This window comes from Canis lupus, chromosome 18, assembly GCF_003254725.2.
Source record: "Canis lupus dingo isolate Sandy chromosome 18, ASM325472v2, whole genome shotgun sequence".
Taxonomy (NCBI): domain Eukaryota; kingdom Metazoa; phylum Chordata; class Mammalia; order Carnivora; family Canidae; genus Canis; species Canis lupus.
The window spans coordinates 10086730-10158818 of NC_064260.1; the positions used below are offsets into that span (position 1 = coordinate 10086730).

Sequence of the window (72089 nt, forward strand, 5' to 3'; positions counted from 1 at the left end):
CACACACACACACACACACAGCGACCACAATCTGCAAATTGGGTGCTTTTCAGCTTGACACGTCGGGCGTGGCACTGGAGATCTCGCACAACCCCGAAGACACCTGGATAAGCTCGCACAAGCCTGGACATTCAGGTTTCCCAGCAGAGGCCAGTTAACTCCCTAATTCTCCCTAAACCTTGAAACAACACTGCCACCTCTCTGTGCTGTCATCCCTGCCCACTTACACACAGACACCCAGGCTAAAAGCAAACCACAAATCACATCTTCCACTCCTTCAGGAACAAATCTCCAAGAGGAATTACCCCCTCACTCAAACAAAACAAAACAAAACCCCCAAAAAACACCTATATTCTCTCCCTCGCTTTACAGGCTAGGTGATGCTAATAGGGGCAGACAGACCTGTGCAGTTCAAGGCGGAGCACCTAAGGACTTCAGTCTGAAAAAGCCATTGCTTTAACTGGCACAAAACCCTGGCGGAGATGCCTCAGAAGCAACTGCTCTAGTACAGGCGCGGAGTGGAGGAAAGGGAAGGAGGGGAGAGGGGCGGAGTGAAGCGCGGGGACTGCGGCGGGGGCCGGCGGGTCCCCCCGGGTCGCGGGCACCGCCCAGGCGGGGACCTCGGCGCGGCGGCCAGAGATGCAGGGTGACCTTCCGACGAGGCCGGCTCGCGGAGAGGCCGGGCTGGGAGGACCACGCCGCGGCTCGCGGCCCCCGGCTCCCGGCTCGCGGCCCTGGGCTCCCGGCTCCCGGCCCCCGGCTCGCGGCCCCCGGCCCCCGGCCCCGGCCCCGGCGGTGCGCTCGCCCGGCCCCCGCTCCCAGCCCGGGCTCGTCCCGCAGCTCGCTCCCGGGCGGAACGCGGGACGTGCAATCTCGGCGTCCCGGCCCTGAGCCTGGGCCTCGGGCCGCCGCCGCCCGGACACACCCCCGCCGCCGCCGCCCCGCGGCCCCGACCCCTCCCGCGGCGGCCCGGGCGGGCATCGCTCACCTGCACCGCAAGCCGGTCCGCCGCCCCGCGGGCTTCGGGCGGACAGAGCTCGGCCCCTGTCGTCTGGGAGGCTCCCCGCCGCGGGCGGCAGGAGGACGAGTCCGACGGGCGGCGGCGGAGCCTGGGCGGCAGGAGCGGGAGCAGCAGCAGCAGCAGGAGGAGGAGGACTCGGGGCGCTCCGCTCTCCGGAGATCCACCCTCCTCCTGGCCGCTCTGCAGCAGCCGCCGCAGATCACTTCCGGGGCGCCGGGGAGCGGGGCGGGGCCGGCTGGGGAACTACTTCCGGTCCGTGGGCCGAGAGGAGGGGGCCGGGGGCCGGGGCTGGAGAACAATGGCCGGCGGGGCGCGGACTGGCCGGCGTCGCCCCGCTGCGCTGCCCCGCGGGCGGCCCTACCCAGGCCCCCCGCGCCCGGCGAGGTGGGGGTCGCCGCAGGCCTCGCGGAGGTGCCCGCATCTCGGCGTCCTCGTCTCTCTTGTGGGGCCCGGGCGGGGTTCGCGGGGAAGGAGGGGAGGCGGAGGCCGCCATCTTGCTCTCGGCGGCGGGGGTTGGAGGTGGTTTGGCGGGTGGCCGCCCGGCTGGCGGGCTTCGGAAGTGCGGGGCCTCGGTCTGCGGAGGGCGGAGCGGACGACCCGCGGGTGCCTCGGGTCTTTCAAGGTCAGGGCCCCCCGCCCCTCCCCCCCAGCACCAGCACCGGGGACGGGGCGGGCGCATCCACGTCCCCACAAAGAGGACATGCGGCACGCGGCGAATCGCGCGTCGGAGCGTGGGCAGTGATTCGAGGACTTAAAAAGGTCAAGCCTGGGTTGCTGGGGACAAAGGTGATGGAGACGCAGGGACCAAATGTCTTCACTCCTCGGTGAGGCAAGGAGGAGAGGAGTGACCCTGGACAGCTTTAGGGGAGGAGTGGGGCCACAGGGCCTGTGCACGAGGGGCCGGCGCAGAAGTCTAGGGAAAGGATGGGGCCATTGTGTGGGTAGCGGTGAGCGTCCAATTGCAGTTGGTTGCTGGGGGCAGATTCTCGGTAAGCGAATGGAAGTAGCAATAATGATGCCTGGAAGAAGCAATAATGATGCGTGGAAGTAGCAATAATGATGCCTGGAAGAAGCAATAATGATGCCTGGAAGAAGCAATAATGATGCCTGGAAGAAGCAATAATGATGTCTGGAAGAAGCAATAATGATGCCTGGAAGTACCAATAATGATGCCTGGAAGTACCAATAATGATGCCTGGAAGTACCAATAATGATGCCTGGAAGTACCAATAATGATGCCTTATTTTGCTTTTAGAGGAGGGTGAGGGTAAGATCTACCAAAATGAGATAGGGAATGGCGGGGATGGGGTCAGGGAGTGCCATTTTGAACCTGGCCCATTGAGTGCGGTCTGGCAGTTGCCGCCTGTGTCTAGAGCTCTGGGGAAATTCTGGGCTGAGGTCAGGGACACCACAGGCTCGCATCCCCACCTCCAAGCCCACTGCAGTCTCCTCTCATTGAACAGTCTCAAAACCACTCCTTTTCCCTACCTTCTTGTGGGAAGATTGCTGAAATAATCACCTTTTTAAATCCCCCGTCTGGTAGTACATGTCCATCCACACATGCTAACACCCAAATGTCTCCCTGGTCAAGACTAGAAAGGTCAGGCTTACAGAAAACCCAAATATGGCCATGTTAGCTAGTGTAGCAGCACAAACTCCTAAGATGGAATGCCATTGTTAACGTAAAAAAAGTTTTTAAGTTTAATCATTGGCGATAAACAGCTTATTTAAAGCAGCCACAAAGGATTGTGACGGGAGGTTGCACAAATACCTGTCGAATGGAGAGCCAGGAGGTCGACTTCCAGAAAAGTGAGCAATGGGAACACAATGACGGTCAACCTCGAGTTGATTAGTCAGCCTGTCTCAACTGCTTCTTGGCTGTTGAAAGCCAAGCTAACCTACCTGAAAGCAGAAATAGAATGGGTCGTTTTCAGCAAAGACTTCGGAAAGCTGCAAATAACAAAACCCCTATAAATAAGAGCTGCAACAGCAAACCAAAGACTATGGGTTTTTATTTGGCACTTTTGAATGTAAACCACGAGGGACTCTCGCCTTTAGTTCTTAGATTATTCAAATATATTATTCTCAGTTTTCTTAGAGTGGAAATACATGTAGGTGTATTAACAACCAGCTAATGGATACCATACTGAACTGGAAATGAGAACAATGATCTCGAGGCCCCTTTATGTTCTTTGTTCACCATATGACCCTAGCACGGTCACTTAACCTCTCCATGCCCTAGTTTCTTTGTAAAATAGAGATAATAATAACCCTCTACTGGCCTGCCTCTCGGAGATATTATAAGAAATAACAAATTAATGCTTTAAGAGCTCTTTGAGGTACTTGGATGAAAGGGTATAATTGTAACTATATATTATTAATAATTAACACTAATATCCAGTAGAACTCATGAGCATTCCTAAATTTGCTGCCTGGGCAACTTCAAGAACATGAAGGATTCTGTTTTTGAAATAGGCTTAAGTTTACAACAACAACAAAAAAGATAGGCTTAGATTTATTCCTGTGTTTAATTTTCATTATTTATGATCAAACCTTGTCTATTAAACATAGAATAAGTAAAGAGTAAAAGATTTTAGTAACTAATTCTTATGTTCACTGCTATTATAGCTAATCTGTGTTTTGGACATATACAGGTAGGTATGCTTTTGTCAGAATCTTGTTTTAGAATTAGTCATTAGTTTACTGCAGTCATTTAACTGGAATTTTCTATGAAAGCATTACTCATGTCCCTATAGAATAAAAAGTTTTACCTGCAGTTACATGTTTGTCTGAAACATGAAGCATTCCTGTGAATTATCTGTCATTCTCATCATTGATTAACCAGAAATACAAAATAAAAAATGTATAGGCCTATGAGGTTTTGTCCAATGTCTACCCTGCAGTAGATGAAGCTTTGCCCATTAGATTAGTAGATTTATGGGGATCTGGGTGGCTCAGTTGGTTAAGTGTCTGCCTTGGGCTCAGGTCATGATCCCGGGGTCCCAGGACAGAGCCCCACATCGGGCTCCCTGCTCAGTGGAGAGTCGGCTTCTCCCCCCCAACCCCGCCCCCCCCCCGGTTGTGCTCTCTTGCTTGCTCACTCTCTCAAATAATCTTTAAAAAAAGATTAATAGCTTCATTATTTCTTTTTTGAAAGGTATATGCATATGTAAACACATTTAAACATTCATGGCTATGTAATATGCATATTTTTATACACATATGCCAATTTATAAAAATATGAAGGTACATTAACTACACATATAGTAACAACTGTCAACAACAAAACCCTCTGGGTGTATTGGCCAGATAAGAAAGCAGTTGGTTATTAGCAATTTGTCACTATTGATGGAGAAGCAACTCAAAATACATGTTATTGTCTATAATATCCACGATACCTTTAACATATTACTTCATTTTGTATTCACAACAACTTTGTGAGGCACACGTTGTTAAAAAAAAAAAAAGGCTCAGCAGACTTAAAGACTGGTTACAAATTGTCAAGTAGCAGAGTCAAAGTCAGACTTTTGAGCCTCAAATGCACTGTTCCCTGTAGTACTTGATACGTGGTTACCAGCTTGATATGACAGTTGTGCCAGGATGTATTTATAATATGGACATTTCTGGCTTATGATTGATTGCAGAATCTAAAATTCAGCCAGGCTTAATTTTTTTTAAACTTAAGCTACTATTCTTATGTTTATGCCTGTGTCTTCACCAAAAACTTTGGTTTGTTCATCTTCGTATCCTTCGTGACGTCAGGTGTAAATATTCAAAGTATTTTAGGGATGAAAATAAAAAGTATATTGTGATGATCAGTTGAAGAAGAAAAAATACCCATATATATAATCCCCTCCAAAACTTAACGTGTGTTTTCTGCACATTCAGGTAAAGATCATTTGTTTTAGATTTTTTTCTAATTTAAATTAGTGAGGCCGTTGCCTCAGTTTCCTTCTTCATTTTTATTGACATTGGGCCTTGGAAGGGTAGGCCTATACAGGTACTGTAGATGACAGTCACTTGTGTGATACCACTTCTAATATTTCTGTTTGGACTTAAATATTCTAGATAACTCTTGTTGTGGTCACTCTGTTGAGAATGTGTAAGGAATGGCGGTCTGACAACTTAGGCTTTTATTATAGTTCACCACTTCATGTCCACCCTTGAGGGCCACATATTTCCATACTTTTTCCATCAGGGAATTAGATGATAAGACTGTGAAATGAATGGTCCCCAAGTGCTGTTGCTCATCAGAATCACCTATACCACTTTAAAGGAAAGTCCCAATCTAAACAAAGTCAATTAGAAAGTCTTGGGTGAAGCCTTACATACATAGTTACATAAATGCAAAAATATAACATATAAACTATAACACCCTCTTTTGAATTCTGATCTTTTGATTCTGATCATCAGTCAGGTTTGGGAAGCTCTGGTTTCAGTAACTTATCCAAGGTTACCCCAGAACCGTAAATAGAGCCAGAATCAATCTCAGATCTTGTAAGTCCAAGTTAAATATCTTTTCACTGGACTTTTACTGATTACATATGATAGAGTAGGAGAGAAAAATAGCAACTTTAAATAATTTTTTTTTACCATATCCTGTTACATGGTTTTATTTTTACTTATTTTTTTAAAGATTTTATTTTTAAGTGATCTCTATACCCCACATAAGGCTCGAACTCGTGACCCTGGGATCAAGAGTTGCAGATTGAGCCAGCCAGGTGGTTGCCCCTCTGTTACATGGTTTTAAAATTAAATGAGTTTCTACCTGTAGGGTGCTTAGAACAGTACCTGGCATGTGGCAAGAAGTGTATGTGCTAAGATTGATAAGACTGTTAGATATAGGCATTTTCTGTGTAGAGAAAAAGTATGTAAAGAAATGGAATCCTCAGTCTTTTTTTTTTTTTTTTTTTTTTTTTTGGTCATAGAAGCTCTGAATTTGTAGAGCTGAAAGTATTTCTATGTTGTTTCTTTTCGTCTTTCCTGATACATTAAAAAAATGTTGATAACATACCTTAATAGGTATGTTTTGGACTTGTAGTTTTATGGTATTTTCTTCATTTTCTTTAAGATACAGTTATAGTTAAGGTGCATGAGAGGATTCACTATATTTGATATTGTCCTCCTATCATTAAACTAGTTCCAAAATCAATTCTTATTGTTGTGTAATTAAGTATTCATCGTTTGGAAGCCATCAGTTGCTGGGATTCATCTTTCAAATGATATATTCTTTGGAACGAAGTAATAGAAGCTTGGTTCTATTTATTTTCTCTTCTTCTCTATAGGTTTCTCTATAGTCTTTCAACCTTAAACAAATTTTTATACTTGTTAACTATGAATAAAACTGTGCATTTTCATCCCTAGTAAATGAAGAACCCAATTTTATATTTTTAAGGGCTTTTTGATATAGTTTGACAAACTCCGTGAAAATATGCCTTTGGTCAGCCTCTGTGACTGTGAAAACTCCTGCCCATCTTAGTTTTTGTTCAATTTTATAAGTTGGATTATTTTCCAGAGGAATTATCAGATACCCAGCAGCAATTTATAGTGTATTCTTTTGTGTGGCAGCGGAGGGGGCCAGGGTATACACAGAATGCCTTCACATCTTCATGCAGACTATGAATTTAGTCTTTAATATACTTCATTAAAATGAATTATACTATCATAAGTTGATTTGTCCTGGAAAAGGGTAGAGGTGTGGATAGGCCAGAACAGAAGGTATTTACAAAGTCAGGAGGGACCTGGTAGGTAGAACAAATCCTATTATTCCCTGCCTTTTAAAATGCTTATATTGGGGGTGCCTGGTAGGCTCAGTCAGTTGAACATCTGACTTTTGATTTCAGCTCAGGTCATGATCTCAAGGTTGTGAGATCAAGCCTTGTGTTGGGCTCCATACTCAGCGAGGATTCTGCTTGTCCCTCTCCCTCTGCTTCCCCCCCTTCATGCTCTCTCTCTCTCTCCCTCCCTCTCTCTCCCTCTCTCTCTTTATCTCTCTCAACTGGATGAGTGGATAAAATCTTTAAAAAAAAACTGTATAAGGGCAGCCCGGGTGGCTCAGCGGTTTAGTGCCCAGGGCCTGATCTTAGAGATCTGGGATCAAGCTCCCAGCATGGAGCCTGCTTCTCCCTCTGCCTGTGTCTCTGCCTCTCTCTCTCTCTCACTCTCACTCTCTCTGTCTCTCATGAATAAATAAATAAATATTTTTAAAAATACTGTATAGTTTATTAAAAGAATTAAAAATTACATGAGATAGTGCGTATTAGTTATTATAATCAAACCCACATCTTTTGAACCATATCCATTCCTTCTTCATTCTTCCCACAGTAGAAGATCATCACTCTTTCTGCATCCTGAATCTCAACTCCTCCTGTCTACTGGAGCACCTAGCTCCATCAATGGTTTTCTTTTTGTTGTATTCACCCTCTCACTCTACTGGTTCCTTGCCATTAGTATTTTCATTTGCCGAAAGTATCTCCCTCATATCCTCCCTCCCTCTAGCTTCTACTCAGATTCTCCTTCCTTTCACTAAAGAAAATTTTCTAGAGAATTTTCTGTGCTTGCTATCTCCCCTTCCTCTCCTCCAAGTCACTCAACTATTTGTAATCAGGCTTTCATTCCCAACACTACTTTGAAACTACTCTGATAAAGTCTCCAATATAACCCCTATTACATGATGTCCTTTTATTCTTTTCTTTTTCTTTCTTTTTTTTTTTTTTTTTTTTTTTTTGAGGGTAATGGTGAGAGGAAGAGAGAGAATCTTAACCAGGATCCATGCCCACTGTGGAACCCAACACAAGGCTTGATCTCATGACCCTGAAACCATGACCTGAGCCAAAATTAAGAGTTGGATGCTTAGCCAACTGAGCCACCCAGGCACCCCATGATACCTCCAACTTTTTGATGTTTCAATAGCATTTGAATTTGTTGAGCATTCCTTTCTTTTTGAAACAATCTGTTCCCTTAACTCCTATAATACCATACTTCATTGTTTCCTTTCTGGCCACTCCTTGTTGTCCTTGGTCCTTCTGTCTTTGTTCAAATTTTGTCATTCTAAGGAAGTCTAAGGCTCTTATCACTCTAGTCTAGTCCACACATTCTTCTTGGATGATCTCATTCGTGTCCATGGTTTTACTATCCGTATATAGATGACTTCTTGCCATTAGCTCACTCCTGAGCTCGAAACTCATTTTTTTTTTTAAAGACTCACTGTTGAAAAATTTATTTGGTATTTTAGTTGGTATGACAGTTGGTTGCATTGTCTTTTTACATTATATGGCAATGTATACTATATAGTACACAAAATAAGATCCTTTAGAAGAGTTATGCACAATACATGCAATATTGAATTTATACATTGGATCCCGGAAGAAAAAAAGATGGACTAGGCATGTCGGGTGTTGGGGTGAAGGAATCAGAAGTTACAGAACAGAGTAAATACACATCTGTTTTGAGGAGTAACTGCAGCATATATGACATTGGCAGTGGTGCCTCTGAGATGGTGGAACTATATTACGTTAACCAATTTAGGACTACACAAGACAGGTATCATCCAGCATCAGGATACAGCTGCAGAATTTTGTGAACCATTTGCATTTGTAACTTTCCTTTTCTGATTCTGCCTTGTTCAACTCCCTTGAGAATTCCTCCACTATTGCTTATGCCTTCCGTGTTGGTGCTCCCAGTGTTCCATCTTTGGTTCCGTTCTTGGAAACACCCTATCTCTTGGATGTTTCATAGGAATCCAGCTCAAACGCAGAATGTCCACACTGAGCTGATGTCATCACCCACCCAAATGCCCAAAACCAGAAATCTAAATGTTTACTTTCCATTTTCCATCTTCTTGCTCAACATCCACTCTATCACCACAAGCTTTTAAACTCTCCTCCTTAGTATATCTCAAAGCCATCCATTCCACTCCATTTCTCCTTCCACCTTCCTAATCCGAACCACTATTACCTGCTTACTATTACTGCAGTACAGATGAGTGGCTTCAGTGTATTTCCCCCCTATATCCACTCTTCACGCTGAAAGCCTCATGATCTTCTGGAGACAAACAGGTTCATATAACTCCTCTGCCTTAACCCTTTCAATACTTCAGTAATCTCAGGATGGGCTAAATTCCTTTGTGTGTCTTATGCAGCCTTATACAATCTATAGTCTCATCTCCGGTCACTTACCCACTTACCATTTCCCTCATCACACACACACACACACACACACACACACACACACACACACAGATCTAGCTCCTAGAATACAAGTAGTTGTCTGCTTCTGTACATACTATAGTCCCCCAAAATGTGTGAAAGTTAAATAAGCAAGAGGTAAGACATATTATACCAGATTATAATAGAAATACTAGAATATTCCTAATTATTGTACAAGGGCTTTATTTTTTAACTCCTGCCATAGGCATACATAATATATTTTAAACCTAGGTTAAGGGCAGCCCTGGTGGCTCAGCGGTTTAGCGCCACCTTCAGCCCAGTGTGTGATCCTGGAGACCTGAGATCGAGTCCCACATCGGGCTCCCTGCATGGGGCCTGCTTCTGTCTCTGCCTCTCTCTCTCTCTCTCTCTCTCTCTGTGACCCTCATGAATAACTAAATAAAATCTTAAAAAAAAAAAAAAAAACCTAGGTTAAACATTAAAGGTGATAAATTTCTTTTCTAAATTTCTTTTTAAATTTAGATTCAATTAACATATAGTGTATTATTAGTTTCAGAAGTAGAGTTCAGTGATTCATCAGTTTTATATAATTCCCAGTGCTCATTATATCACATGCCTTCCTTAAGTCCATCTCCCAGCTACGCCATCCCCCCACTCCCCTCCCCTTCAGGAACTTTCACTTTGTTTCCTATGTTTAAGAATCTCTTATGGTTTGTCTGATTTCATCTTATTTTATTCCTCCCTCTCTTCCCCTATGATCCTCTGTTTTGTTTCTTAAATTCCACATATGAGTGAGATCATAGGGTAATTGTCTTTCTCTGATTGACTTATTTTACTTAGCATAATACCCTCTACTTCCATCCATGTCATTACAAATGGCAAGATTTCATTTTTTTGATGGCTGAGTAGTAGTCCGTTGTGTGTGTGTGTGTGTGTGTGTGTGTGTGTGTATATATATATATATATATATATATATATATATATATATATATATCTCACATCTTCTTTACCCATTCATCTGTTGACAGACATCTGGGCTATTTGCTTGGCTATTACAGACATTGCTGCTATAAACATTGGAGTGCAGGTGCTTCTTCAGATCACTCTTTGTAACTTTGGGATAAACACCCAATAGTGCAATTGCTGGGTCATAGGATAGCTCTATTTTCAATTTCTTGAGGAACTTCCAAACAGTTTTCCAGAGTGGCTGCACCAGCTTGCATTCCTACCAGCAGTGTACGAGGGTTCCCTTTTCTCTGCATCCTCACCAATATCTGTTGTTTCCTAACTTGTTAATTTTAGCCATTCTAACTGGTGTGAAGTGTATCTCACTGTGGGTTTGATTTGTATTTCCATGATGCCAAGTGATGGTGAGCAGTTTTCATGTGTCTGTTGGCCATTTGTAGGTCTTCCTTGGGGAAATGTCTATTCGTGTCTTCTGCCCATTTCTTGATTGGATAATTTGTTCTTTGGATATTGAGTTTGGTAGGTCCTTATAGATTTTGGATACTAGCCCTTTATCTGATAAGACATTTGCAAATAGTAAATATGAGAAATTTCTTACCACACATTCCAGTTCTCCCATTTAAGGTGGCATTTAATAGACAAAATTCATTTTCATGTTGGAAAGAAGTTGATGTATATTTTGTAGAGTATTGATCATTTCTGTTAATGTCTTACAAACTTTGGAAAAGTACTGAGAGAAACTTGAATTCAGCTTTTTCTTGGTAGCAGGTTTATCAGTGAGGTGCACCCCTATTCTGTTTGCACCATGTTCTTTTATTTTGAGTCATGGGAATCCTTAAGGATGGCAATTATCAATCCATAATTTTAACCATCTCTCCATTTCCTGTGTCACTGTATCTTATGTTTGAAACACAACTGTCAACGGTAAATTTCCAGTATTTTCTAGATGTGCTTAAATATAGTTCTTTCCTTTCATTGAACTCACAGGAAATCAACTTCCACAAGCCCATCTTTGGGCTTAAAGATTCACAACATGAGGAAAACCTAATGACTTTTTTGGCCTTTGTCTCAGTTATACTGTTAATAACAACATTTAATGTTGTTATTATTTTAATGCTTTTCATTAATTTTTACAAAATATAAAGTTCTAGTGCAGTAAAATATTCAAATAACTGCACAAACCCGGGTGCACAAAGATGGCATTATCTGAAAATCAGCTGTTTGTTGGTGATGAACACCGCTGTGTAATAACTGCTTCACATTCTTTTCAGTGAGTATGTTGTGATCTCAGTTCAGCCTAGATGAAGTAGAGGGTGGAGTGGGATTGCATTAAGTGAAGTCTAGTACCACCCCGCGTGGTGTTCTTGTCCCTGGAGAAAAATCTCTCTCCTCCCCCTCCAACCTCCTACTTCCCCTTAGCTCCTCTTTCATATCACTTCACAACGACTCATCACTACTTTCTATTCTCCTTTCACATCTCATCTTAGATGTCACTGCATCTAAAAGAACTTTCCACACCTTCCCTGACTACCGCAGGTGACCTAGGCATATGCTCCCTTTGTGTCTCTGGGTTTTGCTTAGCACCTATCACTGTGTATTGGAATCAGTTGTTTGTATTTCTTACTCGCTAAAGAGGGTAGGAATTATATCTACTTTGTGTACAGTTACATCTTATCTTAGATTGATATCAACCCTTTAAAAAAAGATTTAATTTACTTATTTGAGAAACAGAGAGAGAGAGAGAGAACAAGTGCATGAGTGAGGGGAGAGGCAGTGGGAGAGGGAGAAGCAGACTTCCTGCTGAGCAGAGACCCAGGACTCCATCCCAGGACCCCCACATGGGGCTCAATACCCAGGACCCTGACACAGGGCTCCATCCCAGGACCCAGAGATCATGATCTGAGCCAAAGTCAGATGCTTGCTTTGGACTGCGCCACCCAGGCACCCCAGATATCAACTTTTTACATGAATGAATCACGGGGAGAATTACTGAGGTAAATGCCTTCTGTACTAATCAAGATTAGCTAGGCTATACTGCAGTTACAGAACATTTTGCTATCTCAGCGGCTTAACATCACAAAAGTTTATTGCTTGCCTGTGCTCCACGTCTGGTGCCAGATTGCTGGCATTCTCTGCTCTTCGCTGTCCTTAGGAACTCAGCAGTTGGAGGCACCAAGTGACATGTGTTTCTACAATCACCGCAGGCTCAGAGACCCCGGCGCATCCTGCACTGGCTCTTAACATGACGTATTTCTGCTCTTGATTCATTGGCAAAACACATAGTCGCGCCAACTACATTTGATTAACTGTAGATTGCAAATCACTAAACGGTTTTATATGGCTTCTCAGAGCCACCATATAATGCTCTCTCAGATTTTGAATTTTTTAGATATCTGGGTCTTCTAATTTGCCTCTCAATCTAGAGAGAAAATACAGGGCATACCCCTGTGTCTGCACAAATATAGCGACTGGGATGTTGTCTGTATCCCACCATTCACCTGGTTCTACCTCCATGCTCGGAAGAAATCACCCAGGTAGAGTAAATTTATGCAGCACAGAATCACTTTTTCTTTTTGTTCTTGCTGTGAGCACAAAGTAATTGCTGTCAAAGAGAGTGAGAGTAACAGCCTTTGTTCCTTTTGTATGTGATTTCCTAATGTTAAAATAAAAACTGCAAGTGAATATTGAATAACATTCTTTTCATTGCTGGAAATTCATTTAATGAAATATGAAGTCTAAATCCCAAATATCTCTATATTTTTGAATTGGTCATTTTAAAATACAATCTATTGTTCTCTCTTTTCTACTTCTGACTCATTTTGCTCAAATTTCCTTTTTCTCTGAGCACAAAAAAAGTAAACCTGGAAGTCTCAAAGAGAAAAAAATTATGGAACCAATAAATTAACATAATAATGGGATTTTGATGTTCTAGGAAACTTTTGAAGTGGTCTAGATCCGAGAATTTCTCAAAAATTGTTTTACCATGACCTCTGGAGAAAGGGCAAAAGATTCGGGAGCCTGTTTCCATTTTCTTTCCTTACCACTTTAAAAAAAAAAATTATTTTTAAGTAATCTCCACACCCCGTTTGGGGCTTGAACCCAGAAACCTGAGATCAAGAGTTGCATGCTCCACTGACTGAGCCAGCCTCCCTGTTTCCATTTTCTTTCTTTTTTTTTTTTTTTCCTGTTTCCATTTTCTAATGAGAACTCAACAACGATGAATGGATCAATAAAAATCAAAGTTGAACCAGAATTCTAGTTTTCCCCAGACCAGCAATAAGTAGAAAGGATAATCTGCAGAACATGAATCATTCATCTGTAAGAACTGAAGAAAAGACACTCACTTTGTGAAAAATTGTCCATCCATGTATGTCAGGGTTCTCTAGAGAGAACCAATAACAGATATCTATCTATCTATCTATCTATCTATCTATCTATCTATCATCTATCTACCTATCCATCTATCTGTCTATCTATCTTATCTAGAAATTGGCTCACACAACATGGAGGCTGAGAAGCTTCAAGATCTGTGGTCAGCAAACTGGGGACATAGAAGAGCCAATGATATAAATTGCAGGCCAAAAGCCAACAGGCCGGAAATTCAAGAAGAGCCAGTGTTTGTTTGTTTGTTTGTTTTTAAATTTTATTTATTTATTTGAGAGAGAGAGTGCATGAGAGGCAGGGGAGGGTCAGAGGGAGAGGAGAAGTTGGGCTCCCTCCACTGAGCAGGGACCCAGGACCCTTGAGATCATGACCTGGGCCGAAGGCAGACACTTAACCGACTGAGCCATCTAGGTGCCCTGAAGAGCCAGTGTTTCAATTTGACTCTGAAGGAAGAAAAAGGCTGATGTCCTAGTTCAAAGCAATCAGGTAGGAGGAATTCCCTGTTCCGTGCAGGAGGGTCATCCATTTTGTTCTACTCAGGCCTTCAACTGATTGGATACAGCACACCCACATTAGCGCAGGTAATCTGCTTTACTTAGTCTCCTGATTGAAATATTAATCTCCTCTATAGACACTCTCACAGACACATTCAGAATAATGTTCAACCAAATATCTGGACATACTGTTGTCCAACGAAGTTGGCACATAAAATTAACCATCACAGCCCATGAAATAGGGTGCCAGCTTACAGTAGGTTACAAAGTCACTCTGACCTGATCTGGTTTCCCACCAAAGCAAGAATTTCTCAATAGCACTGCTGTGAGCTGTCCATGTTCATTTGACCTGAAGGGTGTCTCACTGTAATTTCAGCCAGTTGTCCTACTTCTAACCTGTGGAACTACTCAGAATATATCTGTACTGTATTCCACATACTAACTTTTTGAATAAATTAAGACTCCTATTCTCCAAGTGTTCCCGTCCCCCCAGGTTAAATAGCCCGAATTTATTCTTCTAATTCTCACAGTACAGGATTTCTTTGATACACTCTACTTTTGTCAGTTTTCATAAAATGTGATGCCTTGAACTGAACACATTTTTCTAAATGGGTTCTAAGTCCTTTATGCTGAAAAAAAACAAAAACCTTTGAGTCTCTGTTTATATTCTTCCCATAAAGCAAAAGGAACTTGTGAGAACCACTAAAACCATTATTTATGACTAATAATCAAACTAGCCTTAATATAGAATATACTATACTTAGTATATATATATGTGTGTGTGTGTGTATACACACAAACTACAAACCATATACATGTGTGAGCATAGCTCTTACATATCCTACAATGTATCATTTTCCCTGAGACTCAAATACTGGTGGAGGTTACAGTGTATGTCCAAAATCTTGATTTTTTTTTTTAGGTATCCACCCATACCCGCCTTGTGACTCAGGTGCAGATGACTCATTCCCAATCCAGGAATAAATCTTGATTGGTCTAAGCCAATTACGGTGTTTCTGGGTGGAAGCAATCTCCCTGGTCAGGAGATTGGTTTAACGGCAGGTGTGTGATACAGTTCTGGCAAATTAGATGTGTACGGAAGTCTGCTGGGGTTGCTTCTTGGAAAGATTTCCTCATTCATAAAAAGGAGATTCCGAGAAATGGACTCTTTCCTGCCTCTGGATATTATATCGGGATGTATTGCCAGGAACTGCATTTTGCTGTCAGCTGGAAATGTCAGAGTGAAGGTATTGAAAGCACCTAAGTCCTTAATGTCAACCAACCCCTCCTCCATATTTTCTGCCCTTCCGACTTACAAGTATATGAGATAATTAACTATCTTATAATTTTTTTTAATTATTTTTTTTTATTTTTATTTATTTATGATAGTCACACAGAGAGAGAGAGAGAGAGAGAGGCAGAGACACAGGCAGAGGGAGAAGCAGGCTCCATACACCGGGAGCCCGACGTGGGATTCGATCCCGGGTCTCCAGGATCAGGCCCTGGGCCAAAGGCAGGCGCCAAACCGCTGCGCCACCCAGGGATCCCATAACTATCTTATAATTTAAGTCAGACTGAGCCAGGGTTTTCTGTCACTTGCATCTAAAGTCCTCTTAATTGATAAACTCTGCCCTTGACCTATTTCAAAAACTGAGTTAACCCTCATCTCACAGTTGGTGGGACATCCAGAATCCTCCCAATGTTTCTTTGGAGCTCCTTGGGCTAACATTCTTCATGTCCAACTTCTTGATTCTATTGAATTCTTGATCACTCATCTCATCTCCTGTGGCAAAGCGTTTCCTTACGCTAAGTGTTCATCCAGCCATGGAACATGACTTCTTTTCCTCACTGTGAGTTTTAAATAATATGTTCCTCCTTCTAGCATTCTTGTAATGCTAATACAATCAGTGTGTGAGAATATTTGCAAAGTGAATCTTCTCAGAAACTTTGAATCTTTTTGTGCGCTAAAGACCTGGACAGGGGATCCCTGGGTGGCGCAGCGGTTTGGCGCCTGCCTTTGGCCCAGGGTGCGATCCTGGAGACTCAGGATCGAATCCCACATCGGGCTTCCGGTGCATGGAGTCTGCTTCTCCCTCTGCCTGTGTCTCTGCCTCTCTCTCTCTCTCTGTAACTATCATAAATAAATAAAAAAATTAAAAAAAAAATTTAAAAAAAAAAAAAAAAAAAAGACCTGGAAAAAAAAAAAAAGACCTGGACAGCATGGAAATTCCTCCTATTCATGCTAAAACTTTGAGTAATATAAAACACGACTTTTAAAAACTCTTAGAATCATATTGTCTGCATACCTCTCTGCAAGTGTCTTAGGTATCAAGGAAGCCAAACTGTGTCACTGTTTTTGCTTCGATGATGTATTGGCTGGATTGGGCTAGAGTATGATGTCTTTCTGGCAGCAGCAGATTAGTGAATTTTCAGGGAGAGACCATATAGGCTTTGTGAGTGCTAAACTTAACCATGTCTCTCTAACCAGATATTCTCTTAGGTCTCCTTTCTGACTGGCTCTTTTTTTGAGTCACTCTAGTCTGTTTCCAAAAAGGATGGAGGTAGCAAACATGAGAATTCAAAAGAAATAGTGCCATAAGCAGATTTGCTTACTAGTGATACTTGGCTCTGTAAACATTTTATAATGTTTTCATAAAAGCAGTAGAGGTGATTACAGAACTTGGACTCCAGTAAAATGAAACAATGAGATTTATTCTGTTGCTGACCTCAGTTTGCTTCCTGTAGCTACCCGCTTGGCCAGCTGTCATGTCAGATACTGAGCATGGCTCTTGGCATAGAGCTTAGCAATATGATGCCATTTCCAAAAAACTTAGATAACTTTTTAGAATTGTGCCTACCCAAAAAGTGATTTCATTTTGCTCTTGATTATGTTTGGTCTGAAAAACATTTGCTTATGCAAAATAATACTAACTAAAGCTTCTCTTTCAGAAGAGATTCAAACCACCAAGAACTATACTTATAAATAAACATACACAGTTATTTTAAAGATGATGATGCAACTAACTTATTGAATTCATTTCCTTAGGCTGCTGTAACAAAGTGCCACAAACTGGGTGCCGGAAACAGGAAGACTACACAGTTCTGACACTAGACATTTAAGTTCAAGGCGGACAGGGGTTGGTTCCTTCTGCCAGGATGGGATTGTGAGGGAGAATCTGTTCTGTGCCTCCCCTCAGGTTTCCTTTGGTCCATTGACGATCGTGGGTGATCCATGGCTTGCAGACGCATCACCCCATACCTGTCTGCATCTTCACAGGATGTTGTCCCTGGTGTATGTGTCTGCCCCCAAGTCTACCCTTTCAATAAAGCTATCAATAATACTGGATTAGGGACCTACACTTCTCTGGTATGACCTCATCCTAATTATATCTGCAATTTTTCCAAATAAGATCACATTCTGAAGTACTGGGGATTAGGACTTCAACATAAGAATTTGGGGGTGGGGAGGAGCACCCGGACAGCTGGATGGGTTAAGCCTCTGACTCTTGGTTTCAGCTCAGGTCATGATCTCAGGGTCCTGGGATGGAGCCCCGTGTCAGGCTCTGTGCTCAGTGGGGAGTCTGCTTGAGATTCTCTCTCTCTCCCTCTCCCTCTGCCCCCCTCCTCATTTGCTCTCAAATAAACTAACAAATAAACAAAATCTTAAGAAAAATAATTTTGAGGGGACACAATTCAACCCATATCATGTGTAATTAAAATTATGTTTTGTAATAATTTTTCCTCCATCCCTCAACAAATATTTCCCATTTGTGCGGCAAGCACTATGGTAAATACTGGCAATACCATAATAAGGAAGACATACACCTTGCCTTCAAAAACCTTTAGTTCATGGATTTGTGCCCCTTTTCACTTCTGAGAAAATGAAACAAAACACAAAGGGACTATAAATGATCATAAACCATATGGCAGGATAGCTAAAAAAAAAATAATGGCCAACATTTGTTGAACATTGTGCAGTGTCATCCTGTAAATTATCTCATTTAACCCTTAAAACAACACTACAAAGCAGGAATTATTATCACTTCTACTTATAGATAAGGAAACTGAAGCTCTGGGAAAGCTAACAGATGGCCGTGTAAGAATTTAACCCTAGCTGGTCTGGCACTCCAGCTGGATTCCCCTGCTACATAATCCATACACTGACACACATCTTGTAATGGCTGGAAGAATCGAAAACATGTCTTTCCATCATCTTCCAATGGTGTGTAAAATAATATCTATGGTTAATCCAGGATAGAGTCATAATTCCTTCTCTTTCTCTTTGTTGCTTTCTTTCTGACTTGTCAACCTTCACAAGACCATTTGTTTCTTTTGTCAGCATTTCTTCCTGTGTATCTTACTTTGCCTTCCTCCCCCTTTTCTGTAGAGGACTTCTCTTTCTACCCCGAAAGTGAATTTGTGCCACAGAGTCTGTGAAATCCAGGTTCTCTACTGAGAAGTTTATTTTTCTTTAAAAGATTTTATTTGTTTCTTCATCACAGACCAGAGAGAGAGGCAGAGACACAAGCACAAGGAGAAGCAGGCTCCCTGAGGGGAGTCTGATGTGGGACTTGATCCTGGGACCCCGGGATCAGGCCCTGAGCTGAAAGCAGACGCCTAACAGCTGAGCCACCCTGGTGTCCCCCTACTGAGAAGTTTAGTGGGAAGGTAGTTGGCATACTATTCTAGGTCCGGGAACAGAGAGCATCCTATCTTTTAGAGATAAACCTTTTGGAAATTGTAGGGGTGGGATTAAGTTCTTTCCAGAATAGAAAATAATCCTGTTTTCAGGCTGTATCTATTGACTCCACCCCTTCCTCCATCAAAAGCCCAGTATCTTGGTGCTACTGCTAATACTGGTTTCTTATTGACCTGGTGACAGTAGATAAGGGGTTGCTGTCTCATCAACGGTGTATTTTTTTCTCCAGGATGTAAGGCAAAATCTTAACTCAGCAATGACACCTTTGTGAAAAAAACCAAAATGTAGTAAACTGAGGCCAGCTAGTTCTTAGAGCTGATAAGTCTCCAAAATTAAACTCATAATAAATTAACCAAGTGTCCAGTCATACATTCCACTGTCTCTTTTCTAATAAGTGACACAATTCTGAGGGTGAAACCATTTTGTTTAATTATGTAGTGCATTTTGGGTAATACAAGAAGGGTATCTGGACTAAATAAATATATATATATATATATATATATATATATATATATATATATATATCTTTTTACATTTCCTAAAGACTTTAATAGGATTCTTTCTACTGTGAAGAAGGCACAGTTCAAAAATAACTCCATTTTAGGGACAAGTCTTGGATTTCCAATCTGTTAAATGATGGCAAACCCCACAGTTACTGTGACTTATTCCAGAAATGTCTTTTAAAGTTTACTTACTAAGTATCATTGGAAGCACAAGTGGAAAGGTCAACTCCAGTTGATGTAGAATCGTATTTGTTTCTAAAATCTTTCTCTTAAAATGTTTATAGATATGTCCTGTTTATTTATTGTAATGGTAATTAATTTCCCTACATTAGTTGCAGCATGGGCACAGTCATTCATTTATTTAACAAACGTGTATTGAGGATCTACTTTATTTCAGATACTGACCTAAAAGCCAAGGAATCAAAGTGAAGTGAGAGATAAGAGCATATCCTTAAGGAGCAGAGTGCCTAATATGGAAGACACGAGGTAAATAGGGCATTTTGATGCAATGTAGGAAGTCATAGGATGAAAGCATGCACAGAGAACATGCAAGCCATAGCCTAAGCCAGGCTTGTGAGGTGAGCGGAGTCAGGAAAGTAGCCCAGGAGATGGAAACATTTAAGCTACCTCGTGAGTAATATCTATTATTAGAGGTTACTTGCAGATCGCCGGATCCGGTAAAGTTAGATTTTGTCAGTCCCCAAATGTTCCAAATAATAAGTGCCTTCCTTTTGCAAACTCTAAAAAAAAGTATTGTTTTGATGATGGAGAATTCAGCCATGTGTGACTTCCTGGGACTTCTCTGGCTCAATTAATTAAGACCAGAGATATTAAGAAAAAAATGTGTTCAATTGGAGAAGGACAATCATTATATGGTCTCACTCATACGACGAATATAAGAAATAAGGAAAGGGATTGTAGGGGAAAGGAGAGAAAATGAGTGGGAAAAATCAGTGAGGGTGACAGACCATGAGAGACTCCTAACTGGGAAATGAGAGTCTCCTAACTAGAGACTCCCTAAAGGGGAGGTGGGAGGGAGTATGGGGTGACTGGGTGATGGGCACTGAGGGAAGCACTTGATGGGATGAGCACTGGGTGTTATGCTATATGTTGGCAAATCCAACTCCAATTAAAAAAATACAAAAAAAAAAGAAAAAAGAAAAAGACGCATTCAAAAGAGAAAATGAACAACCAGGCAGGAACTTAGCTGCTTAGTTAGAGAAAGAAATATCCTATATACTGTCTTAAATAGAAAAAAGCAGGTATGATTCCTTCCTATCTCAGGAGGGCTTGATGTGAGACAGCTTTCAAATATACTCCTTAGATACAGAATCTCTGTTTTTTCCATCTTTAAGCCCAATCACTCCAGACTTCAAAGTCAATCATGTATCTGTTTACTGCCACCGCACATATCTTTGAATGAGCGTGATGATAGCAACAATAATTGTACTGGAGAGTCAGAGCTGAGGGGCCCATTTCCCCTTCCATTTTTAAAAAGGTTTTTATTTATTTACTCATGAGAGACATAGAGAGAGAGGCGGAGACATAGGCAGAGGGAGAAGCAGGCTCCATGCAGGGAGCCTGATACGGGACTCGATCCCAGGACCCCAGAATCATGCCCTGAGCCAACCACTGAGCCACCCAGGCTTCCCTGGGTGGGAGGAGCCAACCCTCCCTCTCCATTTGTAATACAGCAGTTACTGAAAAAGTTGTTTAGGAACATTTTACTCAGGTATTATTCATCCTTAAAAATTATAGTATGATATGTAAATTATATCTTAATAAAGCTGTTTTTTTAAATGTTTTTTTAAAAAAATTATTTACTTATTTGAGAGAGAGAGAGGGTGAGCAGGGGGAGGGCAGAGGGAGAGAAGCAGACTTCCCCAGTGAGGGCAGAGCCTGTGGGGCTTGATCTCACAACCCTGATGCTGGACTGAGCTGAAATCAAGAGTTCGACGCTTACCTGACTGAGCCAGCCAGGTACCCCAATAAAGCTGCTTTAAAAAGACATTTATAGTGTGCTCCAATCTCATCTCCCACAGCCTCAGTGAGACCAAGATGAGGGGAGAGGATGTCCTCTTTCCAAATGTCTTATTTCTAAAAGGTGAAAAAAAATCAAAGAGTAGTTTGGTAGGGAGCAACGGGGTTGGTATAATTAAATACAATACAGAGGTCTCAATATGGAGCAGATTTTTCTTGGTTAAAGAAAAAAATGAGGTTCCACCTCCATTAATGGTTGAGTAGCTTGTATCAGATCAACCGTTCCATAGGTAACACGTTTAAGCTTTGTGAAAAATAAAACAACTGCATGAAAGCACTGAAAAGTGGCCAAAATAGGCAGACAGTAGAGAGAATTGACACTTGGAAGAAGGAAAGGACATCCGGTGAGTTTTCCATTTTTTGTGACTCTAGCTGAGGGCAGACTCCTGCCAGGACCATGCAGTGTAGCTGAGGCTCAGAAACTGCTGATCTTACAGGTTAAATGTTCAGAATCAGTGCTTGGAGCAAGTGCAGCAGGAACATGAAGGAATAAAATCCAGAAAGAGGAGAGCCATTGAGGGGTCTCCAGTTTATAAATATAAACTGCACGAGCATCTGGTTAACCCCTGCCCCATGTGGGTGCAGGGAAGAACCCAAGCAGCCTCTGTAAGCCTCAAAGAATTGAGCCGAGATTTCAGTGGCCAGGTGACATAGAGGAGTCAGAGTTGGGAGCCCACATTCCGCCCAGCTGTCTTCTGTAAGAAAAATTGATATTCTTGAGAACATAATGGAGTTCAGTCTCTACCGTGTATCATTCCACATGTCCAGCACACCATCCAAAATTACCAAGGAGGAAACCGGAAAGTGTGACCAGTACTCAAAGAAAAAGATAATCAATAGGCAGCAACCCTAGGATGTCTCTGATTATAATGAGCAGAGAAGGATTTTAAAGGCAGTTGCTATAATATACTTAAGTATATAAAAGAAAATATAATTGTAAAGAACAAACATATGGGACATCCCAGCAGAAAAACAGGAATTAAATAGCCAAACAGGGGCACCTGAGTGGGTCGGTTGGTTAAGCACCTGACTCTTTTATTTTTTAAATATTTTATTTATTTATTTATTTATTTATTTATTTATTTATTTGAGAGAGAGAGTGTGCACATGTGCATGCATGCGCAGTGGGCAGTGGGAGCAGAGGGGGAGGGAGAGGGAGAGAGAAAGAATTTCAGGCAGACTCTGCACTGAGCATGGAGCCCGATGTGGGGCTAGATCTCACAATCTTGATATCATGACCTGAGTGGAAACCAGGAGTTGGACGGTCAACCACCCAGGTGCCCCAAGTGTCTGACTCTTGATCTCAGCTCAAGTCTTGATCTCAAGGTAGTTGAGTTCAAGCCCACTGGCCATGGAGCATACTGAGAGAAAGAAAGAAAGAAAGAAAGAAAGAAAGAAAGAAAGAAAGAAAGAAAGAAAGAAAGAAAGAAAGAAAGAAAGAAAGAAAGAAAGGAAGGAAGGAAGGAAGGGAGGAAAGATAGAAGTAGCCAAATGGAAATTCTAGAACTATATATTAAAACACCTAATATAACAAATTCACTGGATAACTTTAATTTCAGATTAGAGATAACAGAGGAAAAGAATTAGTACCCTTAAAGATAGGTCAATGAAGTTCTCCAATCTGAAAAAAACAGAAGCAACCCTGGAGAAAAATGAGCAGAGCCCCAGTGACTTGTTGAACAATATCAAGAAGTCTCACATTGTTTGTAAATAGAGTCCTATAATGAGAGAGAGAGAGAGATGTCTCCAAATTTGGTGAAATATCCAAGATTCTTGGCAAACTCCCAAGCACATTAAGTACAAATAGAACCACACCTAAGCACATCCTCTTCAAAGCACTGAAATCCCCAATCAAAGAGAAAATCTTTAAAGCAGCCAGAGAAAAACAGCACATTGTAAACAGAATGATACATAATAATAGCTGACTTCTTACCCAAAGCCAGTAGGTAATTAATTGGCATATGTAAAGTGTTGAAAGAAAAAAAAAAACCTTGGAATTTCATAACTATTTTATATCTAGTAAAAGTATCTACACTTTTACATCTGGCAAAGATACCTTCAAGAATAAAAATGAAATAAAGGCATTTTAATGTAAATGAAAACTAAGAGAGTCCTTTGCCGGTACAGCAGCATTTTACAAAAAACTAAAGAAACATGGAATACTGTGTGCCAAACAGGATCCTTCATGTTTTATGTAGTTGTTTGTGTTCCCGAGAAGCCACGCCTGGAACAAAGTTTCATTTGGAGTAGTTGATTTAGTAGAGGTTATGGGCTGAATCATATCCTTCCCAAGTTTGGATGTTGAAGTCCTAACCCTGTACCTCAAAATGTGAGGTGCCGTATTTAGAGATATGGTACCTTGAATTTTGAACATTTTCAGAGAAAAAGAGGTGATTAAGCTAACTGGAGGACTTCTGGGTGGGTCTTGATCCAATATGACTGATGTTTTTATTTTATTTTATTTTTTAAAAAGATTTTTTTTATTTATTTATTTGACACACACACAGAGAGAGAGAGAGAGAGAGAGAGAGCGTGAGCAAGAGAAGCAGGAGAGGGAGAGGGAGAAGCAGCCTCTCCACTGAGCAGGGAGCCAGAAGTGGGACTTGATCCCAGGACCTTGAGATCATGACCTGAGCCCAAGGCAGATGCTTAACCGACTGAGCCACCCAGACTTGGCACAACTGATGTTTTCCTAAGAAGAGGAGATACAGGGCAGCCCGGGTGGCTCAGAGGTTTAGCACCGCCTTCGGCCCAGGGTTTGAACCTGGAGGCCCGGGATCGAGTCCCACGTTGGGCTCCCTGCGTGGAGCCTGCTTCTCCCTTTGCCTGTGTCTCTGCCTTTCTCTGTCTCTGTCTCTCATAAAAAAATAAATAAAATCTTAAAAAAAAAAATGAAGAGGAGATACAGACACGGAGAGATACCAGGAATGTGGATACATGAAGAGATGACCCTGTGGAGGACGAAGGGGGAAGGTAGCCATCTGCGAGCCAGGGAGAGAGGCCTCAGAAGGAACCACACCAGCTCACACCTTGATTCCAGATTTCTCGTCTCCAGCACTGTGAGGACCTACATTTCTGCTGCTGTGTTAGCCACCCGGACTATGGTATTTTATTATGGCAGCCCCAGCAAACTAATGCAGTAGGTGGTCCCAGGAAACACAGCAGAAGAGTGGGGAAGACAGAAGGGCCCCCAGGGCAAGGTGTATTATGAAGCTCTGTGGGCAGCTGCCAATGTGGGCACTCCAGTGGACAGGCCTGAGGGGAGTAGCTAAAGATCACAGTATTTAGGGGGACAGGGTTTGCTGCCAGGAAGGCAGGGGTTCAATCCTCCTGGCTCTTAGTTTATCTGTAAAATGGGGATAACAGCACTTAAATGAGAGTAAAATAACAGTTTCCGTGTAGACCCCTTAGATGGTGTTTGACATAATCGAAGTGTTCAATAAGTGTCATGATTTTTATCATTTAACATATAAATAATTAATAATAAATAATCATTTCATGACGATTCTGTGAGATTAGTGTAAGTGATGATAATTATGTCGAAAGTATCTCCACTAATCGAAATAATTAAAATTTAAGTTATGATGGGAATCTTAACTTTATACGTGTTTAGCATATTATCTTAGAAAATAATATACTAAGTACTTAAATATGTAGTGTATGTTCGGTAGTAATCCACTTACATACACATGTGATTTTCATGTTGCTGGGGGCTGTGCTGTACTGAAATTACACTCCCTTGTGTTCTGAATTTCCTGCTTCTACAATCACAAACTGTAAAGTATAACACTTACATATTTTATTCGTGACATATGTCAGGTGTTTACTTCCTCTAAGTCCCAAGGTTTGGAAAGGGACTTTTGGTGAGTCATCCTCTCAGTAACTCATGATGTATGACCTTATTGTCTGCCTGCTGCCTCCGAGCATGGCTTCCTGAAATAAGGCTTCATTTCCCTAAATGCTGACTGGTTGCAGCGGCTTTGTTACTGTCTACATGCTGGGGCCGGATTCCTGGAATCGCCCTTGAGGGGCCTCATGGTGCCTCCTGGCAAACTCAAGTGAATTTTGTAACAGAGGTATCAGGTACTTCAGTAAATCACCTTCAGGTATGGAAAACACGAAGGCTCATAACAGCTTTAGTGATCAAAACGGATTATCCTTTCACAAGCAGTAGTCTTAGAATCAAAATCTATCTAAATACAGAATTACTATGGTCACGTTTTATTCTTTTTTTTTTTAAAGATGTTATTTATTTATTCATGAAAGACACAGAGAGAGAGGCAGAGACACAGGCAGAGGGAGAAGCAAGCTTCCTGCAAGACCCCAGGGTCACGCCCTGAGCTGAAGGCAGATGCTCAATCACTGAGCCACCCAGGTGCCTCTATTGTCACATTTTAAAAAACAATTTTCAGATTATACGACTGAAACTGAATGGGCCAATTCACTTAAAAAAAATCTTCATTAAGAGAATGTTGAAAACACATTTTTGATAATTTTGTTTCTATGAAAATCACAATAAGCATTTTATTGATTTCAATGACAGGAAAAAATCATTTTGTGTGGGCATTATAACCAATACTAGGACTTGGGGGATTTAAAAAAGGGTTTGACTTAAAGTATTCACTCATCCATTTAAGATCTTTATTAAGCACCACATATTGCCAAGCACTAGTCTAGGTGCCCATAGTCACAACTGTGAATAAGATACAGTTGTTTCTTGAACAACCTAAATTTGAACCATGTAGGTCCACTTACGCATTTTTTTTTACAGTAAAGTACTGTAAGTATATTTTCCCTTTTATGATTTTCTTAATAACATGTTCTTTTCTCTAGCTTACTTTATTGTAAGAATACAGTATACAATACCCACAACATATAATATATGTGTTGATTGTGTATGTAGTCCGTAGTCTTCCAGCCAAAAGCAGGCTATTAGTAGTTAAAGTGTTTGGGGAGTCAAAGTTATACATTTTGATTTTTGACTGTGCGGGAGGTTGGCATCCCTAATACCTGCATTGTTCAAGGGTCAACTGTACACTTAAACAAATAACTTTTGGGGTGCCTGGCTAGCTCAGTCCACAGAGCATGTGACTCTTGATCTTGGATCATGAGTTCAAAGCCCCACATTGGGTGTAGAGATAGCTTGAAAATAAAATCTTAAAAAAATTACTACTTTCACATTTGAAAGAATTATTTCAATCAGCAAAATATCTGGAATAAATTATGAAAGAAGAATGAACAAAAACAATTCCTGACATTCAGCAAATGTCAGAGAAATAGCCAAATCCCAGATGATGAGTCAGGGATAGGCCAATTACTTCCAATTTGGAAAATGACTAAAAACAAAAGAAAAAACCAAAATAGAAACAATCACACATTACACATAATCAAAAAAAAAAAAAACTACCATAAAAATGGTTAGGCAATAATTGCACAAAACAGTCTAGGAATGTTCTTGGCCATTTAAAACTTAGGCCCAGGCGCCTGGGTGGCTCAGTTGGTCAAGCATCTGACTTCAGCTCAGGTTGTGATCCCCAGGTCCTGGGAATGAGTTGTGCATGGGGCTCCTGGCTCGCTGGGGAGCCTGCTTCTCCTGCCCCCTCTGCCTACCACTTGCCTACTCATCCTCATTCTCTCTCTCTCCAAAATAAACAAAATCTTTTAAAAAACTGCCACAAAGCCATGTACCCATAAGCAATCCCAAATGAATCTATATATAGGTATCAGATCCAATATGATAAAAGTCTAGGGATGGAATAAAATAAACGAGGAAGAGCCAACAGTCATCTGACCATTCCCACAAGGTCCATGTCTTGATGGGTTCCCTTGGATGCATGAATGTGTGTTCAGCACATTCTATTTTCTCTGTTCAGAGCAATCAAGTTCTGTCAAATGGCGCCGTATAAACAAAACTCAAGAGACCTAAACAAACCAGACCAGTCACGTCACTTTATTTATTAGTATCTTTCCAGGGGACAAAATCCTCACAGACATTCAAGATAACCTTCCGCAGAAAATAAAGGGACTTGGAATGAATTTAAGGAAGTCTCATCTAGGCTGTGTGAGAGAGAACCATCCCATGGAATGTTATCTGTCCAAAACATACATATTGAGCACTTACTAGATGTCTAGCACTGTACTAAATGCTGAGGATCCAGATTTTAATAAAATCTGTTCAATCCCTGTAAGAGCTCACAGACTAATGGGGCAACCCTGAGGACTAATTATAACACGTGATGTGGCAGTGTAGGAGGTCCTAGGGAGGCCAGGAGGAGAAAGTCATTACTTGGGCCCTCACAGAGTGAGTAATGGCTTCCTAGAGAACTTTAGTTTAGTGTAAAGGAGGAGACAGTGGAAAAAATTTATTCCAGGCACAGCAATAAATGCTCAGAAGAACACGGAGTCCTTAGGGAACAGCATGTGTTACTATCACTGGTGGGTGGGTGAGGCTTTGTCCTACCAACAGGAGATGACGTTGAAGAGGAGAACTGGGGTCAGGGTGCCGGGCGGGCGCAGTCAGAGGAGGAGCGTGCGACTCTTGATCTTGGGGTTGGAGTGTGAGTCCTATGTCGGGTGTAGAGATTGCTTAAATAAATAAATAAATAAACTTAAAAAAATTTGATTCTCCTTTTCCTCAAATCCACCCAAACAATCAGCAAACAAGTAAATCGGTATGTTTATCTCCTGTTAGGCATTAGCCCTCTATCTCCCCCCTGGACTTCAGGAGATCATCTAGATCACTGACAAGATTTTAAGAGAGGATAACTAGTATGTATTGAAGCCTAACAGTTAGGTGCCTTACCAGATAGGTAGGAAACCGGTCTTTTGTTTTACCAGGATTCCTCAGGTGTTTGGGAGTCAAAAGACAATACTGCCTTTGGGGGGTGGGGTGGGTCAGATTTAGACTATTTGGGTTAAATACCAGCTTGAAGAAAATCAGGTTTCTTGCATAGCTAAGAACCAAGTTTGAGCTATTTTATACTCTATCCAAAAGACTATGGGGACCTTTTCTAAAACCCAAGAGGATTTGGGATCCCCAGTTACATAAGAAAAGATAATTTATCTATAATTTATCTATCTATATCTAAGAAAAGATATAATCTAAATATGTCTATAAAATGAAATTATATAAGAAAAGATAATTTATCTGTATTTTTATACACATCAATGAGACTGAACACTATTATTTTCTAATTAAGCAATTCAGATGCTGCAAAATTGACATCCCCCCAGGATGCATTTCAGTTTTGGAACACCGCACTTCTTTGTTATGAGTTTAAGGACGTTCAAAACATAGCTTCAATTTCAGATTTCAGATCCTTAAATACACAGGCTCTTGAGGCCACTGAACTAGCTATATAGAAAGTTACATAGTAGGAATTTTTATCTACTGCTACCATTTTTCAAAACTCATCAGTTTCCAAGGTAAATTAATTTCTATTGCTTCTAAAATGACCACAAGCGACTTACTTTATAGCTTTTTTATTTTACAATAAAGTAAAGCAGATTTTGTAAAGTGTATTAGTTTTTAAAGTAAATCCTAAAAGTAAATCCACTAAAAGTGGAGTGTGATTTCTTTAGAAATCAGAAGCAAGCAAGAAAATAAACAGGAATCTTGGTTGATTAGTAAGAACAAGTAAGTGGAAGTAATCTGTGAACAGCTTCTAACCAAATAGCCACATACTTGGTATGAGTGGGGAAGCCTTCTCCTTCAAGAGGAAACTTATTGCCAGAAAAGAAACGCTGGAAACTCCTGTCCCTGATGGGTAGTATGTGGGGTAGCTGTGATTTTTTTTCCCTCTTCCAAGCTTTGGCGAGTTTACAAGGTCCCTGCAGGTACAAAGGACTAAGTGTCACTACTTTTCAAAACCAGAAAGTCCACAGAGACATGTTAATTAAATCTAGGCTGGAGCAAAAAAAGACTGGAGAAAATTTAACATCTCCTAGAGACAAATATAGTTTCAGAGCTTTTAAAAGCCCTGGGGGAAAAAAAGAGAGGAAAAAAAAAAAAAAAAAGCCCTGGAAACCAGTAGAGACTAAGAATAAATTGGAGCCAATTAGCCAAGAAAAGGAAATAAAGAAACTAAACAGAATTAAAAAAAAATTAAAAGTAGTGAAGAGGGAGATACATATAAAAGTTTTTGTTTTCCATTATTTTATCATAAGTTGCTACCTCTAAAGCAATGGTTTTTAGATGAAACACTTTTCTGTAAGCAATATGTTTTCCATAAGTAGTAATGTATTCTTGACTCCCTCAAAGTGAAATTTATAGTAACTTACCTATAGACATAATTTTAAAAAATGTGATGGGGGCACCCGGGCGGCTCAGTTGGTTGGACCTCTGACTCTAAATTTCTGCTCAGGTCATGATCTCGGGATTGTGGGATGGAGCCCTGGGTTGGGCTCTGAGCTCAGCACAGAGTCTGCTTGGGATTCTCTCTCTCTCTCCCTTTGCTCCTCCCCCTGCTTTCTCTCTCTCTGTCTCTCTCTCTCTCTCTCTCTCAAATAAATTAAATAAACTCTAGGATTCCTGGGTGGCTCAGCAGTTTAGTGCCTGCCTTCAGACCAGAGCATGATCCTGGAGACCCAGGATGGAGTCCCACATTGGGCTCCCTGCATGGAGCCTGCTTCTCCCTCTGCCTGTATCTCTGCCTCTCTCTCTCTCTCTCTCTCTCTGTGTGTCTCTCATGAAAAAATAAAATCTTAAAAAATTAAACTCTTTTTAAAAAGGGCTGTAATTATAATATAAAGGAGAAGTAAAAGGAAAATAATTAAACAAAAGCATCAGTATTTTTTTAGATTTTATTTATTTATTTGAGAGATAGAGGGTGAGACAGAGAAAGCACAGGATGGGGAGAGTCAGAGGGAGAAGCAGACTCCCCCCTGAGCAGGGAGCCTGATGTGGGGCTTGATCCCAGGACTCTGGGATCATGACTTGAGCCAAAGGCAGCCGTTTAACCACCTGATCCACCAGGGTGCCCCAAGAAAGGGTATTTTAAGATGTAAATGTGGGGCAAGGCATGGCAGGGTCTGCAGCCCAGAGGGGTGGTGTGACAGATAAGTTAGTAGCATCAATGACTTGATACCAGGAGCAGTTTGTTGTCACTTGGCAAAATTTCAAACACAACCCATTACAACATTCTTTTCAGGTAGTAATTGCATCTCCAGAAAAATTCTCTGTGTACAACCAGTACAAAAAAAAAAAGAAAAAAAAGATATTGTTGTTTTTAAAGAAACCATGGCACAAGGATGGCCAAGGAAGGGGTGGTAGAACAAAAGATTGAACAGAAGGTCGGGACACCTGATCCCGAGTCCTGAATGTCCCCCTGGTGATGGACACTGGCTGTTTTGAGTGCCAGGCACCTGAATCTCCTTCCTTGATTGGGGGATCCTCCCACCATATGAGGTTCACTGGCAGACGCAGCTCTTCCCCTGCAATGTGAGGCACCGCATATTCCTCTTGCCTGCCCCTGACAGGAACACTGGCCTAGAACTTAGAATCTGAAGGGAGTGGAGAACAATCTTGGAGTAGTGATGGATTATTTGTGGGGCAGTCGTGTTGCAGAGTTAAATGGCAGGCATGAGAGCCCATGTTGCTGGGGGGCCCATGGCTGGGTGAGCTGTGGAGCGCTCCTTTAACTTTCTGGGCTTAGTCCTTGCTTGGTTTCCCAAGATCCTGTAAGAAATAATTTTGGGGGGCTTCTGTTGACCAGCCACAAGCTCTGACAGGTCCCACTTCCCCTTGGTCTCAGTTAGCTCCCATGTGTGGTGAATAAAAGTTCCTTCCAGACTTGATGGTGTCCAGTCAGTGAATCCATGAAGGCCACCATTGGGGAGACACCCTTTACACATAGTCTGAGCTTTGGAGTTTCCAAAGGGCTCTCAAGTCTATTATTGCATCTGGCTTCGAGGTACGGGGAGTAAGACACTGTAAGCAAAGTGTCTATTCTGGTGCCTGGAACACATGAAGCCCTCAATAAATAAATGACAGTTACCACTGCAGACATAGGCTGACACCTAGAATAGATTATAAAGTGAACAGATAAAGCTGCCTTTTTTTTTTTTAAATTTATTTATGATAGTCACACACACAGAGGGAGAGGCAGAGACACAGGCAGAGGGAGAAGCAGGCTCCATGCACCGGGAGCCCGATGTGGGATTCAATCCCGGGTCTCCAGGATCGCGCCCTGGGCCAAAGGCAGGTGCCAAACCGCTGCGCCACCCAGGGATCTCAAAGCTGCTTTTTGTACAGTTGGTATGATTTCATTTTAGTAGGCATCTTGTTTTGCACACCAGAGTATCCTCTCTGAAAATACTGCATATTCGATATGTATCTGTTGGAACAATGAATTTCTGTAAAATAAAATTATGCCATTTGCTAGTATGTACCTGGGAAGATTCTAGAGGAATCTACAAGGGTGGTTTATCAGTTTCTTCAGGCTTCCATGACAAAATATCACAGACTGGATGGCTTAAAGAAAAGGAGATTTATTTCCTCACGGTTCTGGATCAAGATGAGGATGTCAGCAGGTATGGCTCCTTCTGGGGCCTCTCTCCTTGGCTTGCAGACGACTGTCTTCCCCAGTGTCCTCACATGGTCTTTCTTCTGGATCGCTGTATATGTTCACATTTCCTCTTCTTGTAAGGGAAGATTGGATTAGGGCCCCTCTACCAGCCTCATTTTAAGTTAATCACCTCTCCAAAGGTCCCATCACCAAATATAGTCACATTTTGAGGTATAAGGGGCTAAGGTTCCAACACAAATTTCGAGGGGACACAATTCTGTCCATAACAGGTAGCAGTATGGAAGATTTACTTTTCCTAAACAATAGTTTCTACGTTGTTTCTGTAGTGTTTAAATACTTTACAAGAAACCTAGTGATTTTGTAATTTGAAAAAGCAATAATGTTAGGACAAAGAAAAACCCATTTGTGTTCCTATGTAATAAGTAGTTAGATTCTAGGCTTATATAATTACAAACAGATTTTTTCACTTATGTAAATGTCTCCTGGGGCAGTTGAAAGTCGAGAGGGATGCAGGACCGTTCTATGTTGTGAAGGGTTGACCTGGGCAGTGCAGGATGTACAGTATCCTCTCTCTGCAACTCTTGCCACTAGCACCTCTCCTCCATCACTGTGACAACCAAAACAATGCCCCCAAAGTTTCCAAAAACTCTCCCATTGGTCATCACTTTAAAGTATAATTTTATACTAATATTCATAAATCTTTAAAGCATTTTCTTCTTTCCTCTATGTAACCATCTTACCTCTGAATCCCTGCTAAAGAAAAAAAGAGGAAGAAATCATACTAGTTACCTTTATTTTTTTAAAAAGACTTTTATTATTTATTCCTGAGAGACACAGAGAGAGGCAGAGACACAGGCAGAGGAGAAGCAGGCTCCATGCAGGGAGCCCAATGTGGGACTTGATCTCAGGACCCAGGATCACACCCTGAGCTGAAGACAGACGCTCGACCGCTGAGCCACCCAGCTGTCCCCACGCTAGTTACCCTTTAGCCAGGCCAGTGGGAAGCTCAGCTGTGTCTGAATCATAGCAGAATTTCATGATAACTAGAGTTGTCTAAAGACAGCTAAACCTCTTGCTGTAGTTTATCCAAATTGCAGGCATGATGTTCAGGAGAAAATAAAATAAATAAATAGCTGATGTGTAGCGAGAACTGCAGATGTACCAGGCATTGTCCAAAGAGCTCCATGTATACAAACTTATTCATTCTTTTCAACAACCCTATGAGGGAGGCACTATTATTTGAGAGATGAAGAAACAGGCACAGGAAAGTGATGGGACTTGCACATGATGGAGCTTCTGAGCAGACGATCTGGTTTTGGGGCCGCCATCCTCAGCTGCCAGAGAGACTGGCTTTCCCTACTGACAGTTTTCTGGGTATCCGACATTGAGGAAGCAGTTTACCTACATACTCTATGGCATGTGATCCTCAGAGAAGCAATGAAATTGCTACCATTACTTCTGTTTTAGATTTGGGAATTGAGAGGATCAAATCTGTTTGCAGAAGTGGATGGCATGTATGCATAGTTTGTTAACATGTACAAATAATGGCAAATTTGACCAATTATTGCCACAATCTAATCAACATGGAGAACCAAAGAAATGATATGACTATATATCTATATATTCTCTTCCAAATCTATTAAACTTAGCAGTCAGTCACCTCTTATTGAATTCTTTGAGGTTCTGAGGATATTATTGGGGAGGATGTATTGCATAGAAATGATTCATATGTATGATATTGGTTTTTCCCAGGAGTCAACGAAGAATAACTCAATCGGGTTAATAGGAATTCCAATTTTGTGAGCTGATCTTTCTCTTTAAAAATGGAAGCAATATTGTGACAAATCCAATAAAAGACTTTATTTTATTTTTTGCTTTGTTTTATTTTGTTAAGACAGCCCCAGAGATTTTTAAGGCCAATCTACTCCTGCTACTGAGAATCTACCCAGATTCCTGGGGCACCACCCAGTTGGTATAGTTGTTAATATCAGCTGAAGTAAAATCTTACAAGGGCTGTTAGATGGCTTCTAGCATACCCCCTTTCTCTTCCATAGGGGTTTAAAGTTGATTATGTATACTTCAAAGAATAAATTTCAGGTTTTGATATAATTGAAAAAAATTATAAACTTTATGAATTTTTTAAAAAAAAATTTGTTGTATACCCCCTCACCAGATAGTAGTCTGGGGATCTTTTTCTGATCCACTGTTTTTAAGTGCATTTGCTTTTTTTCCAGCTTCTGATTTTCAGGATAAAGCACATGTGGTTCCTTTTCCTAAAAAGGAATAGTTTTCCAAATATTTTTCTTATTGTAAAACAGCACAACATAAAAGAAAATTCTGAAAAAGAAAAAAACTCCCCTAATCCTACCACATTAATACATTACCACATCTGAGAATAATCTTCCAGTGTTTATCTGTAAAATACACGTTTTTAAACATATTTGTCCACATAGATATGTAGCATTTCACAGTGGCTTTCACTTAAAAATACTCTATTACTCTATAAGTATCTCCTGTTTCTCATAATGGTAACCTGTAATGGGTGTGTAACACTGCTGTGAATGAGATTATAGTTTACTTAGGTATTCTCTTTTTTTTTGTTTTTTTTAAGATTTATTTATTTGTTTGAGAGAGAGTGAGCAGGGGGAGGGGCAGAGGGAAAGAATCTTGAAGCAGACTCCCTGCTGAGAGTGGAGCCCAAGGCAGGGCTTAATCCCATGACCCCAACGTCTAGCCTTGAGTCAGGACTCAAGAGTTGGATGCTTAACTAACTGAGCCACACAGGTGCTCCTTATCTCTCCTTTTAGTGCTGGTCATTTAGGTTGTTTCTAATTCTTCCCTACTTCAGATAGAATGTGGCAGTGAGTATCTTTATGTTGAGTTTTTATTACCTATTCAATCATTTCCTTAGATCAAATCTTAGAAGTAGGGTACTTTGATTTGATACATGCACCACCATATCAACCCAAAAGCTGTATGATCTTTAGCACGCTTCTTTGTCAGCCTCTCTACTCATTCCTTCCATCAACTGAACAATATCTGTCAATGGCCACTTATTTCGCCTGACCTTTCTCCAGTTGTCCCTTGGTTACTTCCCTTGAGACAGTGGTAACCTGGGATGAGGTCAGAAGTCTCATGTTCACACTAAAGGGGTAGAGCCTGTGAGCAGCTGAGTGAACGAGGATCACATCTCTGACCTTGGGTGCTGCTGCTACTTTCATGAAGGCAGTCTTTTGTTCTAGCATATGGACAGAAATAAAAATGGTCTCTGAGCTGACAAATGGGGTCATAACGAACACTGCCAGATTGCAGACATTGTGGGAACCTCATACAGTCCTATGAGAAGATTAAAACACAGGCCAATCATATATTATTTGGCATCTTGAGTAGCAAAACAAAGTGATTTCAAATGACAATAGTTTAATTGGCTCCCGCTTGGGATTTAAATGTTTAAGTGCATTAAATGAGTTTTCCTACTTTATTCAACTCCATGACAATAATTTCTGATACAGATGAAATATTTGTGGTTAGTTTTTAACAAGTAAACAGCGTTATCACTGAAGGTTCCTAAAGTATGACTTGATGTTTTATGGTATAGTTTATAATCACAAATGAGAGTCCGCGATTATTTTAGGGTCTGATTTTGAAAGAAATATTTTGTAGTGTTTCCAAAGAAGAAAAAGAAAGATCTTGTATTTTCAGGTTATTTGCATTATATTTACATCATTTTGGTCCAGTTTTGCTCTATTGGCAAGGACTGTCAAATCATTTTTATTATTACAAAGGATCTGACATGTCATTATATCTTATGTTAAAAAACTTCTTATAGAACTTATATACTTATTTTTAAAAAATATTTATTTATTTATTCATGAGAAACACAGAGAGGAGAGAGAGAGGCAGAGGGAGAAGCAGGCTCCATGCAGGGAGCCTGACATGGGACTCGATCCCGGGTGCCCAGGATCACGCCCTGGGCCAAAGGCAGGCGCTAAACCACTGAGCCACCCGGGCTGCCCTATACTTATTTTATAAATAATATTATGTAATGGTGACCATGCAACTCCCCAGGAAAAAAGCTTAATAGTAGTTGGGAAGAGTTGTATTTGATGTGAGGAAAATCTCTGGCTGTAGACTTGATGAAAAAAAGTGTTGTGACATATTGGATAGGTTGACTAAGTTGTCTCTCCTTACTTTTAAATCCTGAGTAGTTTGTGTGTGTGAGAGAGAGAAGTAGAGACACACAGACAGAGATGAGATAGAGGGAGAGAGGAAGGAGGAAAGATGGGAGGGAAGGAGGAAGGAGGGAGGGAGAGAGGAAGGAGGAAAAGATGGAGGGGAGGAGGGAGGAGGAGGGAAGGAGAGAGGGAGAGGTTACAATAATTTGAAACATTTTAGGCACAGTCCTGCCTGACAAAATAGAGATGCTTCAGGCCAGTGAAATTATAATTTTGTATCACTTCTGATTAAAGACCATATACTTTGGGTTCTAGGTGTTTATTTTTAGGCCTCAGGTATTGGGAGAATAAATTTTTTATTTTTATTTTTTTGGTGAACAGGTTTTCTTATGATTGGTTATTCTGATTTAGAAAAATTCTCAGCACAGAATTTAAAAGGTGGGAAGGCATCCTTGTTTCCGGAGTTTCCTGACTCCCCGCGATCCCAGCGCTCTGGATGACCCCGACCGGATGACCCGGTCAGGATGGTCCCTTCTGGATGGCCCTGTCGGTATGGGCCCGTCCAGATGCCCCCGTCTGGATGGCCCGGTCCGGATGGCCCCTGTCAGGATGATCCTGTCGGGATGATCCTGTCGGGATGATCCCGTCTGGATGACCCCATCTGGATGGCTCCTTCTGGATGGCCCCGTCCTGACGGCCCGGGTCTGCGGGGCGCAGCTTGAGCGTTCCCTTAGCCTCCTGCCTCGACCAGGGCGACCGAGCCGCGGGCTCAGCACACGGCGGGGTGCAGCAGCGCCACCCCGCGGCCAGCCGGCCGCACCGCTCCTCGGAATTCCCGGGATCCAGACCCTCCACCGCCGCTCCTGCAGCCGCGAATCCCAGAACCGCTCAGCGCGCCGGGAAGAACGGAGGATTCACCTTCCCAACTTCCGCAGCACTGAGCCCATCACAGGTAGGTCTTGTGGAAACGTCTTTTTGGAAAGATCCGGCAAGGAAATGGCGTTTGGTGCGGGGTTAGGACTCTCGGCTCTTTGTGACACATCTGTAGCAATGCATGTGTTTGTAAGCGGTGAGCCCACACCCTGCTTCTGAAAGTTGAGTAGAAATTTATGAAAGCTAAAGGAGCATGAGCACAAAAAGAGGTGGCACAAATTATCCTCTCCATGAGGAGTGTAGAATGCCTAGGGAGTCCCAGGAGAATTTAATTTCTGAATATGCAAAAGGAGCTTGGCTGTACCACTCTCTGCATGATACAGATTCTCTCCCTCCCAGGAGGGAATGGTATTTTTCTTTTTCTAGATATACAGCAAACAAACTTCTGGTACATTTTTTTGTTCTTTGTAGCTGCTGATCATTATGGACATTTTATTAAAAAGTTATACTTGCAAACTGGAGATTTGAAAAATGCAGAAAAGTAGAAATGAACAGTGAGGGGGAAATACAGTTCATCATCCCTCTACTAAACACAGCCCCTGCGACTGGGCTACTACTCGGCACACATCTACCCTGAGAACAAACTCTGGAGCTAGTTTTGCCTTGCTTTAAATCTCACCTGGGCCATGTAGTAATGGGGAATTGAAGAGTTACTTTCTCTCAAGGCCTCAGTTTCTCATCGCCAGGATGGGGATAATTAATAGCTCTGCTTCATGGGATATGGTGAGAAATAAGCAAATTATTATATGCAAAGTTTTCAGAATAGTGCACACCGTATTTGTTAGCTATTTCTCAGTCTTCCATTTCCTCCAGCTCCTTAACTGCTAGCAGAGATTATGTATCGGGCATCCTGCTAGAAACAAGTATTTTTTTCATTGCAGTTTTTTTTTCTTGTGGTTTCTTTCTGTCCTTTCTTTCTTCATAGCTGAAACTACTCCAAAAATAATTTTTTTAAAAAAATTTAACTGTAATTTTATTCACTAGTGCATTTTTATTATTTTTTAAAGTTTTATTTATTCATGAGAGAGAGAGAGAGAGAGGCAGGGACACAGGTAGAGAGAGAAGCAGGCTCCATGCAGTGAGCCTAAAGTGAGACTTGATCCTGGGACTCCAGGATCATGCCCTGGGCTGAAGGCAGGTGCTTAACTGCAGAGCCACCCAGGCGTCCCTATTAGTGAAGTTTTAAATGATTGGTAAGAAATATTGCCTTTTTCCCCCCAAAGATTTATTTTGGGGGGAGAGGGAGAGGGAGAGAGAGAGAATCCCAAGTGGACTCCCCACTCAGTGCAGAGCCCACAAGAGGCCTGATCTCAGAATCATTATTTCAGGTTTTTTTTTTTTTTTTTTTTTTTTTTTTAAGAGTTATTTATTTGAGAGAGAAAGAGCATAGGGGAGGGGGATAAGCAGAGTCTCTGCTGAAGAGGGAACTCAACACCAGGCTCGATCCCAGGACCTTGGCTGGGATCATGACCTGAGCAGAAGGCAGATGCTTAACTGAGCCACTCAGGTGTCCTTCAAGGCGTGTTTTAAAGTAAGATGGATAAACTCCCCATTGGAAGTAGGGTATGAAAGCAAACGAAAAGCAGAGAAAGACTTAAATGTTTCTAGCTTTTATACATTTCTGGTTATAAAATAAATGTCATGGGGATATAATATGTAGCATGGTGACTACAGTTAATAATACTGCATTGTATATTTGAAAGTTACTAAGGGAGTAGATCTCAAAAGTTTTCGTTACAAGAAAAAAAAGATAACCGTTTGTGGTGATGGATGTTAATAGGCTCATTGTGGTGACCGCTTTGCAACATATACAAATATCGAATCATTATTAACTGGCCACCTAAAACTAATATAGTGTTATATATGAATTACGTCTCAATTAAAAAAAAGATTCCTGGCTCTTAGTGAACAGAGATGACATGAAAAGATTGCAAATGCAAAAGGCAATGCAGTTTGGGTGTGTGTGGGGGGAGAAAATGGAAATGAGGTCAGTTTTAGGCATGCTTTATAGCTAGGCAAGAGACAGGCGTGAGAAATTGCAGTTGGAACTGCAGGTCTAGAGCTTGGGAGAGGAATGGGGTTTGGAGCATCAGCTTTAGGACAGTCAATATAATTGAAACCGTGGGAGCAAGTGAGACAATCTGGCTAGAGTATAAAAACCAAAAGACGTCCAAGAATGAAGGTGTGGAATCTTCAGGCGGGCAGAGAAGGGGAGACTTAGCAGGATGGGAAGTAGTGAGAGAACAGTGTAAGCAGGACAAGAAAACGTGCTGCTGTAGAGGACAAGTGGAGGGACTGGCAAGGTAGGGGATGGTCACCATGTCCAGTGACAGAGGAGACAAGTCAGAGAGGGCCAGTTGTGGGACTTTGGCCATCAGTGACCTTAGCAAAAAGCAGTTTGAAGCTGAGGAGTGAATGAGGAGAAAGCAGTCTGAGAGCGACAGCAGACTCCTCTGCTAAGTTTGGGAAGAGGCAGTGACAGCAGAAGCAAGAAAGGCTGACTATGGGTCAAGTAGCATCAAGATGGAGATCAGAGGATTTCTGTAGAGCCAGAAGTCTGGTTGGTTCTTTGTTAACATAGCCTATGACATTTACTTCATCCACTGGTGTGAAATTAGTTAAGATTTTTATTTATTTGAAATTAGTAGGATCTTAAAAATAGGTTAAGGACTTTTCCTGTATATATGTGTGTATGTATCTACCTACCTACCTCTCTTAGACTGGAACACAAAGCTTTAATTTGAAGATGGGTGAGAATCCCAACTTGGACTTGGTTCAAGGCTTTTATTTTGGTTTACCACAAAAGCACTTAATAAGCAGTGCTAAGGATATAAACGAGATAAGAATACAGGTAGGTATATTTAGCTGCCCACTTCCTATTGTCTATCACAAAAATGTTGGTGGCCTCAGCAGCTCTAGCATCTGTAATGTCCAAAAAGCAAAGTATTGTGGACTCTTCCTCCCCTTAAAATGAACAAAAAGGCTCCAGGGATTTCAGCATCTAGAAATTATTTAAGGTGAAATTTGTTTGTAAGGAGGCCACATCGCTCAGACCTCACGGATGTGTTCTGGGCCTTAGAACTCTGGCTGTGCCTACCCTGGGGCAGTCTTGCTTTACCTTTATGATCATCTAGGGTCTTTTCATGGCAACAACTGGCAGGCCCATAGCATATAAGTCAGGACAAAAGACACACAGCAAGCAAGCTTTCTTTCCCTCGCTCTTGCTACTTCTAGTACAGAGGCTCATGTTGATTAGACAGGCATAACGGGCATACCATTAACATTCCTCTGCAGTCCAGAAACTTCTTTAGAAGGCAAAACAAGTTTAAGAGATGTTTTCGACCAGTCTCATCAACTCAGCTAATTCTCTTGATTTCCTTTTCTATGAACACAACAACACCATATTATCAGTGGTGGCAAGGCGTATTATCTTCAGAGAATCTTAGTAGGGTGAGCCCAGATAAAAATCTCGATATATTGCACTTGTCAAATTTTCACTCAGGGTGATTTTCTTGAGATGCATCATTAGCTAATAGTATTTCAAGACTTTAGAAACTGCTTATGACATCCCATGTGGATTTGAGATTTTGGCTGGTTCATAAATATTGGAAATATATATAGACATAACAAGACAAATTAGTAAATATCTGAAATGGTATTTACATCTAGGGAGATATAAGCACTTAAAAAAAAGAGATTTGTTATTTTTTAAAATTTTGAGAGACAGAGGGAGAAGCAGACTCCCGTCAGAGAGCCTGATGCAAGGCATAATCCTAGAACCCCTGAGATCATGACCTGGGCTGAAGACAGATGCTTAACAAACTGAACCACCCAAGTGCCCCAAAAGATGTATTAATTTTAGAGAGAGAGAGAGAGGGCGTGTGTGCAGGGGGAGAGGGTGGGGCACAGGGAGAGGGAATCCTGAAGCAGACTCCTTGCTAAGCATGAAGGCCAAAACAGGGCTTGATCCCAGGACCCTGAGCATGACCTGAGCCAAAACCAAGAGTTGGACACTCAACAGGCTGAGCCATCCAGACGCCCCTAAGCATTTTAAGTAGCTGTCAAATGTTAATACCTTCAACATGTTTTAGAAATTCTCAAACAGTATATGGTCTTCTTTATTTTTAAAAAAGATTTTAAGTAATCTCTACATCTAACATGGAACTTGAACTCATGACCCCAAGATCAAGAACCACATGCTTCTCCAGTTAAGCCAGCCAGCCACTCCAGTATATGGTCTTCTGACTTCAAATTTGTTGCTTTTATTTCTTAATGTTCTGTGAACCTTTTTTTTTTTTTTAAATATTTTAAGCAATCTCTATACCCAAAGTGGGGCTCAAACTCACAACCCCAAGATCAAGAGTTGCATGCTCCAACTGAACCAGCCAGGCACCCCTCTTGATGTTCTGTGAACTTAAAAGGAGGTTGTGAGATCACAGAATATTTTATTAATCTCTTGATTTTATCAGATTTTCTGTCTTAGTATATCTATGTTTCAGAGAAAAGGTCTGGTCTGAAGGCACCTCATACAACTTTGTATTTTAGCCAAGAGAGTGCTGAAAATTTTTTTTCTGATCTCATATGCTTAGGTACTGGAGCAAAAGCTTGAATCTAATTTTGTCTAGGCTAGACTAAGAATATCACTACAAAGTAATATAGAAGTCAGTGGTTTTGGTGTTTATTCCTATGTGACTATGTGAGAAAACTGCAGTTTAGAAATAATGCAGCACATTGTTGGACACCACTACCAACTCCTTAAAACTTGGAAAAACCAGGTACTCGAGGATGAAACGTATTTTGTATTTTCCATGGAACTGTGTGTCCTTGCCTTTAACATAAAACTAAAATGAATTTTATGGGAAGCCTGGCTGGCTCAATTGGAGAAGCATGTGACTCTTGATCTCGGGGTTGTGAGCTCCAGCCCAATGTTGGGTGTAGAGAATACTTGAGAATAAAACAAAAACAAAAACAGAAATGAATTTTAATATTTTGTTTTTAATCATGAGTATAAACATTTCTTCAGTTTCTTACACTTATAGCCTCTTGATTTCAATATATATATTTCTATATATCTATATATGTCTATTTACAATGTTACCCACTAGATTATTTATGGTAACTTTGGTCTGATTAATTGGTGGTAAGATACCTGATGGTGACAAGAGCAGAAAGCAGGGTTAAGTCCTTACAAAATGTGATTCTTGTTCACTGCTGCTAAATGCTTGATTTTGATCAGAAACTTGAAAATGACCATGGCAACTAGAGTTTCTAAGCATATCTTAAATGACATAAAAATTACCAGTGACAAAGAAACAAGCCCTTATTACATTTAATAGTGTTAATTTTGAAGACATTGCAAACTTGCATGAAGGATAACCTACCTACGAGTGATGTATGTATTCAACGTAGAAACCGGTACAAATTTTGGCTAGTTTGTTAAGAAATAAAATGTTCTAAGAAATGTTCTGAACGCTACTTTCATTAGAAAAGTGAAGAAAATTTTTATAGTTGTTTGAGGTGCTGTAATACGTCAAGTGATATTCCCAGCTGTTTTACTAAACTGGCTGTCTGTTCTAAAATCCAAGCGAGGCTTGGGTTTTCAGAATGTGCATGCTTCTGTAGTCTACAACATTCTAAAGATGAACAATTTGCCTCACTAAGACTCTTGCTACAGTTTTTGTGAAGCTCAGCATTATTTTCACAGAGTCTTTCATCTTTAGCTTCATCCATCTTTTTCTCAGCTGGAGCTACATGACAAAGGTCCATATCCTGAATAGAGTCCAATAAATCTACAACATGGGGCTGAGAAGTGATTGATTTTAGATGTTTGAGCACATACTCTTCACACTGGCCAACTGCATCCAGAAGATTATTTATTTTACTGATCAGAGCCGAACCATTATCATGAAGGTGACACCAGGAGAGCAAAGCACTGAATGAAAATATAAGCAAGAGTTAAATACGAAAAAAATTAATCATAGGCTTTTCCAATTTTTGATGCTAAACCCTACATGTTTCCAGATAATACCATGCAAAAATGAATTAACAATAATGCAAGCCAAAATCAGGAAAATAATGATGCTATAATGGATTTTAAAGTATATAAAGACATTATCTTTTGATAGAAATTAAACAGCTAGAAGTAATCACAAAAATTGCTTATAATTCCTAATGCCTCCTTCACAACTCCATATCCACTTTTCTTGATTTTAGATTTTCTCTATGACTGTGTAGCTTCTGCTGAAGAGGGATGCTAGTCAGGGAAAGAGGTCACAGAAATCAGTACCTCCTTCAGGGATATCACACAGTTTCTGGACCAGTGATTCTCAGACGTGGATGTACATCAGAATTACCTGGGCGGCTATATCATATCAAGGCCTATATTATATCCCAGACCAATGAAATCAGAATCTCTGGGGATATTAGTTTTTAAAGCTTCCCAGCTGATAGCAGGGTGCAGCCAAGGTTGAAAACAATTATTCAAACCATATGGTTACTTGCCATCAAAACTAAAGGGTAGAAAAAAAAGTTTTGAGGCAACTTTTCTTTCCCTGACTTTGTTATAATCACTGTTTGTTGAGCTAACTAATACATTTCTTGAAGAAGGTAAAAATGCTTCTAATCCTAATATTTTTTTTCTAGTACAGAAAAGACTTCTGTTTTCTGCCATTTCAGATTGTTCAGATAATCACGACATAAAATGATTGTTGTGAAAAGTAATAGCGTTTGTTTTTTTTTTTTTAAAGACAGGGAGAGAGAGGTGGAGGGAAGGGCAGAGAACAAGGGAGAGAGAGAACCTTAAGCAGGCTGTGTGCCCAGTGCTGACCCTGAGATCATGACCTGAGCAGAAATCAAGAGCTGGATGCTTAACTGAGCGAGCCACCCAGGTGCCCTGAAAAGTAATCATGTTTTAAAAATGTAATCAGTTGACATAAAAGATTTAGCAATAAACTTTCTGTACTTATAAAAGATTTATGTAAAATGAATACTTGATCATTTTCCTACTGTAGACTATAAATTCTGATTTCTGACAGTTGAATGTTCTAAAACCTCAATGAACTTTGTTTTGATAACTTTAAAAATTTTTTAAAAACTAATTTAAAAATTAGTGATTCTTCGAACCATTTTATGTTTTTATTTTTTTTCCTAATTTAAAAGGTACAAAGTCTCCAAGATGACAAGCATGTCATTATCCTAGCTCCTTCTGCCATTTGACCACTTGGCTCTGATATGTGCCATTATTAGTATGGAATCTTGACAGGTATTCAGTGTTCAGCACTAAAGTAAATGGAATCATTTTTCTATGACCAGATATAATTTTCCTCATGCACTTCTAATCTAGAAGTCTGTTTTATTATGCTCTACCACATGTCCAAGATTAAAAGCTCTATTTAAAACCTGAAGATCTTTTGAATTACTTTTGAGATACAAATCGGTGGTAGTTCAGGCAGCACAAAATATACACGTTCCTATCATTTCTTTGCAGTAAGAGACAACACCTGACATATATTAAAGTAGATGAACTGACGGTTCAAGTAGATGACTTTCTGAAGGCAGTATTATTTTATGGTCACAGTACTCTTTTGTGGATTTAACACTAGGAAAAGCACTTCAGTTTAAATACTTTATTTTTACATACTACTTTTATAAAAGGCCTCCAGGAGTACTGAGGTTAAAATGACTCAGCATATAAGTTTAAAAAATTACCTCAGTGTTCCTCTGAGTTGTCCGTAGTTTATAATGATTTCTGCACCTTCCTTATAACCTTGATTGAAGCCTTGTTGAAGAGTAACAGCTTTGCCAGCATCTATTCCATCTCTATAGCCTTCCTAAAAATAAGTAATGAAGAAAACTGCAGCTGTAATTAACACCAAGTAAACCACTGTAGGTTTTTCTGGAAAGTCATAAAACCGATTTAGAATGTTGATGAAATAGGCCTTTACTGCTGTTTACTATTTAACATAATGGTTCTACAACCTATGGCACAGCCACACAACCCGAGCAGATTATGCTTCCCAGCAAGGTTTATTATTCGCATATCCCGCTTTAGGAGTCGACTTATTTGGCACATTTAAAAATACAGATTTTTAAAAAAATATATTCTATTTATTCACGAGAGACAGAGGAGAGAGACAGAGAGAGAGGCACAGACACAGGCAGAGGGAGAAGCAGGCTCCATGCAGGGAGCCCGATGTGGGACTTGATCCCAGGACTCAAGTATCAGGCCCTGGGTCAAAGGCAGATGCTAAACCACTGGGCCACCCAGGCTGCCCCAAAATATAGATTCTTATACAGATTTTAAAAACCCTGTGTTAACAATGGCTTCACAGGAAGGAAAACAGAGAGTTAATGTCTGGCCCCTTGGCAACACTGACTGATGAGCGTTGGGTGAGAAGGTAGGGCAGAAAAGAGGTTATCAGAGGTCTTCAATAATCAGCTCAAGGAGGGAAAGAGGAAACTGGGTGAGTAAAAAAAGATGCAAAGTACGGTTTTAGAAATCTTGCCTGGTATCTAAATTTAAATAAACGGCAAATTCCCTGTGGGCGGAGATACTGTCCTGCGTCTCCATCTCCTCTGGTGCCACTGCACTCCAAGGCCGGTTGCGACTCACTGGTCTGGCCCCCACCTTACATCAAGCGTTTCTGAAACTGGTAACGTGGTGGTTGGGCTAAGCAAACATTTCACTGAAACAAACAAGGGCCAATCGGGCAGTATTTTGCTTGGGAAAGACCTTGGGTGGAAGTGGACCTGGCCGTGTGAACTCAGCTCCCACTGCTCCACCTGGAGACTGAGGGCGTGGCATTAAGCTTAGTTTCAATGAACAAAGCAGAGAAAGATAATGCACACCCAGCAAATAAAAAAGCAGCCAACTTTGGTATTCCTTCACCTAGCCCCACGGTACTCCACAGCAGCTTTCCTTTATTCCTATTTGACATTTCTTTTTATCATTATTACTATTTAAGATCTTAATTTTTTTTTTAAGATTTTATTTATTTATTCATGATAGAGAGAGAGGGGCAGAGACACAGGCAGAGGGAGAAGCAGGCTCCATGCAGGGGGACTCGATCCGGGGACCCCGGGGTCACGCCCTGGGCTGAGGGCGGATGCTCCACCGCTAAGCCCCCCGGGCATCCCTGCTTCTGGACATTCGTAGGTTCACCTTTCCCGTGTGTCTCCAGTAATAACCACTCCCGGGCAGCCCGGGGGGCTCAGCGGTTTAGCGCCACCTTCAGTCCAGGGCGTGACCCCGGGGTCCCGGGATCGAGTCCCGCATCGGGCTCCCTGCGTGGAGCCTGCTTCTCCCTCTGCTTGTATCTCTGCTTCTCTCTCTCTGTGTCTCTATAAAAAAAAAAAAAAAAAAAAAAAAAGTAACCACTTCCGACGTTGGGCTCGTGACCCGTTCGAGCAGCCCGTCCACGCCCTCCGCGAACCTCCCGGCACGGCGACCCCCGCCAGGTCTACACCTAGCTCGCGTCTGCTCCCAGCGTCCAGCGCGCCCCGAGGTCTCGCGCGCTTTCGGGTAACCCCTCGGTAACCCCCTGGAAAGCCCTCGCGGGCCCCGCGGCCTCCACCCTCGCGCCCGCGCTCCGCTCTCTCCACAAGCCGCCGTGTGTCCCCCGCGCCCGCCACGCAGCCTTACTTTGACTCGTCTCTGCATGTGGCTCCGCCATTCCCGCTGCACCAGGAGAGACTCGTCCGCCTCCTCGTCAAACACGTCCCCTTCCTCTCCGGGACCCCGGACCAGCGGGGCCCTCTGAACCCACGACATCACCGAGGCAACCGCAGGGCGGCCGGGCGCCGGAAGCGCCCGCAACGTCTTCCGGTCCGAGGGGCGGGGCGAAGGCTGCGCGTCGGGGCGGGGGGCTGCCGCGCATGCGTGCGTGACGTCGGGTCGGGCCGCGGGGCGGGAGTCGCTGCTGCGGGACCCGGACCTCCTCGGAGGGCAGCCGGGACGTGCGGGGACACGCTTTGCCTTCCGGCCGGGGTGGAGCCGTTGGAGGTGGTTCAGTGGATGCGCGACGACGGGCCGAGGTCTCGGTGTCTGGGAAGCTCCCCGCAGCGCATCTTAGGGGTTTGACGTCCACGGGCCTTAGCCGTCAGCGGCACAGGACTGTAGGGCCCGAAAGGTAGCTCCTGCGGCCAGTCCGAGCTCCATCCATGCGGGGCGCCCCTGGAGTGCGCTTCTCCCGGGGTCTCGGGGCCCGCCGCTGGCCCGCCTGGCTGCGGAGGCCGGCCCTGGTGCACCTGCAGGGGCTCGGCGCCGCCTGGTCCCCACCCGGGGCGGGGGCGCTGGGACGCGTGCGGGTGACGGAACCCACACCGGGGCTCGGGCCGTTCAGCTTTTTTTTTTTTTTTTTAATATTTTGTTTATTTATTCATTAGACACACACAGAGAGTGAGAGGCAGAGACACAGGTAGAGGGAGAAGCAGGCTCCATGCAGGGAGCCCGACACGGGACTCGATCTCGAGACCGGGGTCACGACCTGGGGCCAAGGCAGGTGCTCCACCGCTGAGCCTCCCGGGCTGCCTGCCCGCCGTTTAGCTTTTTGCGTGGTGATGGGGTGGTGATGATTTATTTATTTGATGCACTTTGTGGCGCCAGGCACCGTTGCAGCTTTCGGGGTACGTCAGGGAAGGACAGACCCGACTTAGCAGCTCTCCTCCGCTTTACGTTCCGGTGGAAGGGGCAGGAGGAACCAGAAGCACGGTATAGGTGAATTACGTAGTTTGTTACCAGATCATAAGGGATACATGCTGTGAGACAGAGAAATAAGTGAGCTGGGCAGCCCGGGGAGCTCAGCGGTGGAGCACCTGCCTTCCGCCCAGGGCGTGACCCTGGGGTCCTGGGATCGAGCCCGCATCGGGCTCCCTGCAAGGAGCCTGCTTCTCCCTCCTCCTGTCTCTGCCTCTCTCTCTCTGTCTCTCATGAATAAATAAATAAAATCTTAAAAAAAAAAAAGTGAGCAAAGTAAGGGGAACCATGAGCCTGTGTGTCAGGGGGAGTGGGTGGTTTAGGTGATCATTTTAAATGCTCAGAATTTTGCATTTACATGCAAAATTTTAATTTTATGTATGTTGCATATATATGCATACTATATATAGTAGTTACTATATATTATATATGGAATATATATTGTGTATAATATTGAATACATTATACAGAATACAATATATATTATGTATATAATGCATATATATTTTTTGCTTGGTAGGTCCATGGAATTATGTATAAGAATACTCCATAGTTGGCCACATAAAATACCTTAACTTAAAAACCCGGACGTTTTATAAGTCATATTCTCTGATCATGATCCAACAATAAATAAATTCCAATAATTTATAATAGCCAGGTGTGAGAATCACCTTTTTTTTTTTTTTTTTTTTTTCAAGATTTTATTTATTTGAGACACGGAGAGAGCACCAGCAGGGTGAGGGGCAGAGGAGGAGCAGACTCCCAGTTGGCAGGGAGCCTGAGCCTGGACTCCGGGATCATGACCTGAGCCAAAGGCAGAGGCCCAACCAACTGAGCCACCCAGGCACCCTAAAACCACCTGTGGAAATAACAATTGGATCAAAAAGGAAATAAAAATTAAAATGACATACAATAAGCAATTAAAATCTGAACACTTCCCACCAGAAAACATGGGAGCAGATGAAAGTTGTACAGAGACAATTCTATAGGATTAAATGTATAAAAAAAAAAAAAAAGACATGTTGTATATCTTAATTAGCAACAAAAATGCTACTAAGAGAAGCAATAAAAATATCAATTGAAATTAATACAGTAGAAAATCTCCAAACTTACATAAATAAATCCTAAAGCTGGTTCTTTGAAGAAACCAAGAAGATAGATAATCCTTTTTTGTTTGTTTTTAGTAAGCTTTATGCCCAATGTGGGGCTTGAACTGACTACTATGAGATCGAGTTGTGTGCTCCATCAGCTGAGCCAGCCAGGTGCCCCAAATGTGTGTGTGTGTATTATTTTTTACTTCGTGTTTTTTTAAATAAGCTCTACACCAAAATGGGGTTCAAACTCCTAACTCTGAGATTAGGAGTCACATACTCTACCAACTGAGCGAGCCCGGTGCCCTAGATTATCCTCTTTTGACCTTCATTAAAAAAAAAAAAAAAGTTATATAAGGTAGAAATGGGAAAGAGTAATGTTACAGAAATAAATTCAAGTACTATACTAATTAAGATTTGAGAGCCACACATTTGAAAACCTGGGAGCCTTGAATGGCTTTCTAATAAAACTGACCCAATAAACAGAAAACATGAAGAGACTGATTATCTTAGATAAATTAGAGGTTAAATATCCACTTTAAAAAATAGCAAAGACTTGACATACAGGTAAATCCATTAAATCTATTTTAATCTTTAAAGAACAATGGATGGAGCACCTGGATGGCTCAGTTGGTTAAGCCTCTGACTCGGGTCATGGTCTCAGGGTCTTAAAATCGAGCCCCAAGACGGGCTCCACACTCAGTGGGGAGTCTGCTTTAGATTTTCTCTTCTCCCTTTACCCTTCCTTACCTCTCCTGAAGGAAATAAATCTTTTAAAAAAACCAACAATGCATAACTAAATATTTTTTACTCTTAGGCAAAGAAAAAGAATCTCCCTAAATCATTTTGTGAAGCCAGCCTTAGAGTAATATGATGTAGTATAAAAAAAATCTCAAGTTCAAGTTAGCTTATGAATATGTCAATATGTCTTTAAAAGAGAATCCAGTACCTTATCAAAAGAGTAATTCAGGATGTTTTTACAAGGGAAGCAAACTGGAAAATCTATAAGCATGTTTCATTGGAATCAACAATCTAAAGGAGAAGAGCCTTATACTGTCTTTGCTGCAAAGTCATTTGAAGAAATTTAACAAAATAAAATGAAATGGAAGGAAACTACAAATTGATAAACACTTTATGAAAAATCCAAGTACAAATAGTAGTCTAAACACTCAGATATTTCCTTTAAGGTAGAGAAAAGAAAGTCCATCTGGTGATGTCCATTATTCAACGTTCTTTTGAAGACTAGTGAATGCAGAAAGAGAGGTAATCTATAAAATGTTGGATAATAAAAGATGAAGTTTTTTCTTTGTGCTGTTTATATGATTATATGCATATGAAACTCAAAGGAATTCTGTTAAAAACAACAGGATAAGGGAACTTGATAAGGCCACTGGCTATAAGAAAAATAAACTGACCAACAGCCTCTTTATTTTCTAGCAATAATCATCTAAATGTAAATGAGATAAATATTCCACTTGCAATACCAACAGATACTATTAGGTATAGTATTTATATATTTGTTTAGTATTTAGTGTTTATTTAGTATTTATACATGCCAGGAATACATTTTGAAAAATCATTTTTATTGAGGTATAATTTACAGGTAGTAATATGCATACATTTTGTGTGTAGGGTTTGATGAGTTTTGATAAATATATACCCCTGTGTAACCACCACTGAATCAAGGTATAGAAATTTCCATCACCCTAGGAAATTTCCTCATACTTCTTTGCAGTCAGTTCCTCACTCCTTGAGGCAAACTCTGATTTAATTTCTATCACCCAAGATTAGTTTTGCCAGTCTTAGAATCTCATAGAAATGGAATCATACATCATGTCCTCTTAAGTATTGGCTTCTTTGACTCAGTCTTTCTGAGATTCATCCATGTGATTGCATGTACCAGTACGTTGTTCTTTTTAAGGGCTAAGTACTCTTTCCATGGTATAGATATACTAGAATTTGTTCATTCACTTATTGTTTGTATCATTTCCAGTTTTTGGCTATTGTAAATAAAGCTGCTACAAACATTTTTGAATAAGTTGTTTTGTGTACACGTTTTCATTTCTCTCAAGTAAATGTCTAGAAGTGTAATTGTTGAATCATATGGTAAATACAAGTTTAACTTTCTAAGAAACTGCCAAACTGATTTCCAAAGTGATTGTACCATTTTACACTCCCACCAGCAATGTATGCAAATGTCAGTCGCTGCACATCCAATTCCTCACTTGGAATTGTCAGTCTTTATAATGTTAGCTATTCTGATAGGTGTGTAGTGGTATCTGTGCTTTTACTTTTCGTTTTTCAAATGTCTTTTGATATTGAACATCTTTTCCTGTGCTTGTTTGCCATTTGCATATCTTTTTAAATGAAGTCTTTGTTCATCTAAAAAAAATTGGGTTGTCTTATTTTATTTCAAAGATTCTTTGTGTATTCTGTCCTTTGTCAGATACGTGAATTGTGAATATGTCCTTTGCTTTAGTTATTATGTCCATTAGGAAACAGCTGCGGAGGTAGAGTTAGGAGTTCATGAAATTTCCTGGGACATAGGGAACATAGCCTGTGAAAGGTAAAAGCTGAGGAGGCATGATTAGGCGGAGAAAACCTACGCAAAGGGACGCTCATCTGATCCCTGTGATAGGAAGTTCCACAGGGTAGGTCTCAGAGAGTCCTGGACAACGTAAAAGAGCCCAGGAGCAGAGAGCACAGAGGAGTCTTTTGTTAGGTGCACAGGGCCAGACTTTGGTAGCCCTGCTGTGCTCAGTTACTGGCCGAGCGATGCCCTGGAGGAGTATGACCTTGGCTAGAAGTCTGAGACAGAGGCTGTAGGTGCTAACATCTGGAGGCTGACAGCTGTACTCCTTTTTCAAGAGCCAGATGATCTTTCAAGGTCCTTTCAAGTGTGTGATTCAATTTTTTCCAAAATAGCTATCCTTTTCCTTTATTTTTTTTAATGAACTGTAAATAACAATGACATCCCCTGCATAAATTTTGGTGTCACGATGTGAATTTAAAGTATTTAAGCAAACTTATCTTGCAGCTCCATATCTCTTATATAAATACTCTGTGATGAGGTCAACCTTTAGGATTCACTCTATCCTTTTCCCATTCTTATGCTTATCATTCATCCTTGTCTTTTCTTTCAAAGCCTTCAACAATTCTTTTTTATGTCCTTCTATTCCCCATCTCTTGCTAAGTTTCATTCTTTATCTCAGTCTTCCACACTTTATTTGTGCCTTTGCAAACTGCTGTTTTGTAGTTGGTATAATAAACTCTAAGAAGGCACAGACCTTTTCTCAGTTTCTGTTCTGGGTTTCTAGCGTATTGGCTTTAATCATTAAGTCTCTGGCAGCCAGCTAGCAGAACTCCTAATTTCCATATGCCTAGTGAAGAAGTTTTCTACTTTCCCTTGTCCTTTTCTAAACTTTCATATTATGTTCTACAATTCTCAGCGGTACTCAGTGATTAAGTTCTTGGCTGCCATCCTTTTTTTTTTTTTTTTTTTTTTTAGTAGGCTCCAACATGGGCTTGAACCTATGACCTGAGATCAAGACCTAAACTGACACCAAGAGTCCTACCCTTAACCAACTGAGCCACCAAAGCACCTCTGGGTGCTGTCTTTTAATTGCTTATGTCGGGTTTGCTCTGAGGGCATATGAAATATAATATATGTAATAGTAATATGAAAAATAAAATTGTTGTTGGTGAAAATGATAGGAAAGCATTCAATATATGGCTTCTAGAATAAGGCTAGTAGGTAGTAATTTGGATCCTGAGCAGAGTTTCCTTCTTTATTTTATGGTATTGTGTCCATAGGACACCCCAGTTATAAAATAGCTGTCAAAGCTAAAAGGAAAGTTATTAGTTCCAATATAGACTGTTCGTTAACTATTAGGATGAAGTGGAAATGTCAGGGAAATGTCAAGATCCTAATTGATCTTCCTAATGGCCTGTTGATGGACAGTTGTGTCTAATACCATTTAAGCACGTCACGGCAGTCTTATCTTAAAAATCTTAACTCTGCACTGTCCTTTAGCTATTGCTCTGTGCTTCTCTTTCTCTTTACAACTAAATTTTTGGGGTCAGTGTCTCCACCTCTATACCTTTCAGTTTTGAACCCGCTGCCATCTGGCTTCCAACTCCATTATTCCATTTAAAATGGGAAGGAGAAAAAATAAAATAAAATGGGAATGAGGGGGTGGGGGCAACTTCCACAGGACACAGGCTGCCCTGTGTCCAAGTCTTGTATATTTAACACATGTCCTTCTTCCATGTGTTACAGTCTTTACCACCTTATATTATAAAGGCCTAATAGTCTGCATGCCCCACTAGACTAATAAGCTCTTTGAGGCAGAGACTGTGTCCTAGTTAACTATTTTATCCTTTTTGCCTGGTATAATCCTCCATTAAAATTAAACAAATGAAGGAATTTCATTAAAAATTCTTCAAACACTATATTCTAAGCAGTTCCATGTTGTAGTTATTGTAGTAATGAACTGTGTCTAGAAGTCCAGACTAAATAATAATTAAGGTTAGGTTGGTACAGGGCAGCCCCAGTGGCACAGCAGTTTAGTGCCGCCTGCAGCCCGGGGTGTGATCCTGGGGACCCTGGATCGAGTCCCACGTCGGGTTCCCTGCATGGAGCCTGCTTCTCCCTCTGCCTATTCCTCTGCGCCTCTCTCTCTCTCTCTGTCTCTATGAACAAATAAATAAAAATCTTAAAAAAAAAGAGATTAGGTTGGTACAGGAGAAAGTGGGGTAGGCTAGAGAAGATACAGGAAGTTACAACTAAAAATATCATTTTCACTGATTTTTAAAAACTTTAAAAAAATTTTTTATTTATTTATGATAGTCACAGAGAGAGAGAGAAAGAGGCAGAGACACAGGCAGCGGGAGAAGCAGGCTCCATGCACCGGGAGCCCAATGTGGGACTCGATCCCGGGTCTCCAGGATTGTGCCCTGGGCCAAAGGCAGGCACCAAACCGCTGGGCCACCCAGGGATCCCCTAAAAACTTTTCTTTAGATTTTATAACCATATTTTTAATAGTTATTTATTTCAAATTTTGTGTATTTACTTGATTTTGGCATGCACCCTGAACCTTAGGCTTCTTGGTCTTGCCCATACTCATGTTTCTAGTTTTAACTTGCCTCTTAGTTTTGAGGTCTTTGGGGTTCCCAGTGATGACTTATGAGTGACATATTTTCTGAGTCCATGTATACTTGATGTCAACATTGTCATCCTTGTTTCCATTTTACTTGTATTTGTCTGATATTTCTTTGCATGTCCTGTTATTTTGAACTTTTGGATCACTTTTTATAAGCTTGTTCCCTGAACAAATATGTATTACATATGTATAATGCACACACAGACACATCCTGTGTGTGTGTGTGTGTGTGTATGGTGTTGGTATGATCTGAGATACACATGTTGTATATATGTGTGTATATATGTTGTGATATGACCTGAGTTTTATTTATTTATTTAATTTTAACTTTATTCATGAGACACAGAGAGAGAGAGAGAGAGAGAGAGAGGCAGAGACACAGGCAGAGGGAGAAGCAGGCTCCATGCAGGGAGCCTGATGTGGGACTCGATCCCAGGTCTCCAGGATCATGCTCTGGGCTGAAGGTGGCACTAAACTGTTGAGCCACCCAGGCTGCTCTGACCTGAGTTTTAACAGGGAACATTTAGCCCATAAACATTTGTTACACTTTGGCCATGTATTAGAAGTATAAGCCATATGGAGGGAGCTTTAGTCTGTCCTTTCATGAGAGCAGAGTAGAGGGTAATGGGGATTAGAGAGCAACTCCTTGGAAACAATAGGATCCAGGAGCTCCCACAGGCTGTCAGCTTCTGATTTTAAGACGTGTCAGAGGTAGGTAGGGTGGTGGTTGTTGGTGGTAGTAGCAGAGACTTCTGGCTTCAAGGAGTGTTAGCGAATTCCTGCTTTGTTAGCAAGAGGTAAAAGCAACCAGATCTTACCTTGCTGGATCCTAATAAACATCCCTGGGGATTTTGGGGCATAGAGATATAGAGAAAATTCATCAGGAAAAGATTGGTAGTGACTCCAGTCAGTTATTAATCATTTTCTCCCCACTGTGTCACACATTTAATGCAATAATTACTGAGGCAGTTGGGGTGGTAGCTACTGTGATAGGTACTGGGACAGAGGTAAATGGGGTTCACCTTCTTGCCTTCTCGCCTTGGTCTTCTTTCCCTCTTGTGGTTTTCTGTTTCTTTGAGATGGGCCTAGTAGAGGCAGCATTTGTGCTTCCAGCTTTCCATAAGATCCAGCTCTGGACAAGAGAGGTTGCACTGCACTGTACCTACGTGACCCCTGACCTGTGGAGGCCACAGAGCCTAGTAAGATCCTGGTCTTGGTGGGGTCACATTCCCTAGGGGTGATCTCTTGAGCCAGTTCCCTCTGTGTATACCTAGGAGTGAATAATTATGAAAAGGCCCTGCCTCTGTTCAGTTAAGTTTGCCTAGAAGATTCTCAAAGATCCCCTTTGATGGAATGACATTTGAGACTGCTTCCCATAGGAAATATGGTGGAACTGCTAATACCCACCATTGCCTGCTTCTTCTCTGACTTGTGTCAATGATGCTCTTCACTCCCCAACCTCAGCTGTTTAGACTCCTGCCTGAGCTCCAGCTCTTGCATCCCCTGATGCAGCAATCATTAGTGCTTATGGATCAAGGTGGTGGAGACACAAGGTGAAGCCAGCCTGGATCTCCGAGTTACCACTTAGAGGGAGATTCCCTAGAGAACCATTGGACCTATAGAAGACCTTGTGTGTAGGATAAATGAACTTTAATTTGTTAAGCTACTAAGTTTTAGGGGTAAATATGTTATCTAGCACAGCCCTACAAATTCAAGTAGATCAGAGCACTCTGATCTCTCTGGGTGTTTTTTAATACAGTCCCATGACTTCAATGTCCTCTAGGTGTTTCAACGCTCCCTCTCCTCATCACTATGTCCATCCCAGACTTTTAGACTGCTTTAGACTTGCATATTTAACTGTAAACAACTGAATATCTGCAGCCAAAGTTACCACAGGAAGTCCTACTTAATATGTCCAAACTAAATGCATTGTCTTTCTGCATCAAACCTGGTCTTCCTCCTGTATTCTCAATATCAGATAGTGGCAGCACTTTGCGCTCTGTTTTTTGATGGGCAATGTCACAGAGAAGTTTGAGTGTGGGCTCTGAATGGATAAACAGGTGGTGGTATATTTATACAATGGAATATTATTCAGCCTTAAAAAGGAATGAAATATGGACAGATTTATTTGAGAGAGAGAGAGAGAGCATGTGAGCGAGCAGGGTGAGGGGCAGAAGGAGAGGAAGAAGCAGACTCTCTGCTGAGCAGGGAGCCAGATGTGGTGCTGGCCAGTGCTGAAGGCAGATACTTACTGACTGAGCCACCCAGGTGTCCCCGAATTGTACACTTTAAAAAGTGAACTTCATGCCATGAGACTTATATTTTAATTAAAAAGATTACCAGTAGAGAATAATGAAATTTAAAAGATTGTACGTCTAAATAAAACAGAAGATCGAAGGTGAGTTTTGAAGACAATTTGCATAAATTTCACTTAAAGAATAAAACACACCATCAGGGGTTGGGAAGCACAACATCTCCAATAATGATATAACATTAGTGTTATACCTTGAAGCCAAATTCAGCAGCACAATTTATACTAAACAATATCACTTCAAGATGGCTAGCAGAATAAAAATGGATACAGGGAAGGGACACCTGGGTGGCTCAGCGGTTGAGTGTCTGCCTTCGGCCCAGGGTGTGATCCTGGGGTCTCTGGATCGAGTCCCACATCGGGCTTCCTGCATGGAGCCTGCTTCTCCCTCTGCCTGTGTCTCTGCCTCTCTCTCTCTGTGTCTCATGAATAAATAAATAAAATCTTTTTTAAAAATGGAGACAGGGAAGAAGTTTTAAAAATGTGTTAAGTTGAAGCATATACAAGTGTAAGATTACAAACTACATCGTGCAACTTAGGAAATAAAAAATGTTTTGTGGAATGTGAGTTCAAGTTATATTCACTTGTGCAGTTATTTATCATTTTATTGAAGTCTAGCTTAAAAAAAAAAAAGAGTATGGATTCTGGTGTTATGGTGCCTGGGGTCAATAAAGACCAGCTGTTTTAGCAGACCTTGGACTTAACTTTCTTATGCTTCATTTTCCTCACCCATAAAATTGTAAAATGTGCCATTATTAGGTACCACTAAAAAACAAATGCTGCAGTCTAAACCACAATGAGATACCACAAAATACCCACTAGATGACTATAATCAGAAAGTAGCTGAGAGGGGTGCCTAGGTGGCTCAGTCAGTTAAGTGTCTGCCTTGGGCTCAGGTTGTGATCTCCGGGTCCTGGGATCCAGCTCCATGTTGGGCTCCCTGCTCAGCGGGGAACCTGCTTCCCCCTCTCCCTCTGACTCTCCTCTCTCCTTGTGCCCTCTCTCTCTGTGTGTCTCAAATAAATAAATAAAATCTTAAAAAAAAAAAGTAAATGAGAGACTTCAGTTTTGGGGCTGGCACATAAGCAGCTTAGAAGTTGTCACCTCATCCTAATAACAATTAAAATGCGGAACAAACTGAAAAATCAGCAACTCTTCTTGGATCTGTCAGAGAAGTGAGCTCACAAAGCAAACCTCTGTTCCCAAAATTGGAGAGACAGACCAGCAGATAACAGAGAATTACAATTTACTAGAGTGCAGAAACCTCTGTGGGAACCAGTGCCCGGGTAGGAAAATCTGGACTGTAATTGACAAATTTCTTGAAGCCCAGTGTGAATAACTCTGAGAGTTAAAAATTCTAGGGAGACCCAGTAATAGGAGGGCCTTTACTTGGAAGCAAGTAAGATGTCTTTCAGTAGATGAATGGGTTAAGAAAACTTGGTACATCAGGGCAATGGAATATTATTCACTGCTCAAAAGAAATGAACTATAATGGGATGATGCCTGGGTGGCTCAGTGGTTGAGCATCTGCCTTTGACTCAGGTCGTGATCCTGGGGTCCTGGGATTGAGTCCCCCATCAGGCTCCCCATAGGGAGCCTGCTTCTCCGTCTGCCTATGTCTCTGCCTCTCATGAATAAATAAATAAAATCTTAAAAAAGTGAACTATCAAGCCATGAAAGGATATGGAGGAGACTTAAATGCATATTACTAAGGGAAAAATCCAGTGTGAAAGGCTACATACTATATGTTTCCTACTATAATGACATTCTGGCAATTGAAAAATTATGGAGATAGTAAAAAGATCAGTGGTTGTCAGAGTTTAGTGGGGAGAGGGGAATAACTAGGTGAACTACAGAGAATTTTTAGGGAAGTGAAACTACTAGTATATTTTATCATGAATAAGTATCATTATAAATTTGTCCAAACCACAGAATGTACAACATCAAGAGTGAACCCTGGGACACCTGGGTGGCTCAGTGGTTGAGCGTCTGTCTTTGGCTCAGGGCGTGATCTTGGGGTTCTGGGATCGAGTCCTGCATCGGGCTCCCTGTGAGGAGCCTGCTTCTCCCTCTACCTGTGTCTCTGCCTCTCTCTCTGTTCTCATTAATAAATAAAATCTTAAAAAAAGAGAATGAACCCTAAAGTAGACTATGGACCCTGGGTGATAATGATACATTCATGTGAGTTCATCAGTTGTAAAAATGGGCCACTATAAGGTCAGCATTACCTTGGTGCTAAAACCAGATAGACACCACTAAAAAAGGGAACTATAGGCCAATATCCCTGGTGAACACAGAAGCATAAATTCTCAACAAACCAATTAGCAAACTGAATTCCACAATACGTTAAAATAATCACTCACCACAACCAAACAGTTTACAAGGTGGTTCAATATTTGCAAACCAATCAGCATCACATCAATAAGAGAAAGGATAAGAACAATATGTCATTTTAATAGACACAAAAAGCATATGACAAAGTACGACATCCATTCACGATAAAAACCCTCAACAGAGTAGATTTAGAGGGAACATACCTCAACATCATAAAGGCCATATATGAAAAACCCACAGCTAATATCATCCTTCATGGGGAAAACCTGAGAACATCCCCCCTACGTTCAGGAACAAGATAAGGATGTTTACTCTTACCACTTTTATTCAACATAGTACAGAAGTCCTGAAAAACAATCCTAAAATTTATATGGAACCACAAAAGACCCTGAATAGCCAAAGCAATCTTGAAAAAGAAAAGCAAAGCTGGAGGACTCTCAGTTCCAAATTTCAAGTTATATTACAAAGCTGTATTAATCAAAGCAGTATGGTGCTGGCACAAAAATACGTACATAGATCAATAGAACAGAATAGAAAAATGCAAAAATAAACCCACAATGATATGGACAATCTTCAACAAAGCAGGAAAGACTATCCAATGGAAAAGACCGTCTCTTCAACAAATGATGTTGGCAAAACCAGACAGCCACATGCAGAAGAATGAAACTGGACTATCTTATACCACACACACAAAAAAATAAACTGAAAATGGATGAAAGAACTACATGTGAAACCTGAGACCATAAAAATACTTGAAGAGAGCACAGGCAGTAACTTCTTTGACATGGGCCATAGCAATGTTTTTCTAGCTACGTCTCCTGAGGCAAAGGAAACAAAAGCAAAAGTTAACTAAAAAGCTTCCGCACAATGAAGGAAACAGCAAAACTAAAAGGCAACCTACTGAATGAAGAGATTTGCAAATGACATCTGAGAAAGGATTTGTATCCAAAAGACATAAAGAACTATACAACTCAACATCTCAAAACCAAATAATCCAATTAAAAATGGGCAGTAGACATGAATAGACATTTTTCATCCAGATGGCCAACAGACACACGAAAAGATGCACAACATCACTGATTATCAGGGAAATGTGAATCAAAACTACAATGGGATATCACCTCACACCTGTCAGAATGGCTAAAATCAATAATACAAAAAACAACAAGTGTTGGTGTAGATGTGGAGAAAGGCAAACACTCATGCACTATTGGTGGGAATGCAAATGGTGCAGCCACTATGGAGGTTCCTCAAAAAGTTAAAGATAGAACTGCCGTTTGGATCCAGCAATTACACTACCGGGTATTTACCCAAAGAATAGAAGAACACTAATTCAAAGAGATACATGCATCCCTATGTTTGTATCAGCATTACTTACAATAGGCAAGATATGGAAGCAGCCCAAGTGTCCAACAATTGATGAATGGATAAAGAAGAGATTTGTATTTTAAATTCTAGTTTTTCATTGCTGGTATATAGGGAAGTGATCGACTTTTGTATATAAACCTCATATTCTGCAAGCTTGCTATAACTGCTTATTAGTTTCAGGAGTATTTTTGTTGATTTTTTTGGCTAATGTTCTACATTAGGTCTCCAGAAATTATTTATCTTCTAACTACAAATTTATGCCCCTTGGCCAACACCTTCCTAGTCCCTTCCCCCATCTCCAACACCTGGTAAACCACCATTCTATTCTGTATTTCTAAAAGTTCAGCTTTTTTAGATTCCATATATTAATGGTGTCATAGGGTATTTGTCTTTCTCTGACTTATTTCACTTATGATAATGCTTTCAAGGTCCATTCATGTTGTCACATATAACAGGAGTTCCTTCTTTCTCATGGCTGAATAATATATATTCATATATAATTATTTATGGATTATGGATACTTAGGTTGTTTCTGTATCTTGGCTATTGTGTATAATATTCCAATAAACATGGGAATGCAGGTATTTATTTGATATCCTGCTTTCCTTTCCTTTGTATGTATACCCAGAGGTGGGATTGCAGAATCTTATCATAGTTCTACTTTTAGTTTTTTGAGGAACCTCTATGCTGTTTTCTGTAGTGGATGAACCAATTTACATTCTCGCCAACAGTGCACAAGGGTTCCCTTCTCTCTACATCCTAGCCAACACTTCTCTTGCCTTGAAACTATGGATGGCTTTGGGGAGGTATCAACATTTTAATAATATTAATTTCCAGTCCATGAACGTCGGTTATCTTTCTATTTTTTTGAGTTTTCAATTTCATTTATCAAAATCTTACAGTTTTTATTACACAGATCTTTCACTTCTTTGGTTAATTTTTAAAAAAGATTTTATTTATTTATTAGAGAGAGAGTGGGGAGAGATGCAGAGGTGGGAGAGAGGGAGGAGAAATAATCTAAAGCAGACTTTGTGCTGAGCATGGAGCCCAAGATGGAGCTTGATCTCACAATTCTGAGATCATGACCTGAGCCAAAACCAGAGTCAGACGCTTAACAAACTGGGCCACCCAGGTATCCCCTTCCTTGGTTAAATTTATTCCTAAGTATTGTCTTTGATGCTATTGTGAATGGGATTGTTTTCTTTATTTCTTTTTAAGGTATTTCATTGTACATAGAAATGAAGCTGATTTTTGCATATTGATTTTTATATCCTGCAACTGTACTTAATGCACTGATTAGTTGCAATAGTTTTTTTTTTTTTGTTGCATCTTTAGGATTTTCTCTATATATTAATATATCATCTGCAAATAAAAACAGTTTTAATTCTTCCTTTCCAATTTAAATGCCTTTAATTTTTAAATTTTGTCTGATTGCTGTAGCTAGGACTTCTAGTACTATGTTGAGTAAGAGTGGTGATGGTGGGCACCCTTGCCTTGTTCCTGATCTTAGAGAGAAAGCTTTCAACCTTTCGTTGTTGAGTATGATGTTAGCTGTGAATTTGTTGTATATGACCTTTACTGTGTTGAGTTATGTTTCTTATATATCCAATTTGCTGAGGTTCTTTTTTTTTAAAACATGAAAGGTTTTGTATTTTGCCAAATACTTTTTCTGCATCTGTTGAGATGATCATATGATCTTTATTTTTCATTCTATTAATGTGGTGTATCACATTTATTGATTTGTGTATGTTCAACCATCCTTGAATCCCAGAGAGAAATCTCACTTAATCATGGTGTATAATCCTTTTAGTGTGCTGTTTTGGCATATTTGTTCTCATTTTCATTAGTTTAGAGATGTTTTTGATTTCCCTTTTGATTTCTTCTTTGACCCATCGGTTGTTCAGGAGTGTGTTTAGTTTCCATATGTGTATAAATTTACTTGTTTCTTACGACCTTGACAGCTCTGTGGAGTACTGGCTAGATATCATATAGAATGCCCCCAAATGAGTTTCCTTGATGTTTTCTCATAACTGGAGTTTTGAAAGAGTACCACAGAGGTGAAATGCCCTTTTTATCACATCATATCAGGGCATAAATGACATCCACACATTATTGGTGATGTTAACCTTCCGTATTTGATTAAGGTAGTGTTTGCCAAGTTTCTCCATAGTAAAGATATTATTTATTACCTATCCTCACCATTAGAATGTAAGATCTATAAGACTAGAAATGCTATATGATTTGTTTACTGCCATATCCCCAGGGACTAGAGCAGCGCATAGTCTTAGGTACTCAATAAATATTTGTTGAATGAATAAATATAAGCATGAATTCAATGATCCTTAGCTTCCCAATTTGCTCTTTTAAACAAATTATTTTGGGGTGTGTTGGTGGCTCAGTCAGTTAAGTGTCTGACTCTTGGTTTCAGCTCAGGTCAGGATCTCAAGGTCATGAAATTGAGCCCCAAGTTGAGCTCTGTGTTCAGTGCAGACTCTGCTTGAGATTCTTTCCCTCTTTCTCTCCATTCCCCTTTACCCTCCCCCAGTTTATGCTCTCTTTCTCTCAAATAAAGTATTTAAAAAAAAAAGTTTTGACTGTATTTTTGACCAGCGAGCCTTATGTTTTGCTAACAGCAATTATATTAGGGCATATCATCTATATGCATGAGATGTACAGTGCATGCCACCAATTACCCAACATATATGGGTATTAGCACCTATTGGTTGACAGGTGACCTACTTACTACAGGTGACTTACTTATATTTAATTTTGGCTTGAAAAGCCAGGGCAAGATTATCTAGGCTAACTTTGTCCAGGTCAGGAATTAACATAGGGCATTTGAATGAGCTTAGGTTTTAGTAAGACCTAGATTTTCAAATCTTGTTTCTATCAATTCTTAGCATTGTGTCTCTGGGCAAGTAATCTGGCCTCTTGGAATTTTCTCATCCCTGATATGGGAGTAATCGTTCTTGTCTTATAGATTGATATTAGCGAAGTCACACAGCAAGTACCTGCTCAGTACCTGGCATTTTGATCAATAAATACTGGTTTTCTTGCCTTTCTACAACTTCTGAAGCCCGTGGTTGAATTAATTCTCCTATTCCGGGACAGTCATTTTCTATGAAAGAGCATCTTTTATTTGGAAGATCAGTGCAGACAATTCCATTTCATTAAAAAGCTGATGATTTAATAATTTTTTTAGAAATAAGCTGTGGCTTCTTTCTAAAGAATAATAAAATTCATCTGGCATATATACAGAGAACCCCTATTACTTTCCTCTGGCAAGAAAGCTGATGGAATATAAACAGCTTATACCAATGTGTACAGCATAGTTTACCTTCATGCAATGCCTGTACCTTGAAGAAATATCATATGGTGCCCTGCAGATGTGGCTTAACATAAAATTTGTCACTTCCCAAGGACTTGAAATATCGCTCCATTTCTTTTACCCCTGCACTGCACATGCTTATTTGGTAGTGTCAGTCTACTTCCTTATTTCAGTAGCTAAAGTGACATAGCCCTGTTCCATAATTTGCCAAGGGATTGAAGGTGCCACGCAGGTCTGTATTATCTCAGTAACGTCACTGATTCCTAGTGCTTATAGAAGAGAGGACAGTGGGCACTTAGCTTGAGGGTGATGTGTTCTGTGGGAATGTATATTCTTGGCGAGTTGTTTATGACTTTTTTCTTCTGTACCACCAAAGGAGCAAAGGAACATATTTCAAATTCCCATTGGCAAGGGCTCCCAGTTCTTTTATAAGGATTTGTAAAATGCCATCCCTTTGAATCTTGTCAGCAATCTCTGGATGTCCTCCAGGCTTTCTTTCATAAAGCTTTCAACACACAGAGCTGAGTGGGTTGGGCAGGGAATATGCATGTAAGACTGTGTGCTTGCATGTGTGTGCGTGTGTATTTATCTGAGACTTCTTGATTGAAATGCCAATATTATGTTGCTTTCTGGTTTGAATTTACTACAGCAATAAAATGGAAGCATCCCCTGCATAGTGAAGTAAGTATAGCAGGTGAGTCTCACCATATATTTAGTTGAGTCAGTTTAATGTAGATCAGTGTTCAGGTCTTCCTTTTGGTTCCTTTCTTGTTTCTCTTCTTCAGAGCTTCTCATCAGCTGTTGAGTTTAGAGGAAAAACATTTCCCTGGAGCTGTGATAGTTCTCCATATGGAGAGAGAAGGGGATCATGTTCAGTCTTCAGGGATGATGGGTATGGTGGTATTTGCTACATTTCATTGCTTGAAAGCATGCACATTTTCTATTTGTAACTTCTTTTGGAAAGTATAAGTCACCAAATATTGGTGAAACAGTTTTCACTGCTTCCCAAATCATCAGATAATTGATATTGGAGGTTGTCTAACCACACAAGTTGGTTTGTGGTTTGCAGGTTCAAAAAAACAGTTTATATTTGCTCTTAGAATTCGGCCTGGCCTGAAGCTTTTGAGGTTTAGGAGCAAATGACAGAAAAGCAATAATCAACTTACTAGGAGGAAAGACCTCAGTGATTTCTTTTATTCTTTACATGTTGATTCAGATTCCAGATTCTTTGGTCTTGAACCAAAATTCTGGGTAAAAAATAAATTGAGTAGTAAGCATAGTTGAAAAGGTTTGATTTCCTTCTCCATGAGCCCTATGATGGTTAATTTTATGTTTCAACTTGATTGGGCTAAGGAATACCAGTGTAAGCTGGTAAAACATTATTTTGGGTGTGTCTGTGAGGGTATTTCACGAAGAGATTAGCATTTGAATCAGTAGACTGATGAATGAAAATTGCTGTCATGAATGCAGGTGGGCATCACCCAAAGCACTGAGGGCAATAAAACAAAAAGACAGAGGAAGGGCATATTTGCTCTTTGAGCTGAGATGTTTAATTCTCCTTCATTCAGATATAGGTGCTTTTGGGTTTTTGGACTCAGACTGGGACTTATGCCATTGTTTCCCTGATTCTTAGCCTTTGGACCTGGACTGAATTAGATTCCCCACTCCTAGTGGGGGGTACATCTTGGGACATCTTGGCCTGCATAATCAAGTAAACCAATTCCTAAAATAAATCTCTTCTTACATCTCTCTGTCTTTCTCTCTCTATATATATCTTATTGGTTCTGCTTCTCTGGAGAACCCTGACGGATACAAGTCTCATGTGTAGAAAAGAACAGACCTTTTACTTCAGATTTTGCACATGTTCCGTGATCATTCTCTTGAGGCTGATAGTTTCATATAGCACTTTGGAGTTTGCCTCATTCATGAAATTATTCTGTGAGTACTAAGAGCCAAACACCAAACCAGGTTGTGAATACAAAGGTAATTCAAGCTAGGATCACAATATATCTCTCTGACTTGGGTGTGAGTTCCTTGTTAGCAAAGGGTTTATAGTCTAGTAGGGAAAATGAATGATGAACATCAGAAAACTGTACCATAAGATAGAAAGTGACATGTCTTTAAAGCATATAGATAGAGGTAGAGATTAATTATTCCAAAGTAGAGAAAGATGACATTTGATGGAGGGATGTGGTAAGACTTTAAGAAAGCATTTGAGCTGGATTTCAAATTTATAGGAAAAGAAGGCAAACATTCCAGGTGGTCAAAGGCACAGACATGGAAAGGCCCAAGACCTAGAATATAGACATTTCTTGTGGTGGTGAGCAGGGAAGATGAGAGGAGAAAGGGACAGTTTCATAGCTTAGGGCCTGTTTTGGATTTAAGATTCATGGAATTCTTGGAGTACTTTAGGGGATCCAAGGAACACAGTTAAGGTTAGATGGTACTTGGGGTGCAGGGGTTGGGGTAGGGAGTTTGGGAGTGTGTGATGTTTTCTGACACCACTTCTGACAATAAATATGTGTCATTTTTCTACACCAGTTCTCCAATACTCTGACACCAACTAGGTGTCCAATTCAGTTCAATTTGGATACCATCTACTTGGAATTAGTGTCAAATCCCACAAATTAAAGAACCCAGTCCCACAAGACTAACCCTGCTTCAGATGCCAGCTGCAAGTAGGGTACCCAGGTGACCCACATTTCTGCCCAGCCAACTACATATTTGAGGATTCCCATGACCACCCCTCCCCCAACTTTGATAATTCACCATATAACTCACAGAACTCAGGAAAGTACTCTACTTATTATTACAGTTTATTATAAAGGGTACAACTCAAAAGAGCCAAATGAAAGAGATGCATATGGCAAGGTATGGGACAAGGGTTGCCGAGCTTCCATGCCCTCTCCAAATGCACCAGCCTCCCACCACATTGGTGTGCTCACCCACCCAGAAGTTCCCTGAACTCTCCTGTTTAGGACTTTTTATGAAAGTTTTGTTACATGGGCATGATTGATTTAATCATTGGCCATGGGTGATTGAATTTCATCACCAGCCTTCTCTCCTCCCTAGAGGTTGGTGGGAGGGAGCGGATTGAAAGTTCTAACCCTCTAATCATGTGGTTGTTTTTTCTGGTGACCAGCCCCCCCCTACCCCCCCGGGGGAGACCTCATGAGCACACAAAAGACAGTAGATTCCAAGGATTTTAGGAGCTCTGTGCTAGGAATCAGGGACAAAAATAAATTAAAAAAAATTTTTTTTAATTAAAAATTTTTTATTATACCACAGAGGCAGAAACCATTTACTTCACAGTCTTGCTGAGAAGGAAATGCTAGAGCAGGCCTGGATGAGGGAGATGGGGCCAGCATGGAGTGCAGCTCCAAGGTAACAAGCGGGCAACACAGCTTGGGTCAAGGCTGAGTGTGCTGTGGCTGTTCTGGAACAGGATGTGGGCTTGTGCCAAGGTCGGGTTGGAATAATAACCCTCATGGAAAAAGGAAACTGTTCTGAGGTAGGGTCAGTTCTGGGATATTCATCCAGGGTAGTTACTTTCTCTCTCTTGCTGAGGATGATCCATCTTGTTAATAATTAAAAAGTACATGTGCATGTAGAAAGATTTGAAGAACATGTTGACACGCTGGCTTGAATCATTGAAAATATTTATACTTCCCTGCGTCTGGCAGAAGGATCTTTGTAGGCAAGAACTTGGCTGAATGGTCCTGACAGTGAAACAAAGAGGGTGCCTCAGGACTCCACAAAAACTGAAAGTTGACTTTTTTCTTTCATCCTACAGATAGCTCAGAGGTCAGTCCACATGACATTCTTGAGTGCTCTGAGGAATCAATCTTAGAATCTGTCAGTCTGTTCAGCTGCTGTAACAGAATAAGGTGGACTGGGTGGCTTATGAATCACAGAAATTTACCTCTTCGGGTTATGGTGGTGGGAAGATCAAGTTCAAGTTCAAGTTCACCCATCGAGCCTGGTTGGTTGTAGATGAAGGTCCTCTTCTGGGTTGCAGACTGGCGACATCTCATTATGTTCTCACATGGCAGAAGGTGGGCAAGCAGCTCTCTGGGGCTTCTTTATTAAAGGTACGAATTCCATTCAGGGGGGCTCTTCTCTCATGACCTAATCACCTCCCCAAGGCCCCACCTCCTACAACCATAACACTGGGTATTAGGAATTCAGCATATGAATTTTGGGGGATGTATCCATTTAAACCATAGCAGAATCTATCTTTGTAAAGACACCCAAATGCCTTGAAAGGTACAGAGAAGGACTAGGAGCATGCTCTAGGAGTAGCATAGCAAGAATGCTAAAAAGGAAGGAAGCTCACATTTCAAGAGCACTCACCATATGCCAGGCCTCATGCTGGCTGCTTTACCTACATGATCTTTTCATTTTCCCAACAGTTCCGTGAGGTTGGCTTTACCCACTTCTACTTCCAGATACTGAAGCTGAGGTTCAGAGAAGTTAAATAGTTTGTCTAAGGTCAATGTGGTAATCCGTACCACGTGGTGGCCCACACCATGTAGTGGTCCATACCATGTGGCGGTCCATTGACCACAAGCTATGCTCTTTCCAATGCATAACAAAAGAGTTGTGGATACTGACAGTATCAGTAGAGACTGATTTTAGAATTAGAAGTAAACTTGGAGTAAATTGGCAGCTGGTACTAAATAGACTTAGAATTATTTTTAGTGATTACCCTCTCCCATACCTATACCAGGTGGTCTCTGGTTTCAGTTTTTCTTTCGGTTGGGGTAGCCCAGCAAGTTGAGGAATGATTCCTTCCAAACATAACCTGCAAGAATAGAAAGATGAGAATGGGAGAAAGTGTGAAAAGAAGATTAATGGAAAGCAAAGGGATAATCTTCTGAGAACTTTAGAATATTATATCTCTGCAATAATTAGTTAATGTGGCTCAAGAATAGACTCAGAGATGAATGGAGGAAAATATATATTTTTGTGGAAGCAAACTCTAAAAGTCAACACGCAATAAAGGAAATTCTGCAAGTCATTGAGAGAGATTAGATTCTCTCATTTTTTTTGTGGAAATTTAGATAGCTATATGGAAAAAAATTAATGCAAATCAGACCTTATGTCAAGCCCAAATAACTTCCAGGTACATTAGTAGATTGTGTTTAAAAAGTGAAAATACTAGAAGAAAATTAAGATTAATATTTATCTGAGTGGGAAAGGGTATTTGAAACATAAAATCTGTAAGAGAAATCACAAAAGAAAATATGGATAGATATAACTATATACAAATTAGAATTTTGTGTATATAAAAATATAAACAAACACTTAAAATAATCAATAGTTTGGAGAATATTTGCAAGAAGTATGACTAAGGGTGAGTATCTTTAATATGTAATGTGCTCACACAAATCAGTCAGAAAAATGTTAATGCTTTAAATTTAAAGTGGGCCAAGTGTATCGCTTCTTGGCCTTTTGGCTAAAATCAAGTGTAAAGTAGGCCAAGTGAAAGAAGAGATAAATTACCTCAGGAGAAGTTATAAATGACTAGTTAACATTTATTTGAAAAGATCACCTTCACTAGTAATCAAAGCAATGGAAATGAAAAATTTTTACTTAATCACTAAGAATTATCAGAAGTAAGATTTAAAGCTTTTGTGGGAAAATGTGTGTTCACATGTTGCGGGTAGAGAGCAATCTGCTAATTGCTGTAGGCCTATCTCTGACATTTGGGAGCCTGGGCCAAAAGTATAAATAGAAGCTCATAGGCCATTTATCTAGAAAATTAAAATATGTAATTGTATTCAAAGGATATATATCTGGAAGCATCCCCATTACACATGGAAATTAAATTAAATAAATGTTAAATTAAAGCTATGTATTATATATATTTTTAAAAAGTTATTTTTCTTCTAAAACATTCAGAATTATTTTAAGATTAAAAGGTGGAGCACTCGGGTGGCTCAGTCAGTTAAGTATCTGACTTTGGCTCAGGTCATGATCTCAGGGTTCTGGAATCAAGCTCAGCAGGGTGTCTGCTTATCCCTCTGCCCCTCGCCCTACTCACACTCTCTTTCTCTGTCAAATGAATAAATAAAATCTTAAAAAAATAAAATTAAAAGGGAAAATGAAAGATAATGAGTATCAGAATTTTATTTTTTTTCAAAGATTATTTATTTGAGAGAGAGAGAGAGAGTGCGAACAAGTGTGAGGAGGGGGAGGGTGAGAGGGAGAGGGAGAGAGAGAATCTCAAGCAGGATGCCCACTCAGCACGTAGTTGATGTGGGGCTTGATCTCACCACCCCAAGATCATGATATGAGCTGAAACCAAGAGCTGGGCTTAGCCGACTAAGCCACCCAGGTGCCCATGACTATCAGAATTTTGGATAAGACTTATTTAGATAAATTTTAGTTTAATTTTAAATATTTAATGAAATATTAGTAAATGTTTTTATGAAAATAAAGCTACTCTAAATTGTTCAATGTCAATGTCCATGAAGTTGCTAAAGAATTGTTATCCAGTATGGCGCATGTTATATCTTTACCTGCATAGACTCAAATTTAAGAGTAATATAAATTGATTAATATTGCAAAGTGCTCTCCGCAAAGTGCTCTCCTCAAAGTGCAGACAGAGCACAAACTCATGAGTGTGTCAGGAGCTGTGCATTTGGCATAAGGGAAGCTGGAAGATAGGCACATAGTCTCACTAGCACATGATACTTTCTTTACTAAGAAGTTATTGCATTAGTGTTGACAGGAAAGTCTTGTCAGGTTAATGTATCTTTCTCTTACCTATGTGCTTTCTATCCCTGAAGAGAAGTGTCTATCTCTGATGTGGCAGTGGCATCACTCATAAATCTTAACAGGTATTCAGATGCAATTCCTTTATGTTTAAGGACATCTGGCAAAAGAGGTGATGCGGTGTGTCCCTGGGGCTTGCATAGTCTTATTCCTGAAAGCGGATGTTTAGGGTTGTGGATAAGGCTGGGTCCCGAATGCTGATTGATTCTGGTATCCATGTATTCTTTAGTAAATGTAGTGTGTGTGTGTGTGTGTTTGTGTCTGTGTTTGACATTGGTGGCCTTCTGATGTATGGGGCCAGGGCAGGATTTCTTGTTATCTGGGTTTGGAAGCACTTAGTACAATGTACATCAAAAGCCTTAGAACCATGAAGACATTGCCATTACATCTTTGTTAGGCTAAGTTAGGGTTTGAGAAAGGAATTACATAGACTGTAACTCAGTGATTCCATTAAGAAAAAAACTACCCTAAATAAATACTGAATGAATACTAGAAAGCGGAAAAAAAAAAAAAGAAAAGAAAATGTGAACAAAGATTTGTATACCAAGTTGCTATTTATTTATTTATTTATTTATTTATTTATTTATTTATGATAACATTAATTAAAATGTTCAAGAAGAAGGGAATAGCTAGATACATTGTGATATCTATATAGTGGAATACGGTGCTAGAACTTTTTAAGCCTGTGGGACATATTGTGACTATAATGTTAGATGACAATGTGAATTATATAAAATATGATCCCAGTTAAGAGAACCATATGCAAAGAAGCAAAGACAGGAAGGAAATGCATCGACATTTTATATTTTTATTTTATTTTTAAAAAGATTTTATTTTTAGTTTGAGAGAGAGAGAAAGGGAGAGAGAGCACAGAAACAGAGGGAGAAGCAGACTCCCTGGCACAGGGCTTGATCCCAGGACCCTGAGCTCATGACCTGAGCAGAAGGCAGATGCTTAACCGACTGAGCCATCTAGGCACCCTTAATAGTGCTTATATCTGAATTGTGGATATGATTATTTTATCTTTTTAAATATGCTTATACTAATTTTCCTGGTTTAGTATTATGAGCATATTATTTTCAAAATGAAAGAAAGCAAGTTATTTCAAAGAGCTTTTTTTTTTTAAAGATTTTATTTATTTATTCATGATAGTCACAAACACAGAGAGAGAGAGAGAGAGAGAGAGAGAGAGAGAGAGAGAGGCAGAGACACAGGCAGAGGGAGAAGCAGGCTCCATGTACCGGGAGCCCGACGTGGGATTCGATCCCGGGTCTCCAGGATCGCGCCCTGGGCCAAAGGCAGGCGCCAAACCACTGCGTCACCCAGGGATCCCTTCAAAGAGCTTTAATGTTAACATATTGCTTCACGTGTGCTGCATGGGAGCCTTAGAGGCAATGCCTAATTCATAGCAGAGAGCAAGAACTGGAGTGGTGGTTCTTGCTAAGAAGGGGGAGTTGGGATTGTTATAAAGCTTTCTTATATATCTCTATGATCAAGTAAGTTTGTCACATTTTTGGTAAGCATTGTTATTTTATTTTATTTTATTTTATTTTATTTTATTTTATGATAGTCACAGAGAGAGAGAGAGAGAGAGAGAGCCAGAGAGAGAAGCAGGCTCCATGCACCAGGAGCCCGACGTGGGATTCGATCCTGGATCTCCAGGATCGAGCCCTGGGCCAAAGGCAGGCGCCAAGCCGCTGCGCCACCCAGGGATCCCCGGTAAGCATTGGTTTTAACTAGGGCGCACTACAGAGTTGTTTCTGTTAGGCTATGTTCTGGGGGATTCCTTTAGGTCTCCTGAGAAGAAAACCAAAAGAATTAAAGATCCTCAGTTTGATAGGAGAATCGGGAGATGGGGATGCATGCAGATGGTAGAAAAAAAGCTTTTTATCTTGGCTTGCTTGGTATGACGATCTACCCCAGCCCTCATCCACTCCAACTTCAATGACCGTCACCCTCACTCACTCAGGGCCACCCACATTGGCCCTTTTGGTTTTTAGAACACAGATACTACCTCAGGGCCTTTGCCTGTGCAGTTCTCCCCCTACCCCCCGCACCCCTTTGATTCATTCCTCAGTTATTTTTATGGCCTACTGTCTCACTTCATTCAGGT

At 40.9% G+C, this 72089-nt stretch overlaps 2 protein-coding genes across 7 annotated transcripts in view; both read right to left on the reverse strand.

Moving 5' to 3' along the window:
* RALA (RAS like proto-oncogene A) overlaps positions 1–1238 on the reverse strand; it is a 73270-nt gene extending 72032 nt beyond the window's left edge. For 2 of the 4 annotated variants that reach the window (XM_049096428.1, XM_049096427.1), the window contains exon 1: positions 989–1218. The gene's annotated coding sequence lies outside the window, so the exon portion shown is untranslated. Of the gene's footprint in view, positions 1–402; positions 538–988 lie in introns of those variants that run through there. The other 2 variants (XM_025449290.3, XM_035701529.2) reach the window with 2 other exon arrangements.
* A 25977-nt stretch (positions 1239–27215) lies between these two features.
* YAE1 (YAE1 maturation factor of ABCE1) lies at positions 27216–46750 on the reverse strand. Of its 3 annotated transcripts, none has more exons than XM_025449308.3 (4): positions 46550–46750; positions 44617–44738; positions 28960–29105; positions 27216–27839 (listed from the first exon to the last, which is right to left on the reverse strand). In XM_025449308.3, exons 1-4 carry the CDS (start codon positions 46676–46678, stop codon positions 27682–27684), a joined length of 555 nt encoding a protein of 184 aa, XP_025305093.1. In that variant the 5' UTR covers positions 46679–46750; the 3' UTR covers positions 27216–27681. The 3 variants fall into 3 exon arrangements, with proteins under 3 accessions (XP_025305093.1, XP_025305092.1, XP_025305091.1); XM_025449307.3 differs by having other exon boundaries at positions 27216–27860; XM_025449306.3 differs by lacking the exons at positions 27216–27839; positions 28960–29105 and adding an exon at positions 41885–42841.
* Positions 46751–72089: the final 25339 nt, after the last annotated feature.

Coding starts and splice junctions, on each gene's coding strand:
- YAE1 (XM_025449306.3), bottom strand. CDS start 46,678: ATGTCGTGGGTTCAGAGGGCCCCGCTGGTCCGGGGTCCCGGAGAGGAA. Junction 44,739..46,549: donor ACATGCAGAGACGAGTCAAA/GTAAGGCTGCGT, acceptor ACTTATTTTTAG/GAAGGCTATAGAGATGGAAT. Junction 42,842..44,616: donor CAACTCAGAGGAACACTGAG/GTAATTTTTTAA, acceptor ATTTTCATTCAG/TGCTTTGCTCTCCTGGTGTC.